The 72,089-nt window shown below is 38.7% G+C and overlaps 2 protein-coding genes and 1 long non-coding RNA gene across 7 annotated transcripts in view; 2 read left to right on the forward strand and 1 right to left on the reverse strand.

The window, feature by feature from the left end:
* Positions 1-17,593: 17,593 nt before the first annotated feature.
* Positions 17,594-23,714, reverse strand: LOC103503369 (chaperone protein dnaJ 16). 4 transcript variants are annotated; one of them, XM_008467547.3, is made up of 12 exons: positions 23,163-23,714; positions 21,787-21,910; positions 20,808-20,890; positions 20,586-20,697; positions 20,405-20,509; positions 20,073-20,123; positions 19,610-19,699; positions 18,762-18,870; positions 18,512-18,660; positions 18,380-18,433; positions 18,091-18,276; positions 17,594-17,977 (listed from the first exon to the last, which is right to left on the reverse strand). In XM_008467547.3, the coding sequence occupies exons 1-12, from the start codon at positions 23,297-23,299 to the stop codon at positions 17,969-17,971; spliced, it is 1,209 nt and encodes a 402-aa protein (XP_008465769.1). In that variant the 5' UTR covers positions 23,300-23,714; the 3' UTR covers positions 17,594-17,968. The 4 variants fall into 4 exon arrangements, with proteins under 4 accessions (XP_008465769.1, XP_050945454.1, XP_008465768.1 ...); XM_051089497.1 differs by having other exon boundaries at positions 18,062-18,276; XM_008467546.3 differs by having other exon boundaries at positions 18,046-18,276.
* A 13,342-nt stretch (positions 23,715-37,056) lies between these two features.
* Positions 37,057-39,592, forward strand: LOC127150821 (uncharacterized). 2 transcript variants are annotated; one of them, XR_007823411.1, is made up of 3 exons: positions 37,057-38,965; positions 39,119-39,384; positions 39,480-39,592. It is a non-coding gene; the product is annotated as an uncharacterized LOC127150821 (long non-coding RNA). The 2 variants fall into 2 exon arrangements; XR_007823412.1 differs by lacking the exon at positions 39,480-39,592 and having other exon boundaries at positions 37,057-38,972; positions 39,119-39,478.
* A 27,428-nt stretch (positions 39,593-67,020) lies between these two features.
* LOC127150822 (uncharacterized) overlaps positions 67,021-72,089 on the forward strand; it is a 6,805-nt gene continuing 1,736 nt past the window's right edge. The window contains exon 1 of the mRNA XM_051089498.1: positions 67,021-68,249. Within this exon, the coding sequence (XP_050945455.1) occupies positions 67,046-68,249 (1,204 nt within the window). The 5' untranslated portion in view covers positions 67,021-67,045. The remainder of the gene's footprint in view (positions 68,250-72,089) is intronic.

Below are 72,089 nucleotides of genomic sequence, written 5' to 3' on the forward strand. Positions count from 1 at the left end.
TTATGGTAAAAAGCTATTAACAATAAAATGAATTCTCTTGAGTCAAATAGAACTTGCCATTTAGTAAACCTACCCCATGGCTGCAACACAATAGGATGCAAATTGGTTCTAAGGAAGAAACTCAAACTCTATGGAACAATAGATAAGTACAAGGCCAGATTGTAGCGAAAGGTTTTAGACAAAGAGAAAACTGTAACGCCCCAAAATTTTGAGGTAAATTTTATCATCTTTATGTTAATTTTTGGGATTTAAAATTCTTTCGGTGTTAATTTTTGGTTGGTTTAGAAGAGGAACGAAAAAGAAATTGAAGGATTTGAATTTTTTTTTTTTACACAATATAGTATAAATTAATATAATAATAATATAAAATAAATTATATTAATATTATTATTAATTATATTATTATTATTATTTTAATTTAAATATATATATATATAATTTTTTTAAAAAAAAAAGGAACCCTAACCCACGCGCCGCCCTCCCTCCCCCCCCCCCCGGTTCTTCTTCTCCTTCGTTCCTTCTCCCACCGCCCGTCTCTTCTTCTCCTTCTTTTCCGTTCAACACTGACCTGCAGCCGCCGTACGTTGAAGCCTCTCATCGTCGTCGCCTCGTTCGTCTGCGGTAGTTGAAGCTTGACCATCGTCCGACTCGCCGTCAGTCTTTTGTCCTTTCGTTCGATGCCGACCCACCGCCACCTCCAATTCTTGTATGTTCCTCTTCCGGCTGTAGATCTGAACCACCATCGACCGCCCCCGACCATCGTCCGGCCGCGTACGCCAAATCGTCCCATCGTCGGATCTTCTTCTCCCCTTCAACCCGTTTCGTGCGGCACCCACACCTGAGCCAACCAAGCTGACCCGACCTAAGCATTTCTCTCTTTAGATCCAAGCCGTACCCGAGCTGCGAATCCGAGCCGAGTTGAGCCACGAGCCGTGAGCTCAGTCGAGCTGAGCCGCGAGCCGAGCTGAGCCAAGCCGCAAGCGCAAGTTGAGCCGCGAGCCGAGCCGAGCAGAGTCAAGCTGAGTCAAGAAGTGAGCTGAGCCGAGCTGAGCCACCGTTAGTCGTAGCTTATGTGCTATCATATGTAATGAGTTGTGTATGGATAGACACTGATGCCCGGATGTTCTGTGTATTGTAGTTATGTTGGTGGGCTACGTTGTGAACTGGAATTGTATGTCGATGGACTATAAAGTCTTAATGTTAGGTATGTGGGAGTCTGTTGTCCGGATATTGGTTATGGAGTTATGTCGTGGAAGGACTAAGAGTCTGAGAACCTCTCGTGTACATTAAGTATACGTCGTTGGACCGTGCTATAAACTGAACATGATTGTCACGTATAATGTAGACGTTACGCATAACATAGATTACCTGGGGATACACTAGGGTTTGAGCTGGGTCGAAGTATCGTCAGGTGACTTTACAAGGTGAGGGTTTGACTAGTTGACTGGATTAAAAGAAATATCACAATGACGTATGAATTGGATATGCATATAGCAACTGAGGATATAGTTGTTTAAACTATATTGTCTGACTGGCTAAGCCTATGACTGAACTGCTAGTATGAACGTTATCGGAATGTGACTGTTGTAGATGGTTTTGTATAGGCTGTAGGGTAACGGTTAGCTTCATCTATGGGGTAATGTACCTTACTAATATGTGTATCCTTCGAGATCACTTGACTGATATGTGCATCCTTCAGGATCACTAGACTGATGTGTGCGTTCTATGGAACCACTAGACTGTTTATATAGGGTACCCCTGAATAGGAAGTTAACTGTTATTCCCTAACGAGCCCAGTAGTGGGTCCCTTACTGGGTATATCTTATACTCACCCTTTTTCCTCTTTAACTTTTCAGGTAACGGTACAGCGAGGGGCAGACCGACGAGGGGCAAGAAGGATGCGTGAAGGCCATATGGACGCGTCTGGTTTTCTTTATGCTTCCACTGATGTATTTGTTATTCGTTATTTTCATTGTCAGATCGAGTCATGGTTAGAATATTTGGTTTGTGGTTTTGCGTTTGATGATTTGAGCACTGTATTTTGGAACTCTCGTGAATGTGATTTAAAATAGAGCCTGAAACTGCTTTTGTGATATTTTAAAACATTTTTAATGAATCGTAACCGGACTTTTATGAGCTTGTGTGTTTTATGGTCGAGTCTTAGTACTACGTAGTGACCTCAGCTTAGTCCGGAGAGTTGGGTCGTTACAGTTGGTATCAGAGCCTAAGTTTTAGGTTCTGTAGACTGACTTATGATGCGAGTCTGTGTTTTTGTGTCCTTATGGCTAAAACGATCCTTGCCACTCGTCAGGTACGCTCTCATGAAATTATATGTATTCTATATGCATCACCTTACCTAAGTTACACTATGAAGTTAATTATCGTATGAGACTAAAGGAATCATTGGTGGTTGTTAGGGAAATGCCGCCAAGGAGAGGTGCACGTAGGGGTGGCCGAGGAGGCCAAGGAAGAGGAGCAGGACGTGTCCACCCTGAAGTACAGCCTGTAGTCCAAGCCACCGACCCTGCTGCACCAGTTACTCATGCGGACCTAGCTGTTATGGAGCAGAGGTTCAGGGATTTGATTATGCAGATGCGGGAGCAGCAGCAGCCTGCCCCGCCAGCTCCTGCTCCAGCTCCAGTTGTACCCTAGGTCGTGCCGGATCAGTTGTCGGCAGAGGCCAAGCACTTGAGGGATTTCAAGAAGTACAATCCCACGACATTCGATGGGTCTTTGGAGGACCCCACCGAGGCTCAGATGTGGTTATCTTCTTTGGAAACCATATTTCGATATATGAAGTACCCTGAGGATCAGAAAGTTCAGTGCGTCGTTTTTATGTTGACATACAGAGGTACTGCCTGGTGGGAGACGGCAGAGAGGATGCTAGGGGGTGACGTGGGTCAGATCACTTGGAAACAGTTCAAGGAGAGTTTCTATGCGAAATTCTTCTCTGCCAGTTTGAGAGATGCTAAGCGGCAGGAGTTTCTAAACTTGGAGCAGGACGATAGGACAGTGGAGTAGTATGATGCAGAGTTTGATATGTTATCCCGCTTCGCTCCCGAGATGATAGCGACCGAGGCGGCCAGAGCTGATAAGTTTGTTAGAGGCCTCAGGCTAGACATATAGGGTTTGGTTCGAGTCTTTCGACCCGCCACTCATGCCGATGCACTGCGCCTGGCCGTGGATCTTAGTTTACAGAAGAGGGTTAACTCGTCCAAGGTTGCAGGTAGAGGTTCGACCTCAGGACAGAAGAGGAAGGCTGAGCAGCAGCCTATTTCAGTGCCATAGCGAAACTTCAGATCAGGTGGTGAGTTTCGCCGCTTCCAGCAGAAACCTTTTGAGGCAAGGGAAGCTGCCAGAGGGAAGTTGTTGTGCACCACTTGCGGGAAGCACCATCTGGGCCGTTGTTTATTTGGGACCAGGACTTGCTTCAAGTGTAGGCAAGAGGGGCATACAGCTGACAGATGCCCGATGAGACTCACCGGGAATGCACAGAATCAGGGAGAAGGTGCTCCGCATCAGGGTAAAGTCTTTGCTACCAATAAGACTGAGGCTGAGAGAGCAGGCACGATGGTGACAGGTACGTTTCCAGTTTTGGGACACTATGCCTTAGTTTTGTTTGATTCGGGTTCGTCACAGTCCTTTATCTCTTCTGCATTTGTGTTGCATGCCCGCTTAGAGGTAGAGCCCCTACACCATGTTTTATCAGTATCTACTCCTTCTGGGAGTGTATGTTGTCGAAAGAAAAGGTGAAAGCATGTCAGATTGAGATAGCAGGTCATGTGATTGAAGTAACATTGTTAGTCCTTGACATGTTCGACTTTCATGTAATTCTGGGTATGGATTGCCTAGCTGCTAACCATGCTAGCATAGATTGTTCCCGTAAGGAGGTAGCGTTTAACCCTCCCTCGTTGACCAGTTTTAAATTTAAGGGAGAAAGATCAAGGTCGTTACCTAAGGTAATCTCAGCTATGAAGGCCCAAAACTGCTTTTGTGATATTTTAAAACGTTTTTAATGAATCGTAATTGGTCTTTTATGAGCTTGTTTGTTTTATGGTCGAGTCTTAGTACTACGTAGTGACCTCAGCTTAGTTCAGAGAGTTGGGTCGTTACAGTTGGTATCAGAGCCAAGTTATGAGGGCCAGCTATGAGGGCCAGCAAACTGCTTAGTCAGGGTACTTGGAGTATCTTAGCGAGTGTGGTGGATACTAGAGAGGTTGATGTGTCCCTGTCATCAGAGCCAGTGGTGAGGGACTATCTGGATGTCTTTCCTGAAGAACTTCCAGGGTTACCCCCACACAGAGAGATTGAGTTTGCCATTGAGCTGGAGTCGGGTACGGTTCCTATATCCAGAGCTTCATACAGAATGGCCCTAGCAGAATTGAAAGAACTGAAAGTGCAGTTACGGGAGTTTCTTGATAAAGGCTTCATTCGACCGAGTGTGTCACCTTGGGGTGCACCAGTTTTATTTGTTAAGAAGAAGGATGGATCGATGCGCCTATGTATTGACTATAGGGAGTTGAATAAGGTAACCGTTAAGAACAGATATCCCTTACCCAGGATCGACGATCTATTTGACCAGTTACAGGGAGCTACAGTATTCTCTAAGATCGACCTTCGGTCGGGATATCATCAGCTGAGGATTAAGGATAGGGATGTACCGAAGACAGCCTTTTGTTCCAGATATGGACACTATGAGTTTATTGTGATGTCTTTCGGTTTGACGAATGCTCCGGCAGTGTTTATGGATTTGATGAACAGAGTGTTTAAGGAGTTCTTGGACACTTTTTTGATCGTGTTTATTGATGATATTTTGATATATTCCAAGACAGAGGCCGAGCATGAGGAGCATTTACGTACGGTGCTACAAACCCTTTGAGACAATAAATTGTATGCAAAGTTCTCGAAATGTGAGTTTTGGTTGAAGCAGGTATCCTTTCTAGGCCATGTGGTTTCTAAGGCTGGAGTTTCTGTGGATCCAGCTAAGATAGAGGCAGTCACCAGTTGGCCCCGACCTTCCACGGTCAGTGAGGTTCTTAGCTTTCTGGGTTTAGCAGGTTATTATCGACGGTTTGTGGAGAACTTTTCCCGTATAGCTACTCCTCTTACTCAGTTGACCAGGAAAGGAGCTCCTTTTGTTTGGAGCAAGACATGTGAGGACAGTTTCCAGAACCTTAAACAGAAGCTAGTTACTGCACCGGTTCTTACTGTACCTGATGGTTTAAGGAGTTTTGTGATTTACAGTGATGATTCTAAGAAGGGTTTGGGTTGTGTATTGATGCAGCAAGGTAAGGTAGTCGCTTATGCTTCTCGTTAGTTGAAGAGTCATGAGCAGAATTACCCTACACATGATTTAGAGTTGGCAGCAGTAGTTTTTGCATTGAAGATATGGAGGCACTACTTGTATGGTGAAAAGATACATATATTCACTACTTGTATGGTGAAAAGATACAGATATTCACTACTTGTATGGTGAAAAGATACAGATATTCACGGATAATAAGAGCTTGAAATATTTCTTTACTCAGAAGGAATTGAATATGAAACAGCGAAGATGGCTTCAGTTAGTGAAGGATTACGATTGTGAGATATTATATCATCCAGGCAAGGCGAATGTGGTAGCTGATGCTCTTAGGAGAAAGGTATCACATTCAGCAGCACTTATTACCCGACAGGCCCCATTGCATCAAGATTTTGAGAGGGCTGAAATTGCAGTGTCAGTAGGGGCAGTCACGATGCAGTTAGCCCAGTTGACGGTACAGTCGACTTTGAGGCAGAAGATCATTGATGCTCAGAGTTACGATCCTGATTTGGCTGAGAAGCGTGGCCTAGCAGAGGCGGGGCAAGCTGTTGAGTTCTCCACATCCTCTGATGGTGGACTTTTGTTTGAGAGGCGCCTCTGTGTGCCATCAGATAGTGCGGTTAAAACAGAATTATTATCTGAGGCTCACAGTTCCCCATTTTCCATGCACCCGGATAGTACGAAGATGTATCAGGATCTGAAACGGGTTTATTGGTGGCGTAATATGAAGAGAGAGGTGGCAGAATTTGTTAGTAAATGCTTGGTGTGTCAGCAGGTTAAGGCACCAAGACAGAAACCAGCGGGTTTATTACAACCCTTGAGCGTACCGAAATGGAAGTGGGAAAACGTGTCCATGGACTTCATTACAGGACTGCCTAGAACTCTGATGGGTTTTACAGTGATTTGGGTTGTGGTTGACAGACTTACCAAATCAGCACACTTCATTCCGGGTAAATCCACCTATACTGCTAGTAAGCGCGCACAGTTGTACATGTCTGAGATAGTGAGACTACATGGAGTGCCAGTGTCGATTGTTTCTGATAGAGATGCCCGTTTCACTTTCAAATTCTGGAAGGGTTTGCAAGCTGCTATGGGCACGAGGTTAGACTTTAGTACGGCTTTCCACCCACAGACTGATGGTCAGACTGAGCGTCTGAACCAAGTTTTAGAGGATATGTTGCGAGCTTGTGCATTAGAATTCCCAGGTAGTTGGGGTTCCCACTTGCATTTGATGGAATTTGCTTATAATAACAGTTTTCAGGCTACCATTGGCATGTCACCATTTGAGGTCTTGTACGGCAAATGTTGTAGATCCCCTGTTTGCTAGGGTGAGGTGGGTGAGCAGAGATTGATGGGTTCTGAGTTAGTCCAGTCTACTAACGAAGTGATACAGAAAATTAGATCACGTATGCATACCGCACAGAGTAGGCAGAAGAGTTATGCTGATGTGAGACAGAAATATCTTGAGTTTGATGTGGGGGACAAAGTGTTCTTGAAAGTAGCATCTATGAAAGGTGTCTTACGATTTGAAAGGAGAGGAAAGCTGAGTCCCCGTTTTGTTGGGCCGTTTGAGATTCTAGAGCGAATTGGTCCTGTGGCGTATCGCTTGGCGTTGCCACCATCACTGTCGGCAGTTCAAGATGTGTTCCATATCTCTATGTTGAGGAAGTACGTGCCAGATCCATCCCATGTAGTGGATTACAAGCCACTAGAGATTGATGAAAACTTGAGCTATACAGAACGACCCGTTGGGGTGTTGGCTAGGGAGGTGAAGATGTTAAGGAATAGAGAGATTCCTTTGGTTAAAGTCTTATGGCGGAATCACAGAGTTGAAGAGGCTACATAGGAGCGACAAGATGACATGAGAGCTCGTTATCCCGAATTGTTCGAGGGATAAAACTTTCGAGGACGAAAGTTCCTTAAGGAGGGGAGAATGTAACGCCCCAAAATTTCGAGGTAAATTTTATCATCTTTATGTTAATTTTCGGGATTTAAAATTCTTTCGGTGTTAATTTTTGGTTGGTTTAGAAGAGGAAAGAAAAAGAAATTGAAGGGTTTGAATTTTTTTTATACAATATAGTATAAATTAATATAATAATGATATAATATAAATTATATTATTATTATTAATTAAATTTAAATATATATATATATAATTTTTTTAAACAAAGAAACCTAACCCCCGCAACGCCCCCCTCTCCCCCCTCCCTCCCCCCCCCCCCCGGTTCTTCTTCTCCTTCGTTCCTTCTCCCACAGCCGACGCCACCGCCCGTCTCTTTTTCTCCTTCTTTTCCGTTCAACACTGACCTGCAGCCGCTGTACGTTGAAGCCTCTCATCGTCATCGCCTCGTTCGTCCGCGGTAGTTGAAGCTTGACCATCGTCCGACTCGCCGCCAGTCCTTTTGTCCTTCCGTTCGACGCGGACCCACCGCCGCCTCTAATTCTTGTATGTTCCTCTTCCGCCCGTAGATCCGAACGCCATCGACCGTCCCCAACCATCGTCCGGCCGCGTACGCCAAGTCGTCGCCGTCGTCGGGTCTTCTTCTCCCCCTTCAACCCGTTTCATGCGGCACCCACACCCGAGCCAACGAAGCTAACCCGACCTGAGCATTTCTCTGTTTCAATCCAAGTCGTACCCGAGCCGCGAATCCGAGCCGAGTTAAGCCACGAGCTGTGAGCTAAACCGCAAGCCGAGAATAGAATCGAGTCGAGCCAAGCCGAGTCAAGCTGAGTCGAGAAGTGAGCTGAGCCGAGCCGAGCCGAGCCGAGCCGAGCCACCTCCCAAGCCAAGCCGAACCCCTTATTTATCGAGCCACCTAAGCTGTTTTTTTTCCACGTCGTGTCTCAGTGAGTCTTGGTAAGGTCAATGTGAGGAATTTCTAATATTTTCAATATTCCGTGAGAGCCTAAATGTCGGATTAAAATGTTGAACTGATTGATTGGGTTATCCGTTGATCCCCTGAAGGTGTTGAGGAGGTGACGTTCGAGTTCAAGAATTTTAAGACAAGCGCAGTAGAAGTCAACTCTCCTCCGCTTGGGTAAGTCGGTAGTTGTTGCTTTGGAGCGTTTTGTACTGTGGATTGTGGTGATGTCATTGTTAAACCAGTATGTTTGTGTTTAAGTGGATTCGTTTGGACGCGGACTTGAACGAGATTTTAGCTACATCTCAGGTAAGGGATTTCTTACTACTGGACCTCGGATCGAGGCTGGAAACGTAGTAACCCACAAGGGGTTATACGTTAGTAACTGTATTGAATGAATTGACGCATGTTTGACTAATACATATCACTTATATGCTCTTGACTGATTAAAGGTAACGTGACTGTTAGTCGTAGCTTATGTGCTATCATATGTAATGAGTTGTGTACGGATAGACACCGATGTCCGGATGTTCTGTGTATTGTAGTTATGTTGGTGGGCTACGTTGTGAACTGGAACTGTATGTCGATGAACTATAAAGTCTTAATGTTAGGTATGTGGGAGTCTGTTGTCCGGATATTGGTTATGGAGTTGTGTCGTGGAAGGACTAAGAGTCCGAGAACCTCTTGTGTACATTAAGTATACGCCGTTGGACCGTGCTATAAACTGAACATGATTGTTAGATCATCTGGGGATACACTAGGGTTTGAGCTGGGTCGAAGTATCGTCAGGTGAGGGTTTGACTAGTTGACTGGATTAAAAGAAATGTCACAATGACGTATGAATTGAATATGCATATAGCAACTGAGGATATAGTTGTTTAAATTATATTGTCTGACTGGCTAAGCCTATGACTGAACTGTTAGTATGAACGTTATCGAAATGTGAATGTTGTAGATGGTTTTGTATAGGCTATGGGGTAACAGTTAGCTTCATCTATGGGGTAGTGTACCTTACTGATATGTGTACCCTTCGAGATCACTTGACTGATATGTGCATCCTACGGGATCACTAGACTGATATGTGTGTCCTTCGGGATCACTAGACTGATATGTGTATCCTTCGGGATCACTAGACTGATACGTGCATCCTTCGAGGTCACGAGACTTATGTGTGCGTTCTACGAAACCACTAGACTGTTTATGTAGGGTACCCCTGAATAGGAAGTTAACTGTTATTCCCTAACGGGCCCAGTAGTGGGTCCCTTACTAGGTATATCTTATACTTACCCTTTTTCCTCTTTAACTTTTCAGGTAAGGGTACAGCGAGGGGCAGACCGACGAGGGGCAAGAAGGATGCGTGAAGGCCATATGGACGCGTCTTGTTTTCTTTATGCTTCCGCTGATGTATTTTGTTACTCGTAATTTTTATTGTCAGATCGAGTCATGGTTAGAATATTTGGTTTGTGGTTTTGCGTTTGATGATTTGAGCACTGTATTTTGGAACTCTCGTGAATGTGATTTAAAATAGGGCTCGAAACTTCTTTTGTGATATTTTAAAACGTTTTTAATGAATCGTAACCGGACTTTTATGAGCTTGTGTGTTTTATGGTCGAGTCTTAGTACTACGTAGTGACCTCAGCTTAGTTCGAAGAGTTAGGTCGTTACAAAAACATAGATTTCTTTGATACCTTCTCCTCAGTGACTAGAATCACCATAATTAGATTGTTGATTTCTACAGTAGCCCTTAATAATCTCTTAGTACACCAAATAGATGTAAAGACCGCTTTCCTAGACAGTGAATTATAATAAGAAATTTAAATGGAACAACTTGAAGGTTTCATAGTTCATGATCAAGAAAATAAAGTATGTAAATTCAATAAATCACTCTATGGTTTGAAACAAGCTCCTACGTAATGGCATCAGAAATTTGATAATCTTATCATTTCCTAAGGATTTAAAGTTAATGAAAGTGGCAAATGCATCTACAATAAGTATGAAAATTGTTTATGCACTATTATATGCTTATACATAAATGATATGTTAATCTTTGGATCAAACTTGCTCATCATAAATGGTGTAAAATCCATGTTGAGTGAAAATTGACATGAAAGACTTCGAAGAAGCTAATGTAATCTTAGGTATAAAAATCACTAGGTCTGAAAATGGAACTTCTTTAGATCAATCTCACTATATAGAAAAGATTCCAAAGAAATATAATTACTTTGATCGTAAACCAACATGTACCCCTTACGATTCTAGTGTAAAGTTGTACTAAACACTGGTGACAATGTTAACCAATCTCAATATGTGAGCATTATTGGCAGTCTTAGATATGTTGTTGACTGCACTAGACCAGATATAGCTTATGTTGTAGGATCACTATGCCAGTTTACAAGTAGACCTGAACAATAGAATCTTATACAAAGAGTTATGAGATAATTTAGGAAAACTCATAACCTAGGATTACATTATCAAAATTTTATGTTGTACTTGAAGGTTACAACAATGCATATCAAAACTCCCTCTCATATGATTCTAAGGTTACAAGTGGCTATATGTTTAATATAGCAGAAGGAGTTGTTGCTTGAAAATCCAAGAAACATACTATTTTAGTCTAGTCAACAATAGAGTCTGAAAAGATAGTACTAGCAACAACTAAGAAGAAGCAAGCTGGCTATGAAGCTTGTTATATAAGATTCCTCCTACATAGAATAAATTGGTACCAGCCATACCAATCCATTCAGTAGTATTGCAGCAATCGAAAAAGTTGAGAACCATTATTACAACGGCAAGAGATGACAAATACGTTATAAGCATAGTACCATTAAATAGTTTCTCACTACTGGTATAGTTATAGTGAATCATGTACAAACTGATCAAAGCTTGGAAAATCCTTTAAGAAAATGACAAGCCAAAGGGAAGGTTTTTAAAACCTCATAAAGAATGGGACTCAAGCCTATAGAAAAATGAATCACTCTTACAGTAAACCCAACTCATAAATGAAGATCCCAAGAAACAAGTTCAAACGGTAATAACTTATCATAAGTGATATAAAAAGAATCATCCTAGAAATTTAGGAGTTCCATTATTGTCTAGAGAAAAACATGATATCTTGAAGCGAATGAAAAGGTTGAACTTGGTTCTTAATGAGTTCTATACTTGGTGTGAAGTGAAGTACCTAGCTATAGGAGTACTCTTGATAGACCCACCTTTGTGCATGTGGAAGTAAGGGTCCCTTCCTATGGAATTTTAGGAAAATTCTATAGAGCATCTACTAAACCGGGATAGACGTGTTAGGCCTTAAAGTACGAGCTTTTTTAAACTACACTTGAATAATAATTTGTGTAAAATGTCTTGAAATTTATTTCCTAAAACTCATATTTTGTAACTTAAAATCATATTCTATTCAATAAACTTGTTATTGAAGAATTATTAGTGAAATTGAATACTATAATCTTAAATCAAACAAACTAAAGTCTTGAGGCAATCTTGAGTGAACTTGAACTTTATGTAGATACATAAATGTAGATCAAGTTTGAGTATATAACTTAAATGAATAATGTTGGATGTCTTATTTTGGAAACACTATGAATGCGACTTGCTTTATAGTTAGTACAAACGATGTGATCCTGAATCGTTCATGTGAAGACATGAAAGTGGGGACATTCTATGTAAAGAATTTACATAAGACTGGACTATGAAATAGTCACTTTTACGTTATAACACTGTTTACTGTATTAAACTGACTATTTCGTTTATTGATGACCTAGGTAACTTAATCTTAATCCTGAGCTAATTATGAACTCTTCACGGGATTATCCTTAGATTTGCATAGGTGAGGGAAACTCATCAGTATTGGCCCAATAAGCCTTCCATTTCAAGGGTAAGCCTTGTGGATATTTAGGGACATAGGGTGCAAGATAGAGTTCACTCCTACCTATTAGAGAATTAGTAGATAGGTTGTTTTCTTAATGACTAAATCCAGGTCTTGAACAATGGGTCTTACCCTCTCATTAGCGCGAGAGGGATTTGGTTTATAAGTTGGACCTTAAACCAATTGTTCAATAGTGGATTAATGGGACTTAAGGAACAAGATGTAATCTCGAGGGTAAAACGATAATTTTCACCTAGCCAAGATTACAAATAACTTGTGAAGGATTAACTTACTGATTATACTTACATCACGTAGACACAAATATATCTAGACTTGGAATGATCCGTTAGCTAATGAATGTTGATTAACTCGGTCTAAAAGAATTTAGTCAGTTGATTTTAGATTATTGGAGCCCATGATATGTAGGTCCATTATGTTCCCCTGCTAGCACATATGGAATTAACTTAGGACATTATCTTAGATTAGTTCGAATAGTTTGAATTAGGTAAGTAGAGAAAAACCAACTAGTATATGTGATGTAGCGATCATTTATCAGTTTAAAGATAGAGCTTTATGTTAAAATATGGTTTAAATACAAAAAAAATATATGAATGTAAATTCATACTCAAAAGCTTGAAATGATGGAAATAGTCAAAGTCGTAAAAAGTCAAAGGGTTGACTTTTGACTTTGAATACAATAAGCCCATTAGATGTCGTAACTCTAGTGGGTAGGTGTTGTTTTATTGTGAAGACAATAAGCCCACTAAATGTTAGTGGGTTATATGTTGTTGGATTTTGGTGAAGGACAAACATGCATATTGGATGGTTTTTTCTTACAAATTGGGTTTTTTAAAATGATTTTGGGTTGGCCTTTTTTTGGTTATCCTCTCAAGTGGGCTGGTTTTATCCGCTCTCTCTTGGTTTTGTAAAAATCAATTTCCTTCACCAAAAATTATCTCCCAACCCTAAGTCGAATTCCTCAATTTTCATCTCTTTCTCTCTCTCGGTTCCTTCATCCATCAGGTCCCACAACCTTGTTGGGAGTCTAGAGGATAGTACGTCAACACTAATGGTGGTCCACGTCGAGTACAGGTGAAGAATTTCAAGAAATCAGAGCTACAAAGGTAAGTTTTCTCAAAAACCTAATTTAATTATTTAGGGTTATTACATATTAATCAAGTGAGTAGAATTTTGGTTGAATTTCCATTGCGCGTGTCTTAAATCTATCAAGATGTTGTTAGAGCTAGAGTTCAAAACCAAGAATTACTCTATTATATTATAAATCATCTTCACTACATAAAGCTTCAAGTCGATAGACACCTTTGCTCATGCATAGTATTATATAGATTGACACTGCTCGATGAAAATGTTTTAAAATTTTTAAGTAGAAGATTGTTAGTAAAAGTTTTCAAGTGGAGGATTGTTGATAAAAAATTGTTTTAAAAACATATGTTAATATTTTATTCCAACTTGGTATACCCACATTGCTAATAAAGCAAAGTGGAATTAACTCCCTTAAATACCCCTACCTCATATGTGGATTTGGGCCCCGAGGGGTACCCATGTTTTAGAAGAGGTGAGAAGATAGACAAATGTGAATTTGTTGATATCTCCACATGAGGCTTTGAGGCGTTGAGGAGTTACACTTTGTTAAAGCATTACATTCTTGACTTGACCGTTGAGGCGTTACAGATCTCAACTGTTAATGCTATTATGACCATTGAGCCATTATAAAACTCAACCCTATATCATAGTTCTCCACTCTTTTCATTTCAATCATCTAAAAACACTTCTTTGTTATATTAAAAAAAAAAAAATAAAAAGAACTCTCCAAACTTCTCTCAATTTTTGTTTTCCGAGCAAAGTCATTTAGGGTGTGAGTTTGTTTTTCGATCAGTTTCAGTGCATCGTCGATTGAGTTTTTCGATTGTCTTATCCTGAGGATGACGTGACAATATTGAATTGTTTGTACTCCGAACAGAACCGTGAAACATCTTAAGAAGAGTGAACTCGCAACCCAACCATCTTGTAAAAAGTTTTTGTCTTGGCAACCATCAACCAGACATTCACTTGTCTAGACATTCAGTCTAGGCGTCCACACTAGGAGATCAAATTCCAAGCATCATCTGATTAGGCATCAAAAATTCCGAATGCCTAATTGTTGCTTCAAGTAGCTGCTTCACCGCATTTTCCAGTACTTTGTCCAACATATAGTGAGCAGTGATTGAATAAAATATACACTTCCTCAATTTTCCTTTTTCTCTCCAATAAGAACAACACTGCCCTAAGTGATGGTCGGAGTTCGCTTCCAAAAGGTATAGTAATCGAAGTTAGTCTAATAATTTTATTCGTATACTTATATTTACGTATATTTTTGCTAACATGGCAGCCAAACCTAAAATTAATTATGGAAGAAAAATGGTTTTTCCATTCATTCTCTCCTTGAAACTGTCGTTGGACAATCTCATAATTAAGCTTCCTCTTCTCATTTACAAACAATAACACCTTACCTCATGAACTGCAAACGTGGTTGTTTCTATGGAAAGGGAAATTTTTCTATAGTAAGATAGCATATAAAAGACTTTCATACTACCTCCACTTATCGTTTGTCACTTTTTTAAGAATAGAGTAAGATCCGAGGTCCATAAATATTATGAAAAAAAAAATTTGTATGAAGAAGAAGAGTGTTGAAGTAGTACTAGAAAAATTAAGACTTTGCGAAATGGTTTTACTTTGGCAGAGATGGCATCCGGCTAAAATTACTGATACATTGTTGCACATTTTAATCTCTCAAATTTGAGTATGCTTATTGACTAGCAAAAGCGATATCTTGATTTTGAAACCTATTGTTTTCTATTTTCTACTCTTCAAAATTCTGAGACCGTTTTTAAGAATCTAAAACTCAAGAAATCAATAATTATTATCAAACACACCCTTTTTGAAAAATCAAAAATATAAAATGAACAAGTTGCCCCAAATTTCTAAGATGTGATATATCCTTGTTTCTAGGGAGGAAAACTGGTTTGGAAACAAAAAGAAATGGAAAAATCATCCTTTTGTCTCCGTATGAGCAATTAATCCATGAGTTGCTCTAAACCCTACTTTGGTCCCTGATGTGAAGTTTATGTTAACTTTTTAACAGAACAGTTTTGTAGTGGTATTTTTATATGACTAGACAAGGGAGTTGCTTGGAACGACAAGTGAGTTATTATATTCCTACAATATTATAATTTAATTAAAATTTTTTGTGTTTGGGTCTAGATTATTTTAGTTTTGGTTATTATATTATGTGTTTGATGTATAAACTATTTTAGTTTGATAGGAAAAGTAAACATTATATTAAAAAATTAAAAAAATGATGAATATCAAATAGTAAAAATTGCAACAAATAATAAATAAGGTGTTTGCAAAAATAACAAAAAAAAATTATGATAATAGAACTCATATTACTAGATTTTCTAAATAGAAAAAGTAATAAATTCAAAACTGAATAACCCTCTAATATATTTAATTACTTATCATATTTGTAATATACGACCAAAAGGTGCTATAGTCTACCTTTTCCTAAAAAAAATTATCATCTGTTGTAATTTTACTAATAAATACTATAGCCAACTAAAAACTAGCTAATTAGAGACTTTTAAATAGTTTTAGCAAGAGGTAATCATCATTATCGTAGATTATCTTTGCTCCAAACAATTCCTAAATAATTTGACTGAAATGCCAAATAAATAAATCAACTTTAACCTAAAAATTCCACGGTTCTAACTTAATTTATTGTCAAACTGGCTTTTAAGTCTTCTCCTTCTTTTGGACACATTTAGTAGAATCTCATAAAACTAGAACTTTTCGTTTTTTATCAAAGTTGATTTCTTTTTTCCGATAATGGGTTAAATGTCTACAATCTTGTTAATTATATGTGACAAAGAACCTACCTTTCTAACGTATTCGCTACATCTTGAATTAAACAGAAAAAGAAAGAAAAAGAAAAGAAAAAAACACGAGGAAAAGATTATGTATTTTTCACCTGGACATTTTGGTATTGGTGGTTTTCTTCCTTTTTCATTCCTTCAAAACTTTCCCTCCACCTCATTTTCACATATTTTGTTTCTTAAAGAACCTTTTTTTTTTTTTTTTACTAAAATACCATACTATTTAAATCCAAACAAATCAGATGAAAATCGAGTAAAATTAAATAGATACAACCCATATAAAACAAATGCTCTAAAAAAATATATTACAACCTCAGCAAATCAAGAACTAAAGATTAAAAAATAGGAGAAGAGATTGGAGCAAGAGGGAAAAAAAGATCAAAAAAAAAAAAAGAGAGAGAACGGGTTGGAATAAGAGAGGAAAAAAAAGTACAAAGTGAGTTCTAAGTTCCATACAAAATTGATTTACCCTTCAATTCAAAGTTAAATCCTAAATTTATTTAGCAACCTAATCGTCTAAAAATACAATCTTTTAACTAGGAGCTAAAGTAGACACTTCCTTAAAGTTCGGGACAAACAGACATCTTTCAAATTTTAGAAGCCAAAATAATGATCCAAATAACATTTAAACCTATAATTTATTGTTTCTTCTTCCCCATCTTTTCTCTCTTTCCTGTCGCTCTCAGGGAAACAACAATGCCAAACCAGAGTTTGAAAAAATTATTGTTTCTCGCACTTCTCACCATCCCTTCTCCCTATACAACTTTCACTACCAAATTAATTTCCAAATCAAAAGGCCTAATCAGCAAAATTTAGTCGTACATATCATACTTCAGCTAGTCAACTAACACAAAAAATAGTTCAAAAAGTTCAAAGACTATTCAGAACTATTTTTCTAAACTCAGGACTAATGTGTCTTAGACACAAAATAAACATCTAAACTCTTCCTAAGACAACTAAAAAAACCCAGGTTATTAAAAGGCATGCAGTAGTCATGGTTGAAATTCAAAAGCACGTGGTTGTTAGGGAGGTGAATTGTGATATAGAATCAACTCTTTCAAGATTCAATGAACTGACATCCATTAAAGTAACAAAAATAATAAATTTCAGTAAAAGAGATTTGGCTTTGAAGAATGAGAGAGGAATGTTTCAGCTTCAGTTCTTGGCACACCCAAAATGCAATTTCCAGAATCAAGAATGCAAATTGATTGCAAGCATGGATAAAGAAAAACATGACCCTCCCCACCCAAGACAATGATCCATTTCTCCAATGTCAATCTGTAGTTTATTCTTGTATCTATTTCTTTAACCAATGACTCAATTCTGAAACCTTTTTGGAATATTTATATTTAAATCCTAATCGAAATAGCATCAATGTATATCCACTATTCTTATGAGAGATATAGTAAATGCATGAATAGTTCAACTAGTAAAACAACTCTTTCATCCCAAAACCTATTATACCAAATCAAAAAGGCAATGAAGCATATTATACCAAATCAAAAAGGCATTTCAGCGAAAATTGGCAAAGATCGGATGGAAACACCCGCCCACCAAGTCATCTACTGGCATCGCTGATGGAATTATGGGAGATGAATTAGCAGAATTGAAAACCTGGCCGCAGTAAAGAAAAGCATTAACATTCATCAGAGCACATTGAACTCCATGAATATTCCTCAGCCTTGGGTTGTGCGGAATTCAGCTAATATTGCTATTCACAGAACTTAATTATATGACACAAACAGCAGTTTTAGCAATGGATTTCAGTAAATAAATTATACAATTTACACGCGTGCTTTTCGCTGGAGAAAGGATCCAACTATAAAGAATCTCTGTAGACAAGTTGTCTTCCACAGCATGCTCATGTGGTAAGGCCATAGTCATATGATATAGCATTCTGGTCAGGCTATTACTCGCTCTCGAGTCTCGTATCTTCTCTGATTCATTATATCAAATCAATCCGAATGCAACCAAAAAAATTTACGTTTGGGGAAAAGATTCACCTTCCCTGCAATATTGAAGATGAGTAGTGTCGATGAAAGCCATAATACACATGACAGTAGTAAAGAAACATACTTTCATGTTTCTCCACCTCTTTTAGCAAGATTTTCTTTTCTCAACCTTTAAATGGATATTGAACCATTTTTTCTTCTTAGGCCTATCCCTTGTAGATTTCCTCTCCCTTATTTGGCCATCTTCTTTTGCATCCTTAAAGGAACCCCTAATTCGACTCCGACTCCGTTTTATTGGAGGACCAGTTGTGTAGGAGGCATGAATTTCATTCCTCTGTTTGAGAAGCTCATCAATCTGTAGAGAAAAGGAGCCAGAGCAGTCAGTTGTAAAAAAAAATAATTTTGAAGTATATTTACTAGGCCGCTAAGACTTCTTATATCTTCAAGATAAAACTTACCACTTGCATTTCCTGAGTGTATCTACTGGTCATCTCCGTAAATTGCGCCAGAACCTATTGAGATTTCCATTAATTATTAGTACACTTCCATATAAAAGATTTAGAATCAGAGCTCAATATTAAATGCTGGACCTCACGATATTCTGTTTCAAATTTTGATATTTCCACCCTTTTTGTCAAAATTTGAGCTTCTACCGTTCTAAGATTCTTCTTCTCTTCAGCAAACGATGCTGCAGAAAAGGCCTCAATTGTATAGCTCACACTTTTGAAAAAATTGTCACCTAAAGAATGCAGGTCATCAAGTCCACAAAAAAAAATTATCAAACAACAAATACTGGATTCTGAACGCAGTAATTGAATATCAAAACCTATTCAAACTGACCATAAACTGCAAAGACATGAGTTCCAGCCTTTAATTCAGTTATTTCACATGGCTGGAATCCATCTAGCTTTTTAAAGAAGGCAGCATCTGGATCCTTAGCGGAAGTCATCTGAAAAGATCAATAAGATCCTAATGAACACAATATCATGACATAGAGTAATCAAATATCATTGAAGATGATCCTTGTTTCATAGTTCTAAAACACTTCTAGGAAGAGGTGCATCTGATACCTGATAGAATTCTTAATTCCACTTCTCTCTTTCTCCTTTAAAGGTTCTTACACATAATTTTTTGGAAGGATTGCATTCGTTTCCAATTATACAAAAAGGTTATTGAAGTTATTGACGTTTGTAGTCTCTCTTTTCCTCCCTGATTACATATTGCTAGTCTTCCTTAATCACTTAAAGATTACATTTTCATTAAATTAACCGTGAGAAACAAATTGTAGAATTTTATGGCCATACAACAGCATGTTCAGCAATAATTTTTCCTCCCACGCTTATGAGAGAAAGAGACAATGCAAATTAAGCAAATAGTAGATGTAGCATGTTCCAGAGTATCATTGCAGTTCAGATGGTACAGAATACTAATTCCAATAATTGCTTATTTTGAAGGTGACTTTTTGAAGCAAATTTCAGTTCTCATTCAAAAAGTTATAAAATTAGACAGATAGTTGTCAGATGTACTTCTGTTAGCTTTGTGATAGTGGTATACTTCTGTTCCCTTTTTGTATGAGAACAAATTCTGTGAAATGGTCAATGAAAATATTTTTTATTTTTGAAATATCCAATAGAGAACAAAATATGATATCAAACTTAATCTCAGCAATTTATCTATAGTTGGCTTACCGAGTTTGCTGTTTGGTCCAACCGATATACAGGGAAACCAAGAAAATACATCCCAGCAGATGTTACTTTTCCTACTTTTGTACTTTCCTCCTACAAATATAACAAAAATTCAAACATGTCAAGTACTGAGATTTAATGCAAAGGTTTTAAGACGTTCACTGATGTTCATACAAAAAAAGATGAACACATAAAAAGGATGCTTCAAAATGTCCTAACAATAATCACCATCAAATAAAAGAAAACAAAAAATAGAATCTCCAAAATTATCCAACTGGAAACTATCAGTGTATGAGACTAATTGTGTGTATGAATTTACCCTTTCTGTCCAGAGAAACAATATAATAATAACCAAAAACCTGAACTTCTATCACGAAACTAAAAGAAGAAATATTCTGCAGTAATAAATAAGTAACTGGTGAACAAATGATAAACGAGATGTCTACTAGAAAAGCTAGCAAAGTACCTGTAAAGCAAGGTTTAATCCACCAGTTTCTTCGCGATCAAAATACAATAACTATAAAAGAAAAATTAATGAAAATGTTAGAAAATAATTAATGCAAGATGAAATAGAATTCTATTTATTTATTTCAAACTTCATTGTATTCTTTGCCAATCTGAAATAGTTATAATTCAGTAATCATTAAAGTGGAAAAGGTGGAAATGTGGTAAAAGCATGAAAGTAGATATAATCAAGGTAAAGAAAACTCAAAATTTTTTCAGAAAATAAATATTCAGCGAGAAACTTCTACAGACAAACACTAATGACATTCCAGAGAGTTATTACAGGAGTTGGACCTTAAATTTGCTTTTATCAGGTGATTGAACTCGGCAAACAAGTCCACCCTGTGTTTCCTCTTCGCTAATCATAACAGAATAAAAATGAGCACATTGTTTCTCAACCTGTAAAAATTACAGAAACCTACATAAGCATACCAATAAACTAAATGGTTCCCAAACATTCAATTCAACAGTGTACCTTTTTAGAAATAGGAGTGCCCAATGGAAGTGGATGAACAGTCACAACCCCATTAAGAGCCTCTTCCAAAACTGTTGCTGATACAGTAGTTTTAATTGGCACACCAAGTTTGCTGCAATGAAAGGATGGATTAAAATTGAAGCAACATGTAATATTTAGAAAACATGAGCTTAAACATTTTTATGAAGTGATAAAAATTAGCAGAGTAAAGGATAAACATACCTAAAAAGGGCAGCAAACATGGTGTTCACTGCTCCCAAACTTGAAAGATCTAGCTCCAATTCTTGGCTTTCTGTTTCAACGGCCTAGGCAAAGGTAAAATTTAACTTTCTTCATTTAGAAGAAACACGTATTGTAATGGAAAGCAAAAATGAACTGCAATATATAGAATCTTCTAACAAGGGTATTTAGTAATTTTAGCAAGTCCAGTCCAGTTTAAATTTTTCAATTTATATAGGAGTTTGGAAGAAGCTTATGATTCTTTTTCATCCCTACTTCAATAGTTATTTCCTTTTGCAACTATGTAATAAATACATTAATCATCTTAATAATTTCTTTATCATTTTCATTCATCTTACACTTAATATATTCATTTGTTTTCTGATAATTGATAAATACAATGAAATTTAACATTTCATTTTCAACCAAGTAAAATAAAATAGGTAAATAAATAATTGTGGTTTTAAAATATTTCTAGCTTAAAAGATAGATAAATAAACAAAACAAATATAATGTTGCAGATTTAATTTATCGATAATTAATTCATTTAGTCACTTCAAAAAGGAAAAAAAATTAAAAAAAAAAGATCATTTAGGTAATACATCTGCTGGTTGATCTGCACCAATTGTTGTTCCTCATGTTAAGGACGAGTTATAGATTATTTTTTAATATTTTCACAGGGATTTTGTAGGTGGTACAGAAGACGTAGTGATATGGAAAAGGGATATGCAGAGAGGATCATGACACTTTTCAATTCTTAGTCTACATGTCATCTTGCTAGGGACTAATATAAATAGGCTTTCGTTTATGTTATTTTATTATTTTTCCTAGAGTAGTTTAATAATGTAATTGTTTTGTAAACAGGGAAGAATGAACTTTAAATTGGTTTAGCTAAATCATCAAAGCCCAAAGAACAATTGTTATATAAACAAGAATCTTGAACATGGTAACTTTCCTAAAATGCACAAAAATGATATTTCACCTCAAAGCCAGCAGCATCATATTGTCGTCTTTTTTCTGGATCTGACAAAATGGTGTATGAAAAAGTGACCTCCTTAAACATGTCAGCAGCTTTGGGGTCGTTTGCATTCTTGTCCGGATGATACCTGGTTTAATATTAGAGTTTCAAGATGTTGTCAACTATCATGTAACCATATTTAGTAAATCACTTGGATATAATAACACATGCAAAGAAGTAATGCAATAAAGAGCCATTATTTACCGTTGTAAGGTGTAGCATGGTAAGGATACTTATTAGTTGACAGAGTTTAATCACATTTTGTCCAGGGAAAAATTAACAAACAGGCATAAAAGTACATCAGAAAAAAGGAAGAGGAAATTTGATGGAAGTAGTAGGAAATATTGGAGTTAACAGGAGATTTCGATCAAGAACCTACTAAGAATCAAAGGATGTGATACTTCATAAACAACATTCATTACAAGCATTATTATAAGTAAAAAACTTGGTTGAGGTGACTTTTAATAACAACGGCAATTAGATAACTTATCATAAATGTTGCTTGAACATCCAGCAAATAAAATTCATTAGTTTGTTACGGAAATTCTAAATACTTCCTTGGCTGGCTATCAAGTCGAGGGAAGATCATATCAGCAATCCAATAAATCCATGCTTTTTGGATTACATTATAAACCCAATAACGCTATTCTTTATGGCAATTTTGTTATACAATTACCATCAACTGGTATATGGTAATTGTAAAACAAAATTGACAAAAGAAAGAGGAAGTGGGCTGAAATGCTCCGTGAACGAGAAAATGTGATGGTTAAAATTACTAATATGAAAATTGTGCAACGACTTAAAATCAAATACAAAAGTAAGCCTTTGATGGACAACTTTCTGAAAGATTTTGCATTGCGAACAATCCCCTAACTTGACAACATCAGGGTTAAAGTGTAATTAAGCATTAACGAGGAAACAAAAAGGTCCATACTTAAGATTGTTAAAACTCATTGAGACAAGCTGGAAGGGGCGGAATAAGCAATTTGCAGTGCTACAATTAGGTGTCGGCTCCCCGTTAACCCGATGCTTAGAAGTGAATCAAAGCTACAGCTGCACTTCTCTGTCCCTCTTGTAAAGTGCTAAAGTGCACTAGTTAGGGGAACAATCTAAATACGACTTTATGTGATACCTTATCCTACCGAAAAAGCAACAATTATACCCCTCCATGTCTCCTTGCGAATAAAGCTTAAAGAAAACGATACTGTACAAATTCGAGAGTTCTAATACGAGAAATAACCACAAATATGTCTAGAGAAAAAGGTCGAAGTTCTACGAATAAAACTGGAAATATATATATGAAGCAAATAGAGGTTCAAAAATCCAAATTTAAATCCTACTTGAGAGCCATTCTTCTATATGCGCTTTTGATTTCCTGATCCGTGGAGTTCCTGGAGACACCGAGAACCTCGTAGGGATCCCGACGGTGCAACAAGGACGCATCTTGCTTGTCGGATTTGGATCCGTGGGGCGGCATTCTGGAAAAAGGGATGGGATATTTCCTTAATAAGAAAACCCTAAAACCCCCGTCTGAAGTTAGGATTTCTTTGTTTCAGAGTAAAACTGGAGCTTGCAACTGCAATTGGGCCATGGAATTAGCTCAAACAACGTCAGCTGGTAATAACAGAGAACAATTCCATGGACTTCCAGCCGAAGCTTTTGCCGTTTGGATCACATAGAACGAAGAGAGAGAGAGAGAGAGAGAGAGAGAGAGGAAGGTAGGGAGATTAGGTGTGTAGTGTAGGATTGTGTTTGTTTCAATCGGTAAAATGGAAATTCAAAGTTTCAAACCATATTTCGCTTTTTGTGCGTATTAGCTTTTGGCTGTTTCAGTTTCATATACCACCGCCCGATACGCTTTTAGCCACATCCTTCAGTTTTAGTGCCTTTCACTGTTTAAACTCGTAAAGAAGGTTTATTCTATGGAACCACACATGCTTAGTTTGAGACCAAGAATTCGTATTCAAATACTTAGCTTATATTTGGCCTATATATTTTTATTTTTTATGCCTAACGTTTTCTTTGTCCAAACCTAAGAAAAATAAATAAATAAAAGACCCAATCTCGGAATCTATTCCATATTCATTATTCATGGTCAAATTTGAGTCTTATAAAATATAATCTTTCTGAATATATTCAACCATAATGAAATTTTTTTTTTTTTTTTTATCTTCATACTTTCTAACCGTGGCGATCATCAATTAATCGGAGTTGGATTTTTGACAAAACTGACTCCGAGCTGACCATATTTTTTACAAAACTGACTCCAAACTAACCATAGTTAGTTTAGTAAATGTTCAAATCGATCTCGACATCGATAGAGGGTCGATCGATTTTTTTTGTTTTTGTCGAATTGATCCAGTCGGGTCGATTTAATACTTAGAAATACTTTTTGGAAATTCTCGATTTAAAACTTTTCGAAACCAGCCCCAACAGACCCCTCTCATTTTCTGACCGACCTACTTCGGTTTGGTATGTCGGCTTGGTTTTTCAGTCCATCATGCTCACCCCTACTTTTCAATCTTTTTCTTCTGTGATCAATTTATATCTCTTTTTTGTTGAATTTTATTGATTATTATACTCCAATATTTTTCTATTGTTTTTTTTGTATTCCACTTTAGTGTTTCTATGGTATTTTATACCATTATAATTAATACAACCCTATGATTTATCGTAGATTAGTGAATTGTATTTAGTATCTTTATATTAAATTTATCTATATCATAGATTTTTTTTCTAATGAAAAAGAATCATATCATCAAACATATTAGTATCTTAGTATTTTAGAAATTGGTGTATCATTGTATCCTATCGTATATGCATCCTATATTTGTATCCTTGTTTGTGCTTCATAGGGTTTATGTCACACCCCATTCTGGAGCACCTCCTCACTAGGCCCGAGTGTGGCGTGAAGCCGACTGACATCGTTCTTCTTCTAATAATGTTTGTCAATCATGCTTAACTTGTAACTCTTATCAATCTCTTATCAATTAAACTTAGACATAAAATGCGGAAAGAAATAGTCTAACTTGAAAACAATAATTTAAATCTTTGCTAAACATTTTCAGGTTTATCCCACCAACTGACAACCTGCTCAACAGTCCTATATAGACAAAATGAAGTTCAGAATTTCAACCAAACAACACTATTAGAAAACTCAAATCAAACTATTATACTAGTCTATTAGTATAGGGTTTAGAGTTTAGGGTTCTCTCTTAGCTTAATTACAATTTATCATGCATGCATGGAATGAGTCGTACAAAAATCTAATCAACTTCTAGCAAAGTAGGTGGATGCTTTAACAGGTACTGGAACCACGATCTCTATCTGTAAGGGAAATTAACATTGAAAGGATGAGTTACAAGTGATAAGTGATGACTCGCCTCAACTGAGCAAAGAACGTTCATAGGATGATGACTTAGCTAAATCTATAGCTTTATTGACAAGAGTGATAGAAATTCACAATCTCTCCAAAGTGACAGAAGCTTCAGATGTCATGAATGTGAAGGTTTGGACATGAAGCTTCTGCCACTATCAAGCAGAATGTCCTACTTTTTTAAAGAGGAAGAAAAAGAGTTTTACTATTACTTTATCTGATGAAGTGTCATCATCTGATAGTGATAGAGAAAATTTTAGCAGGGCCTTAATAAGTTGTGTATCGGAAAAGGGATCTAAAATGGCTTAGACGGTGTCTTCTTTGAAATCATGGTGTGAAGAGGACAAGAAAACTAATTAGTCTGCTCATGTATGATGATTTTTTGTCAAAATAGGAAGAAGATTAAGAGGTTCTAAAGATACAAAAAGAGAGAATACAAGCTCTCATGGAAGACAATCATCGCCTTTTGTCTATGATTTCTGCTCTTAAAATGGAACTTAAAGATGTTTGGAATGAATTTGACTCCTTATCTAAATCTATTAAACTACTTTCTTCTGGAACTTAAAGCTTGGATAATCTTCTTAGTGAGGGAAAGATTAAGAGTGATAAGAAGGGCCTTGGGTTCTCGAGAAAGAATGAATATAATGGAGAATTCTTTAAAGTATTTGTTAGATCTTCTGATTGCAAAAGTGATGATGCTATTAACACTAAGGTGTTGCATACTAAAAGTGATTATCATAAGATGGGTTCAAGATCTATAAGAAAGTGGATATGCCATTTATGTGGAAAAGCTTATCATATTCGATCTTTTTGTTACAAGCTTTATGTATACAATTAGTTTAGTCATAGAAGATTGTATGATAAAAGTAGCAAAAAAAATCTACAGAACAATTCTCTTTGCAAAAACTGAATTGGAGAAATGTAGTACTGGGCATGTGACTTTTGGTGATGGAGTTACAGGTAATGTTGTGGGAAAAGGAAATATCAATAGATCTAATGCTTCTATCCTTAATGATACCAAACTCATTGAAGGGTTATCAGCAAACTTGATTAGTATAAGTCAATTGTGTGATCAGGTATTTGTGTCAGCTTCTCTAAAGAAAAGTGTGAAGTGCTCAATCAAGAAAAATGTATTGTGATGACTGACACTCACTTGTCAGATAATTGTTACCACTAGGACAATGATCTAAAGAATCTTGTGTGTAATCTCTCAAAGTCTGATGAAGCAATGTTGTGGCATAAGCGGCTTAGGCATGTTAGTATCCCTAAAATCTACAAAATTATTGGGGCAAAAGTTGGGCTAGGGATACCTCTGTTGAAAAATAATTCAGAAAAAGTATGTACTGAATGTCCTGTTGGAAAACAAATAAAGGCTTCTCACAAGTCGACAGGTCAATACTATCCAAATCATGTTCTTGAGCTTATGCATTTGGATCTAATGGGTTCTATGCAAGTTGAAAGCTTTGGAGGAAAAAGGTATGCCTTTGTTGTTGCAAATGATTTTTCAAGGTATACTTGGGTAAAATTTGTCAGAGAAATATTAGATACGTATGAAGTGTTTCAATCACTATGTCTTCGGCTTCAGAAAGAACAATACAAAGTTGTTTACAAAATTAAAAGTGATCATGGAAGAGAGTTTGAGAACTCTGCTTTCAATGAATTTTGCCACAATGAAGGCATTTTTTCATGAATTTTTCAGTTCCTCTGACCCCCTCAACAAAATGAGGTTGTTGAAAGAAAGAAATTTACTCTATTAGAGATGTCACGTGTCATGTTGCATGCTAAGTCTCTTCCGCTACATTTCTGGGTTAAGCTTTAAACACTGCCTGTCACATATATAATCGTATTTCACTCCAACCAGGTACTTTGTATACAAACTATCAGTTATGGAAAGGTTGCAAACCAAATGTTAAATATTTATCAGTTGTGTAACATTCGCAATGACAGAGAATTTCATTGAAAGTCGGATTCTAAATCAGATGAAGGTATTTTTCTTGGGTACTCTTCAAATAGTAGAGCTTTTCTAGTGTTTAATAAGCGTACCAAAACTATGGGGAGACATATGTAAAGGCAAATGATGATGACGATCAAGTATTTCCATATGCTAGTCTCTCTGCTATGACTTCTGTGAGATCTGATAGTTCTTCCTCAGGAAAAGATTCCAAAGTTGTATCTATAGGTTCATTATCTATAAATGAATATGTTAAAGATGATTCTACAATGTCTGAAGTTATTAACTCAAACGGCGGAAATAAAGACATTAGTTCAACTAATCTTTCTGATATTCACGTTATTACTCCCTCTACTCATGTTCTAAATGACCATCTTTCCAGCAGTATTATAGGAGAAATAAGCAGTGGTATCACAACACGCAAGAAGGAACATTGTGATTATGCTAAAATAATTGCTAATATAGGTTTCACATCTCAGATTAAACCTGCAAGTGTTACTGAAGCCTTGAAAGATGATCAATGGATTGTTGCCATGCAAGAAAAGCTTCTTCAATTTGAATGAAACCAAGTGCAGAAATTGATTTCAAAACCTTTTACTATCGATGTTATCGATACCAAGTGAATTTAAAAAAAAAAAACAAGACCGATGAGAAAGGTTGTGTTACCAGAAATAAAGCACGCCTAATGGCTCAAGGGTATTCACAAATTAAAGGTGTGGTTTTTGGCAAAACATTTGATCTTGTGGCTCGCCTTGAAGCTATTCTTCTGCTGCTAGGCTTAACTTGTACTCTCAATTTAAATTATATCAAATGGACGTCAAGAGTGTCATCCTGAACAGTTACTTAAATGAAGAAGTCTATGTTTCTCAACCAAAAGGTTTTGTGGATCCTACGCATTTTAACTATGTATATCAACTTCATAAAGTCTTGTATGGTCTTAAACTAGCTCCTTGGGTTTGGTACAAACCGCTAACTGAGTTTCTTTTAACTCAGAGATTCAATTGTGGTGGAACTGATAAAACTATGTTCATTAAAAAGGAGGGGCATGATTTTTTATTTGCACAAGTGTATGTGGATGATATAATCTTTGGAGGACACCCTTCGATTTTGGTAGCAAATTTTGTTGATCAAATGAAATTTGAATTCGAAATGAGTATGTTGGAGGAATTATCCTTCTTCTTGGGTTTTCAGATTCGTCAGTGCAAGTCTAGAATCTTTCTTTCTTAAGAAAAATATGCTCGAAATATGCTCAAGAAGTTTTGTCTGGATAAGGCTAAATCCAAGCGTACACCTACTGCTTCTCATCTCAAAGTCACCAAAGATGATTCTGGGGATAAAATTGATGAGAGCCTTTATTGAAGCATAATATTAACATTCACCATCACTTCATACGAGATCTAGTTGAAACCAATGTGATTTCTCTTGAACGTGTTTGCAATTTTGTGCAATTGGTTGACATTTTAACGAAACTCTTGAAAGTAACTGTGTTTGAAAATTTTTATGTTGGCCTTGGGGTTTGTCAGTTTAGTTGGTAGCAATTATAGTGGCGTGGTTGTGGGCTTCTATTCACCTTTTGTTATCCTTTTGGGCTTGCTTTCTATTTCCCGACCCCCAAGGCATATGTTTGAATTTGATTTTAAATTGGTATTTAATATTGCCCCTTCATATTCTTCGATGTTCTCGTCTGTGTGTAGTGTTATTGTGTTGTCATCTACTTCATCTTCCGAGCTTTTATTTGTATTTAGGTGCTTCCATTGCTACTGTAGTTTCCACTTGGAAAACTCATTATCGTCTATATTTTCTCCTCCTTAAATGACAACTACATCTTCTTCGGGTATTCCTACTCCTCCCCCTAAGCATTTCAAGATGATTTCTGCTTGCAATCCATTGAAACGTCTTTGTAGGATGAATGATATTCACGAGTCTTCTCCGTCCAGTTTTCAGGATGTGTCTCCTGCATCTTCTGAGTCTGTGCATGCTAAGTTTGGTATAAATGATGGTAAGTCTGTCTCTAGTTCTTGAATGCCTTCTGCCTCTGTTGATGTTCATTGTGCTAATGATTCTAGTAGCTTTCCTTGTGTATCCACTCATAATGACTGTAGTTCATTTAAGTCCTCTGTTAATGAATCTTTTCGGGTTTCAGTTACAGAGTTTGTGTCTATGGAGATTGTACCAGATATTGATACAGATTCTTTCAATGATAACGATAATGTTGCTTTTTCTGAATTATTACGACATCCATATCGTTCTGATGCTGATTCTTCTCCAACTGTCCCTATTTCTGATGTGCCTATTCCTCCTAAAGTTCCTTCGTCTGAGGCTCCATCTATGTTTACAACTAATGATGATGATTTGATTAGGTATTTTGTCCGTGGGTCTTCTGGTTCTTATTCTCATGCTCCTTCAATTGTTGTTACTAGTGGTTCTGCATTTGTTTCTAGCTCCATTCCACCGCCTGTTTCTAGATATATGTCTAATCCTTCTACTACATCTACTGTGTTTCCAAGTTCTTTACAACTTGGTACCTCTACTGTGCCTTCTGGTGGTACTCCTTCTACTGTTCCTTTTGAGTCGTTTACTCAGGCATCAGGTCCTTCCTCTGATGCTCCAACTACTATTCCTCTTACATCTACTTCTACTTCTCATCCTGTCGTCCTGCCTCTGGGCCTGTTTCTTCGACTTCAATTTCAAAAGTTCCTTACCGTCCTCTTGCTAAAGGACAAAACGTTGTTACTACCAAAGCTAGCAGATGCAAGCTTTCACCCAATGTACCTATTGTTCCTATTAAAGGAATCTCTTTTCATTCGAAGGACTGTGTTCACAAATGGAAATACGTTGTTCAATGATATATTAGCATCGTTCCTGCACTCCTAATCTTGATCTGGTTACTAAGGTTGGTCTTATTCCTACTATTACTGAGGTTGGTCCCTTCTATCCTTGGTTGATTTAAGAATTTATTGTTAATTTGCCTGCTAATCTTAATGATCATGGGGCTTGGGAGTATCAAAAAGTTCATGTTCGTGGTCTTTATTTCAACATCTCTCCGACTCTTCTCAATTCCTTCTTGAAAGTGACTCTGCCTACTGATTTTTTTGGTGACTTTCCCTACTAATGAACAATTGGCTTTGGAGCTATCTTGGGGTACTGTCCATTCATGGCATGTTAATGGTCAACTGTATGCCATCAAACTGAGTATTAAGTATGCCATTTTGCACAAAATTGGTATTACAAATTGGTACCCTTCTTTACATGTCTCCACTATCTCTACCACTTTGGCAAATTTAATATTTTTAATTTGTACTAGCTTCAAGGTTGATGTTGGTGATTTTGTGTTTCGACATGTTTTGCGCCATATTGATACGTTTGGTATCAACATTCTTATTTGTTTTCCTTGACTACTTTATGGATTTTTGTTGTTACAACACCCATCCATCCTCACTGATGCTAATGTTGCTAGTTTTACTCCTTAAATATTGCCTCTCAGCTATCGCTTTTTTAGGGGTCTCACGTGCCGAATCTGCTTGCTAGTTTTCGGCCTCCTCATTCTAGCCCTCAATCTTTTGCTGCTGATATGAGGATTTCATCAGCTGGGTTGCTTTTATCCTATAACTTGGCAACTCATTTGGTTTAGCTATTGTCTGGCGAATCACAATCTCTGAGTGTTTCCATTTAAGATTTTCAAAGAGTGGTCTCTAGTCTGACTAGTTGTCAAACTGTTGTCGATCCCGTGATGCATGCTTTACATTCGTTGATTGCTGATACTCAAGAGCGACCTTCTGATACTTCTAAACCTGCTTCTTAGTTTATTTGTCAACCTACGAAGGAAAGTTAGGTTTTGTTTTGTGTAGTTCTTCTATATTTTTTTATTATGGCTGGTGTGATTTTTGTACTACTGAACTTTCTTGAAATATGTCATGGTTTGTGGATTGGCTTATGTTGGTTAATTTTCTTTGTCTCTTGGTTGTGTGTTTTGTTTTCTCACTGTGGTTGTTGTTGGTTATTGGTGTGCATGTTTGAATAAATAAAGGAAGTTGATCCCAAGTGGGAGTTTGTTATGTTTTCTGGTCTCGCTTCCTATTTTTTATTCTTTATTCTGTTTGTGGAAACATCTTGAATGAGATAATTTTTTTTTGTTAAGATTGGATTTCTAGTTTTACAAGATTGTTCATATCTTAGGATTGTTATTTATATCTCTGGTTTGGTGTGTTTGCGAGTGCTAAGATTGAAAAGAAAAAAAAACTCTTTTTCAAGAAAGACTGAGTGAGAGGAAGGGTGGTATTTTGTGATTCTTCCGTGTAAGTCAACAATGTCCAGAAAGTTCTTTTGATAGAGAATCAAGATTAAGAATCTAACTCTGTTAAAGATTGAATGCACCTTAATCAACCGTTTAAGGAAATTAACGATTAAGGGGGAAATTTTACTTAAGTTGCATATGATAGTTATTAGTGATTAATTTAATGTGTTACATGTCAGTAAGAGAGAATCACTAAAGTTTGAATATAAGTTTTAAATTCTATATTGATGATCATAAGTTTGTAATTATGATTCATTTCTTAAAGCAATACAAAATCTTTGATCTCGGGTCAAAGATCCCTCAGATATAGATGTTATGTCATCGAACTGGGTTAACAATGTCTAGTGTTACTGTTGTTATATTTTCTTACTATTACTTTAGTCGTTTCTCTAGTTATTAATAGAGGTAACTACTCGAAGCACAAGTATTGAATTTTTATTATTTTTTTCAGATCGCTCATAGAGGAGGCAACTAATTAATCCATCAATTCTGCTAATTAATCATGAAATCAAATCCCTTAAATCAAAGAGATTTGAGTTACCATTCACTAAAAGTTTTCCTCATTTTTGTTTCCATTATGTATCTATTTTAGGAATTAGGAAATTGATGCTTCATCAATTAAGGGTTGATTGCCAGCAAGATAGTGGTGAATGTGTAGTTTAAAAGAACAAATTCCTACCGAGGTGAATGTAGGTTTTTTGTTTTTATCAATTGAAATAGAAATATACAAATATTGTGAATTTGTTCACGACTGACTTAAGATTACTCTTCTTTGGTTTTGAAATTACTCGGTTCACCAGAGGCATACTAGTCACTCAAACCAAGTACATTAGAAATCTACTTATGAAACATGGAACGAATGGAGAAAAGTTCTACAGTACCCTTATTATTTTGTAGTCTAATAGTGATTCCTCTACATTATGCTCTCTTGATGATGCATAGTCTTTTAGCGCTGGTTGTAGCATTACATTCCTTACCTTATATTATATTCAGTAGATCGGACAGAGCATTTGCTGTCAATAAGTTGTCACAAGACACAAACTATGTACTCTCCTTCAACATCAAGTTTGATTGCAGCAAAAAGAGTCCAAGGATATCTGGCAAGAACCTTAAACCAAGGACTCTTCTTGAGAAAATCTTCATAGCTAGCCCTTCTCCCTCATTTCCTATTCAGACTTTGATTAGGCTGGGGACCAACTGGACAGACATTCTACCAGTACTAGGTAGTGTAGACTAAGAATCTTAAAGAATACTTGGAGTCGAAATATTATTCCAAGTAGTAAATGAAGAATGATAACAAGGCTCTCTTTGAATAATTCCAAAGGAAAAAAGGCTTGTTCATACTAACTAACTATTTCTAAACCCCTTTATGATCCAAAGGTGAAGGGCGTGGTTTCAAATTCACACCTAGTCTAAAACTAAAAGCTAAGGGTTAACGAACTCAAAATATTAAAATGAAAGGAAAGAAAATACTATTGGTGTTTTTATAAGATAAATTTAAAACACTTCATATCAACTCAATCCGATCCTCTTAAATTAAACTCAACCTTGAGCTTAAGTTGAAAGTTTGAATTCATCAAGAGCTTGATAAGGAAAAAGTTGGTATGTTTTGCCTTGATCGAAGTGTCTATCTCGACCTCTCCATCATAAAGTTATTGACTAAAAACTTCTCTTAGAGATGTTTCGGAATAAATCCAGCTAACTGCATGAAAATTTACACAGTTGAAATGAGTTTACTGCTCAAGGTACAAAGAAACAAATAAGGAGAAAAAAGACAACCAAAACTGAAAAGACAAAACAAACATCCAGAATTGAGCCCTAAAAACAACTGGAACTAACAAAACGAACAAGAGCAAATATATAAAAATATGAGCTCCAAGACAGATTCTTTGAATTTCCGACTTGCCAAATACACCTTTTTCTTTCTTTCTTTTACAATTTTTTTTTTCTTTTTTTTTTGAATTTTGAATTTTGGCAAAGACAAAACTGAGATAACATATACGACCAAATAATTAAGTTTCCACCCCCTCAAATCTTAAAATCTTTAATATCTTTCAACTTGACAGATTCCAATTCAGCCAATAAGGAGCTGCATTCACTGGCCAATTCTTTCGCCACAAAAAGGAGAAGAGTTATAAAGAAAAGATAAAATGTGAGGGAAGCTCTCTCTTCCCTCTATCATCTATCCTCTCTCATCCTCCCTTCGGCACCTTCTTCGGCTCCCTCCTTCCTTCCGGTAGACACTGTTCTGCGACGACCACCTTCCAGATCTCTTCTATCAGCTTACCAACGAGCGCTGAGCATATCTTACACTCGATTCAAAGGCAAAGATGGAAGTTGAAAGCTACAAAATTAATAACGTGTTTTTCTGCATTTGGCACGAGGATGGTGTTTATCAAGCGGAAGATGTTGATGCAAGCATAATTCTGTTTCCTCTCATTTTCTCAAAAAACAGATGTGTTTGATTACCCTTTTTTGTCTTTTATTTTCAAAATTTGGAATGTTTCTAAAAATGGAGTAAAAATAGATAATTTATAGGAAATAGTTTTTCCAGTTCTGTTTTTATTTTATTTTATTTTTTTCTTTTATATCTTTGCTCATTGGTGGGAGAACATGTTTATATTCATTTTTGGCTTAAAGTTTTTGGGTTCAATTATTAATTTTTCATATTTACGTGAACCATTTTCAAGTATATATTTACGGGGTGTTACAAAATTTTGAGCAAAATTCATCCAACTCTTTATAGTCTTTTTTTAAAATTTTGCTATATTTTGTAAATAGTTTTTTTTTTTCTGTTTGTTTGTTATTCATAACAATTCTCCCATAATTATATTTAAATTAAAAAATAAACAAAAATGTTAGGAAAAGTAACATGAGAAACAATAAAAGATTATCAAATAAATTTTTGTTTTTGGTTTTTTTTTCAAGAAACAGAAAACGGAAATTATACTCAAACAAAAATGTTAGGTAAAAATTTTTGTTTTTAATAATGTAATTTTAAAAGTAATGTGAAAAATAGGATATGCGAAAAACAAATGACAAAAATTGTGTTATGAAATCATGTACCTGGTCCACAACTAAGGTAAATCATGGATCGGGTACATGTCTACAGACCAAAATCGTGGACTGAATCCACTACGCGTGACTGGAGTTGTGCACCCTGTACATGACTCTACTCACATGTTATCTTATGTGGGTGTTGACTGCCACATCTTTTCGGCATGCAAGGTGTCGTGTATTGGGTACACAACTTTATATCGATACATGGCTTTGCCACTTTAAAACCCTAGTCGTCAAGCATTCTGTCTTCCATCCTTCAGGAAAATTCAGCAGCAATCCTTCACGAAAAATTAGCAACCCTTCCATATTCAAGAAAAATCAGAAACGAAAAGCCTATCTCTTATTCGACCTTTCATCCATTCTTCCATCTTTTCACAAAAAATCAACAACAAAAAGCCTCCCTTTGGCTTCATGAAGATATGCTTTATTTGCAAAATGGAAGACCTGTTGATATGGTTTTCAATCCATTAGGAGTCCCCTCACGAATGAATGTAGCACAGATATTTGAGTGCTCACTCGGATTAGCGGGGAGTTTGCTAGATAGACCCCCCCCAGCCCGTCCTGCCTTTCGATTTTGCCATCCCATAAGGTATGTTTACTTTCTTTCGTTTTATTGTACTATACTTTGATTTTGTTGAATTTAACTTAGTTCTTTACCGGGTACACAATTTTGTTGAATATTGCTTAAATTGTAACTTTTGAAATTATTTGATTTTAGATTTGTGATTGTTTTATTTGATTTTAGGTATGTTATTGGATTTTAGGTATGTTATTGGATTTTAGGTATGTTATTTGATTTTAGGTAAATTATTTGATTTTAGGAAGTTTATTTGATTTTATGTATATTATTTGATTTTAGAGAAATTATTTGATTTTAGCTATATTAATTTGAAATTATTCGATTATTTTAGGTATCTTATCAAAACCAAATAAAAACAACTCTTAGAAAATAATTTGATTTTAGGTAATATATGTGGGATGTTGGTTGAATATGGTGGGTTCACGAATAAAGAGAGTGGAGAATTTAGAATCTCATGTTTGAATAACCTATTTTAGGTCTTGAATTCATATATTGATTGCATTTTTGTAAAACTTGGTGCTTCAATTCATGTACTGATTCGACATTGTAGAGCTTAGATGTAATTTAGGCATATGTAGAGTTTGGATTTAGGTAATTAGAGTGATGTATCTCTAATAGTGGTCCTAATATTATATTTTTCAACATTTAACAGCTGATTAAATATGTCGATGTGACATGAAGATTTAGTTATTCTTGAACCCGGTAATGATAGGAATAGTGATATAAATTTGGAGGTTGATGAATTATTTGAAAATGAAGAAAATATAGAACATGAAAATGAAATGAAACCATCTGAGATATTTTACATAAATAGAGATTGGGATATTGTTGATTTTGTTTGTTAACAAGGGTCTACATCGGGAGACAAGAATGTATCTAGAGACAATTCTTGTTTAATTCAAAAGAGAATGTTACTTGATTATAAAGAAGATTTTCAGTTGGTCGTTAAAAAGTATTGTGTGACAGAACACTGTGAAATTATTGTGTTTGAATCAAACCAAAATATTTGGTATGTTAGATGCAAACATTGGAAAGAGAGTTGTAACCGGATGTTACGTGGAAGTAGGCATAAGAGCCACAAAATGTTGAAAATTACTAGACTCGAAGGAGAATCCTCATGTTTGTATTGGGACTTAACACAAGATCACTCACAACTTGATTCTAATTTCATGAGTGCTAAAATTCAAAACATGGTTAGAGCTAATCCTAGTGTTACTGTGTCATTTCTCCAAGAAGTAATAAAACAACAGTATAGTTATAGTGTCAAGTACAAACGAGTATGACAAGCAAAGAGAAAAACACTAATTGTTGTTTATGGTGATAGGAATAAATCATTTAACGAGCTTCCACACTAGTTGAGTGCCGTTGATTTGTATTTTCTTCCATCTGATGTACCAGGTTAAGCTAGGGTGCATACCTTTGATTGAGCTCATTGAAAACGTAAGCAAATGACAAGAGTTTGGTGTGCCTTACACATCTAAGGCCTGTTTGGCCCAAGTATTACCTAGGAGTGGATTAGGGTTATTATAATCCCCAATAACACTATTTCACTTCTCTCCAACTTCTTTCCAACTCCTAGGCATTGTTTGTCTATGACTATATGTCCGAATACCCCCAAATCGCTTTGTCTTTATGTCTTGTAACTAGTTTAGTCCATTGCTTTCATTTTCGTGTCGTTGAGCTAGAATATGAAATTTCGACATTTTCATATGCAAGCCCACCAAGGCTAAAAATGTTAAAATGTACTATAGGGTAGGCATAGTAGTTGAATCCCCGACCAAACCTTATTGAACTCTTTGCAAACTTAGCTTTTCTTTGCAATTGACATTCTTCGATGCTTTCTTTTATGATGTTTTCAATGATTTCCTTTCTCTCTCACGTTTTATAAAACAATTTTTTCAAGAATATGAGGGAAGCTACATTCTATAACAAGTTTGTCCACGACTTTTGGATTTTATACGACCAATTTGTTGACAGAGAAGAACAAGTGCCGCACAATCGTGTTTGAAAGGCTATACATGATTGTGATACCTTACACATCTAGGGCCTGTTTGGAGTGGATTAGGATTATTCTATTCCCCAACAACACTGTTTCACTTCTCCCCAACTTGTTTCCAACTCTGCGCCGTTCTCCTCCTCTCTCATTTCCAACACCATGCCGTACTTCTCCCCTCTCCTTTCCAACTCCACGCGGTACTTCGCCTCTCTCCTTCGTACTCCACCTCGGCGAGCATCAAACGAAGTCCACCTCTATCTCCTTTGTACTCCACTTCTCTCTGTTGTACTCCACTCCTTCGTATTCGGACTCCACATTGTCCTCCACATCGTACTCCACTCCTTCGTACTCCACATCGTACGACACCGATTGGCCCTAGCAACTTCAAAACTCCGATTGGGTTTCTTTTCTACAGTTTTTCTTTTTTTAATAAGACTTTTCCTTCTTGCGTCTCACGCCTCACAACCTCTCATTTTTCCTTCCTTTTCCTTTGCTCGCAGTTTCCTCCTCACGCTAACCTTTTTCCGTTCATCCTCTCGCAAATTCACATAGTTGGGTTTCACCACCATCAGATTTACATAGTTGGGTTTCACCACCGCCAGATTCACGTGGTTGGGTTTCTTTGTTGTTTTGTAATTTTTTGTTGCAACGTGTGGGGTTGTTTTTTTTTTTTCTTTTTTCTAATTTCCTCTAAGTAATGCTTTGTTGTAATGTGTGGAGTGTGGACTGCCTCTCCACAATGTTTTGTTTCTTGTTTTTTCGTTTTCAATAATTTGACAAGTTTTAGAGTTTGGATTTTTTTCAATGGAGAGGAATGAATGAGGGAAAAAGAAAACTGAGAGGTTGGGCGTGAGAGACAAGAAGGAAATTTTTTATTAAAGAAATTAGGAGAAAATGTTTTCTACAGTTTTTTTTTTTTTTTTTTTTTATATAGTTTGGTTGATGATCACATTTTTATAATGTTATGACTTATTTTAAAAAAATTATATTTGAATGTCACTATTAGTAATGCTAAGATCAAGCCTCAAATAGAAAATAAATTAAAAATTGAGTTTGATTTTTAGAACGAGGCGTTTGAATAGAAAAATAAAAAATAAAAGAACGCTAAACTCTATGGTTAGTTAGGAAGTTAATGTTCTGTACTAAAAAAGATTCAAATTAGTTTACTTGCTTAAGTTAAAAGAAATTTTCTTGTTTTGGTATAATATTTTTCTATACCATTTTAAGTGTGGTCAAGATTAAAAAAATGAAATCTAATTAATATAACTAACAAAGGTCAAATGTCATTTTAGAGTATTAATAATTTATACATGAAACAAAGAAAATGTGTGTTTGTGGTCCTGTTACTTACTTCTGCTGAACTGCATTTGAATATGTATTAAAATGTAATTATTTGAGAATAGTACTAAAATAAATAAATTGTGCTTTGATAAATTTTATTTGGCTTGTATCTTCCAGTTTTCTTCAATCTCATGAATGATTGCAATGAAGTCATTCTTCAATTTGATGACCGTAGACTTCCAAAGAATGAATTTAATGCGTTAAAGTACTATTTATTCCAAACGATAGAATTTGCTTCCAAATACATATTTATACAAAGCTTTGGTTCTAACTTCTAATTAGGCCCATATCAGCATAAAGGAGTTTTTATTTTGGTTTCCATACAACATTGTTTTGGCCCTTCTAGACCCTGTAAAAGGTTAAATGACTAATGTTTTTCTTCTTCACTTGTTGGTGTTTGAGTACTAACAAGTTTTTGAGGCCTGCGGAAGAAGAGCGTCACTACACCCCTAGAGTCTGTGGTTCAAGGGGAGGATGTGGTGGCAGCTCGATGAGCAATGTTCCAACCCCATCCATTGAAGACCCTGGGCAGTTCCCGACCTTAGGTGCCAAGTAAATTTCCCAAATAAATTTTCCCTTCCAAAACTATGTTTTCGATTTGGAGCAGGAAATCGATTAGAATAATATAGTCTCTTCTATATAAAATGATTCAATCCCTTTACCCAGCTCTCTATTTAGTTTTCTTCCCAAAATGACAGGTTTATTCGGTGGTACCCTTCATTGACAAGACCATAACTCAATCAGAAATGAGATCAGGCTAAATGTGGTTATTAGTTCGAAATTTGATCTTCAGTCACCGAAACAATAAGTAGAGATTATATATCTCATGCTCCACTCTTATACAAACGCATGCTTTGTATACTTCTATTCACGTGTTTCTATGTGAATGTCTAGAATCAAATCGTTTATAACGATTATGAAGTGGGTCGTATCCATAGACGAATTTATTAAGGGGTCAACGAAGGTACGTGCCCCTCACATTATTGATTTTTGTATTTTAATATTAATTTTGAAGTGTTAGATTACAATATATACTAAATAATACTTTATTTTAATCAGGTTGTAATGTTGGGATTGTATTTCCACTCCTGCATTTATATTTTTTGATATTTAAACTTTTTTAGCTGTGTTTATTATATAGTGCTTCCACTGTATAAAATATCTGGATCCGCTACTAGTCCTATCTATAGCATTATTATGATAAAGTATCTAGCCTTACTCGTGTATTTTAGACCTTTTATGTTGTTACTTGAGCATGACCCAATTGTATGTCTACATACAGTTTAAGTTACGTTAAACAACCTTGGATCATAGTTTATTAGATTGAATCATACGATGTTAATGTCAAATAAAATAACTATTTATTTTATTGAGTAAATAATTTGTTTATCTATTATAAACTACGAGATTTAGCGATTCTCAACATGATTATGTTCAATTAGATGAAGTTTTTAGGGGAAAATGTTGTGACAACCACATATGGGCCTCAACACCCGATAAAATAGTTGGACAAAAAAGAAGAAATTAAACATGTGCATTATCGATTGGTAATGATAAAAACTTTGTCGATTCTTTTTCTGATTCGAATTACTCTATTAATTGAGTTAAGCTAAGAACATTCACCACCACCATCTACTACTACTAATAATATATTCCTTTCTTGGTCCTTTTTATATCTAGTTGTTTATCATTTTGCAAAGTTTTAAGGCAGGTTTTGAATTTGAGATTTCGTTGGATTTTACGTTTTTAATTTAAAATTTTAGTTCATATTTTGTTATCGAGAAAATTAATATGTGAATTGAACAAATGAAAAAAAATGTATATCTATATGAAAAAAAACATACCTATATAATTAGTTTTAAAACCGTTGATTTTCTATTCAAGATAACTTCAAATAATTTGATAATTATATACACTGGAAAAGTTTTATAAATATAACAAACTACTAAAATACGGGTAACAAAATCCATAAAGTTAGCCATTTTTTTAAATATTTCAGGTTTCGTCTTTTGTATTTCTTTTCCTCTTTGCTGCGATTTTTTCAATCGTCTTTTTTTCTTTCCTCTCCTTTTTTTACGCTGCGAATTCTTTCATCGTCTTTTTTTTTTTTTTTTTTTTTTTTTTTTTTTTTTACGTTATTTAGATTTGGGTAATCACATGATTTCTTTCTATCTTCTTTCTTTCGTCGCCTTTCTTCTTTTACTTGTCTTTCTTCTTTTCCTTTTCTTTTTTTTCTTTTTGCTACGATTTCTTTTCGTCGTATTTCTTCTTTTCTTTTTTTTATGTCGGTTAGATTAGGATAACCAAATCTAAAAGATCGTTTATAAAGAATCTGGAGTGGTCAAATCTAAATGATCACGTAAAAACCAAATTTTGAAAAAAAAAATCATTTAGATTTGGCCCTTATAGCCAAATTTAAACGATCAAATCTAAACGATCGTATAACCAAATTAAAAGATAAAATTTGAAAAAATAAATCATTTAGATTTGGTTATTCAAATCTAAACGATTGTGTACCAAATATATTACACCTATTAGATATTTTGCTTATATTTTTTAGAAGATCCCTTATACTAGCCGATAATAGCATTATTAAAGGATTGAGAGTATTAATGCAACTTTTTAAAAATTTCATAGGTATTTTTGCAGCTAATTAAGTATTGCAGTTTATTATTCTACTGTTTACAGGTGGTAAATATATTTTTAATTTTTTTAAAAAATTGTAAAAGGCACCCTTCAACTTTTTCAAGTTTATAGATATTTTTTAGATTATTCTTCAAAAACTAATGATAAAAATATATTTTAACTTCGATTTTAAGTATTTTTAATATTTTCGAAACTTATTTTTAACTGTTCAAAAGTTTAGCCTTTCTTTTTTTTAGAGAAGAAATATTTTTTTCTAGAAAAGAAATATAATTTTTTGTTCTTATCCCTCTTATCATAAGTTAATTTACATAAATGTAACAAAATTTAAAAAATATTTACGATACGTCTAATTAAAAAAAAACCGTGAAGCCGGTAATATATTTTCATAATTTTTATATTTTCTTTTGAATATTACGGGCAATTCGTCTATTCTCTTTCTTCTTTATCTTTGCAATTTATTCATCATCTCTTCTAGATTTCATCTTCTCTTCCATATTTTCTTTCTTCTATTTTTAAATGATTTATTCTTTTGTTAAATCTTCTATTTCATATTTATCATTTTCGACAAGATTATTTGAAGCTACTTCATCTTCTTCAGATTTGAAAATATCAAAATTGTTTAAATATAAATTTAACATTATCTCTAAATGATAGTTTACAATCGTTTAAATTTGAAACATTTTTTCCTATCGTTTAGAAAGAATCACACAATCGTGTTGATATGATATAAACGATCGTTTACCATGGTCAACACGATCGTTAGATTTAAAATTTTTAACGATCATTTACAATGGACTGCACGATCACTTACCATAATCAACACAAACGTTTTCCATGATCGACGATTGTTTGTCATGGTCAACATGATCGTTTCGCATGTTTAACATAATCGTTAAATTTGAAACATTTTTTCCCATCGTTAAAAAAGAACTACACAATCGTGTCTTATGATTTTAGTATACGATTGATTAGAAGAAGAATACTCGCGCGTGTGTGGCCAATTAATCGGGTGTTGACTAAACATTTTTGAAATTACCTATTGTAAGGCTGTGGGCTTTTTCCGTTTTCATAATTGTTTTATACGATATAAATATTTAATCGGTTCGTTATATTTTCTAAAACTAACTCCTTTATCATATCTAATTTACTCTCCATATATTTAAAGAGTATCTCTTAAATTAACAGAGTGGGACAGAAATTGCTTCTTTAAACCTCAAGGGGAACCTATATGAGCATTAAAGCATTGTTGCTTTTATTTATGAGTATATATAGCTTATAGAAGAAAGGTATTCTGCCTTAAATATTACCATTAATGCATTATTGCTTTTGCATTTATGAGTCAGAGATTTTACGAAACCACAGCTAAAACAATACCTCAACAACCAACTATAAAAAACATACAATTTTTTTTTTTCTTTTTTAAAAAAACCTTTGACCCAACATACTCATGAACCAATATAAAATGTATCATAAATTTCAAAGGCTTTTTTTTAAAAAAATTTTTTGGAAAGTTATATTGGTATCTTTACTTTTTTTTTCACATCAGTTTTTATACATCTTTGAATAAACATTTAAGATTTTAGTAAAATTTCAAAATAACGTATTTATATATAGAATTGGGTATTTTCAAATATAATATTTACAAAATATAGCAAAATTTCAAATTTATCACTCACAGATAATGTCTATCATAAATATGAAATTTTGTTATATTTTGTAAATATTTTTAATTGTGTTTTCATTTATAATAATTCTCCTATAAAAATACTCTTGTTTTGGTTTTAAGACATAGTTTAAAATTCAAAATACAAAGGTAAATAACCTAACTATTATAGGTTTAATTTTTTAAAATAAAATGTTAAAGGTACGTTTGAGTTTTGAAGCTAGGTTAACTTTCTACACTATGAAAAGATCGATCATTTGTATACAATGATTTTGGGAAACTGCAAAAAATAGGCCAAATTTGGAAGGGTTTATGACTTTTAGGATTGATTTTGAAAAAAAAAGTGGAGTTTTAGGACAAATTCATAGTAAAAAAAATCAATTTTGCCCTTAATAAAATTTCTCTTTCTCCTTAACACAACGTAAAAAAAAAAAAAAAAAAAACAAATCGTTTGTTAAACTTTAAACCCATATAACCTCTCAATCTCTCTAACCTCTTCCAAACTCCCTTTCTCTCAATCTCTCTTGTCATTCTACAGAATATTTAGCTAATCTTGATCAAGTTTTCGTGTTATCCGTTAAATTTTAGGTTTTTTTTTTGTTATTTTTATCCTCCCGAACTATGTTATATAATGTCCTCCTCTCTTGATGGAACATTTAGTTCTTAAATGTATAAACCTAATTTAACTTTTAATTGTTCCAAGTTGATCTAGAGTTGTTTCAAACTTATTAGCAAGTTTTTTCTTATTTTTTTCATCTCGCAAATTCTTAAGTTTAAATACTTAATATGAAATGAATTACATACTTGTGCTTATATGTTTTAGGGTGCTTTTCTACATGTTTAGGGAGTTTTTAGCTATTGCTTTTTTCATCTCGCATACATCTCGAACTTCCAAACTTTAAATACCCAATGTCGAATTAGTCAATATACTTATTTAGGGTGCGACTAAGCATGTTTGATTTAGTTTTTAATTACGTTTTTTTAATCTCGCAAATAAGTCACACACTTGTTTTATGTGATATGTCAACTTCTAACTTCAAATCAATTTCTGCAGGAACTAAAAAGTTTAAGGTGGTTTAAGGATGTCACATATTTGAATTTTAGTGCGTTACGATGGTGTATGGGATGAGAGACAAAGAAAATATGAAGGAAACATATTAAAAGACATCGTTGTGAGTAAAAAAAATAATACATAAAGATTTATTGGTTGAATTATATGACATTGCAAAAGTTAACCCTACAGAGTTCGACATTAAGATTAGATGAATATATGAGATAAAAGTGGAAAATGAAGTTCCTCCATTTGAGTTAAGAAACTATTCTGATTTGAAGTTTTATATTCTTAGTGAAAATCCATTGGAGGTCCCCTGCTTGGTTGGTTTCAAACTTAAGTGAGGTAAATTATACTTCATCCTTCATACTATGTCATTGATTCAAGATCATTGCATACAAGATGCTTCTTGTGAATCTCTTCATTATGCGTTTAGACATGATCATTGCAAGCAAATTGCTCCCAATGTCTCTATTTATTATGTTAAAGCTAAGTTCTTGTCGTATACAAGTTTTCCTATTGCTTGTCCAAGTATAAGTGAAACAATAGATTTATTTGGATGATCCAGAGTCGAACATAGGGAATTGATATCAACAATTAGTTCTAGGATTTACTCATCGATTAGGCGGTATAAAAGAATAACAAACAAATGAATATAAACAGAACTACTTATGTACTCTAGAGATTATGTAAAGGGCAGTTAGATGGATGCAAAATGGAGATGCGAACTAACTTGTATGAAGAATGGATGAAGGAATGTCTATGCATGACTAGGCGATTAGACCCTGCAAGTCTTGATGCGATATGGCTTTCATAACTAGTTGATGATTAGGGTGAGCTCCTTTCAGAGTCTTTAAACGTTACACTTGTCCTCCTTTCGGAGTACAAACAACTCAACCTAGGTAAGTGAGATATATCTAGAAGGATTCACTTATTAAAACGTATAGAGCTTTGCGATTAAGGAAAGCAACCTCTCGGTGCCTATTGCCCACACTTGTCCTCCTTTTGGAGTACAAGTGATGAAAGTTATCTCGTCAAGGTGGAGTTTGTCTCCAAACACATATCGTTGCTACTTGCCCTCTCGGGTAGTTGGCAATAAGCACTGACCAGTTGATGAAAATAGCTCAACCAATGTGATAAGAGCTATAAGCAAAGAAACTTATTAAGAACTTATCACAAGACTAAATTACAAATAACACATTGACGGATGAACAGTAAAAAGATGAATGGATTGAAAAAAACATGTAATATATATTAAAGAATGTAGGCCTTCAGCCATTGTACAATACGAACAACATATATTACAAAGAATATAAAGATGGGAAGAAATTAGACTGGAAAAATGTTTACAAGTTAGAGGAAGTGGGAAATTGGCTTTCTTTTCTTCAAACTCTAAGCTCTCACTCAAAGCTTGGTTGGAGAAGAAGAAAGAATCTCTTTACATACGGCGGAAATGCTACTCCTTTCCGTTACTCTCTAATTATTTGCCGGAGATCAGCATATGACTTTTCACACAACTGGCCACCTTGGCCTTCTTTTCTTGATGGTGAAAGGTCCTTTATATAGGCAACTTTCAGTAGGAAACTTCTATTCTTTTGATCATGTTAGCATCGAAAGCTGACATTGTCAAGTCACATCATCCCCAACTACCATTCTTGTCTTCTAGTGAACCGTCCTCGTGTAATAATGAAGTTTCTCGCCTAGCATTTGTCTTTGCCAGACGAGCTCTTCTCGCATAGCTCTTGTCTGATATCCTCTACGATTCACTAATCTCTTTTTTTGCTTTTATTCTTGCGTTAAGATATTGAAACGAGGAAAAACAGGCATGGATGCTTATGTAAAATGTATTTCTAAATACTTATGCCTTTTCAATATAATCATGGCATTTTGATACACTTCTTCTACATTTTGGCCTCGCTATTCTATAATAGAGGCTACAATAACTTGTATTTCTACAAGTTATCATTCGCTTATACATCTCATTTGAGCCTAGAAGCAATCAAAGTAAGAAAGGGTTAAACATGTGTTACAATTCAGTATCTGAGAGCAACAAAGTTCATAATTTAAATCCTCACATTTTCCAATTGTAATGGATATGTTAGATGAGAATGAAGTTCATGTTGGTGATGTTTCGATTGGCTTGTGTGATAACATGATAGGGTCCACTCCAGCTATATGGGAATGATATGATTCATATGATTCAAAAGATGATACTTTACATGGAAGTCAGTTGAGATGAACAATGAATCATTTGACATCCCACCAGGAGATGCTTCTACAAAAGATTGCAAAGGAAAAGCTAAAGTTCACCACTACTCCACTAGTCAAAAGTTGAAAGCAAAAAAAAAAAAAAAAAAAAAGTTTGGTTCGAAGAAAGCTTTACAAGTGAGTAGTTGGATGTAGGACAAATATTTTTTTGCAAGAGAGATTTGTCAATGTGATTAAGTGTCTTGGCAATGAATTTTTTTTTCAGTTTGTAGTAAAAAAGTCTACAAAAGAGGTTCTTTTTGTTAGATGCATTGATAACAACAGTGGTTGGAGATTGCGAGTGGCGAGATTGAAGGATTCAAATATGTTCAAGATTAAAAGTATGTCAAAAAGTTCATTCGTGTTCTCTTGAGTTTTTGAATTGTGACCATAGACAAACAAAATCTTGGGTTGTTGGAGAATTAATAAAGTCCAAATTCAAGGGAGTCACTTTCCTATACACATCACATGATTTCATAGAAAACATGAAGCAAGATTATGGCATAAATATGAGTTACAAAAAAGCATGACATGCTATAGAAAATGCAGATGAACGAGTGTGAGAGTCTCTTGAAGAGTCATATAATCTATTGCTTAGATTTGGTGAAGTATTCAAACTTACAATTCTAGGTACAATGTTTTACATGGGACTTGAAGATGATCAATTCTTCAAATATCTTTTTATGGTTGTTGGTCAATGTGTTTGAGGATTCTTAAATTGTATTAGACTGACCATAATCATGGACGAAACATTTCTTAAGAACAAATATTGGGGTCAGTTGATAGTTGTCATTTGCTTAGATGGTAACAATCAAATTTATCCCCTTGCCTTTGCAGTAGTTGATAGAGAAACAAATACCCCAATACAGTGGTTTTTAGAAAAATTGAAAGGCGCAATAGGAGAGGTGCCTAATCTAAGCTTCGTGAAAGATTGAAAAACATGCTTCTCCAAGGATATTTCGTCACTTTTCCCCTCTACATTTCATAGCCTTTGTGTCCAACATTTAACTTAAAATTTGAATGATAAGTATAAGAATGACACGGTAGCTACTTTGTTTTACAATGCATCGAGAACATATCATGAATCAACGTTTCTAGAAACGTAGAGAAGTGTTCTTGCATTTCCTAATGGTTTAGAAAAATATTTAAACGACGTTAGAATAGCACGGTGGTCTCGTGTTCACTGTCCAGGAAGACGCTATAACATGATGACAACAAATATAAAAAAACCCATGAATTCTATATTGAAAGAACATAAGGATTTTCCTATTGCTTCATTTCTTGAACATGTGAGAGGTTTTCTACAACGTTGGTTTTGGGAGCGTCAACATTAAAGTGACATCTACATTGACCAAATGGGCAAATTAGTTCTACAAAAGAAACAAGAACAAGCTTTGACGATGAAGGTCAATCCAATTGACTGTTACCAAATTCCATGTTAAAGAATTAGATAGGGAGGAGGTCATGAATCTTCATACTCAATAGTGCATTTGCAAAGAGTTTCAAGCTGAGCAACTACCACATGCCATTGCTGTAGCACGAGATCGAAATATAAATGTTTATAATTTATGTGCTAATTATAACACCAATGAAGGTTTGTTGGCAACATATTGGAGGCTGTCAACCTAGTTGGGAATCGGTTAGATTGAAAGACAAGTGAAGATTATATGCATATGACTGTCTTACCTCCGAAAGTAGTGAAAAGGTCGGTCGAAGAAAAAAGGATTCTAAGTGTCGATGAAGCTCCCAAATTGCATAAGCGTGGTCGATGTAAAGAAATATGTCACACCCAATTAATGTGTATCAGCCAAATTGCTTACACCGAGAAGTCGAGTATACAAGTTAGTCACTAAATTAGACCCTGCAACTAGGAGAGAGTTCTTTAGTAATCAAATTTGTGAGTCCCTTTGGCTTGTCATTTTTTTTAATCTTTGTTCCTTTTTCTTTTTCTAGTCTGTAGTCATAAAAAACAAGTGTGGTTGAATAATCAAATAAAAATTGTAAATTATATTTTATGTGTTTATAGTATAATATTTAAGGTGACCTATTTGAAATGGACCATTGGTTTATAAATTCTGCTATGAAAAAATTTTGCAAAAAAAAAAAAAATTATGTTGTAAAAAAAAGGTGTAGTTTTCAAATTGATTATAACCCAAATTAATATAGAATTTGGCTTGGATGAGAGTTTGTGGTAAGACTTAGTTACTGATCTACTATAAAAAAGAATCAAATTTAAAAAATTACAACCCCAAATTAAGGCAAAATTATCTGTTCATAAATTGGAACTAGTATTTCGTAGAAACATAAATTGGAATTGTATTCCATAGAAACTTGGAAGCTAGACATGAACTTATTCACAAATCTAAAACTCGTAATCGAAATACATAAACTCATAATTTATATATAATAGTAAATATGTTTTCCACATTCATATGCCCAAAAATTACAATGATATTCATTCCATGATATTCATTACAGATTCAACCGATTTATGTACAGATTTCACAGCATACATGATGTACAACTCTTACAGATTTCACAACAAATTCAATCTATAGAAGTGTTGGTTCATGATTGGAACACTAATTTTTTCTAAAGTAGGACATGTTTTCTTGATGTCGCCACGTGTTCGAGACGACGTGGAGCGACTGACGTTCTTAAAATGGTATAGTTTTAAAACAAAATAGGAGTCACCACCAATCCTTTTTAACGGTGTGATTGAACACCAAAATATAATAAACATTTTTTTAAAAAAAATTAATAAAAAAATGGTCATCGAAAACTAGAGTTGAGTTCAGAAGTCATTTGTGTGTGAGGAAGGTGTTAGCATCTCACAACATCCGTTTAGAAAACGATGGCCAAATTTTAAATCTTGAATTGAAAATATTCTTTAATTTCTTTTAAAACTAATGTTTTATTTTACCCCTCGTTACTCCAATATTTGAAGCAATGATCTCATAAAATAAGTGAAGAGCATTTTATTAATTAGACTATATTGAAGAAGATCTTCTCACCTCAAGAAAATGAAAAATTAGTACAATTTCTCAAAATCCATCATAGGAATAGTCTTCTATTAAAGTGATTTTTTTAAAAGATAAATTAAAATCATTTTTTCTTGGTATCAAATCTTAGACTCCCAAATATGTGATCCCTCACCTTAAGAATTCTGGAATCAGACATCCAAGTTTTCTAAATTCCGTTGTAGAATTTTGTTTAAGAAAAATGGTATAAGCTATTAGAAAAGGTTGATTAAGAAACTTTATGAAATCATATATTAAATTTTGAACGTTTGAAAAACATAAAAAATTATAACTTTAAAAGATTTTTTTTTTAAATGATTTGAAAAAAAAAATGTCTTGGGAAAGATTTTAAAATTTGGAGAATTTTTTAAGTATAAAGAGTTGAAAATTTTAAATAGGAAACAAAATAAGGCTTAATAGAAAATTTTAGATAAGTAGAAACAAGAGTAAAAGAAGTATCATAACAAATTATGTAAACATAAAATAACACATTGAGATTTTAATAAAAACATATTGGAGAACGATCTCAGACTTCCAAAGAATCGATTTCCTCACCTCAAGAATTCTAGGAAATCGGACCCCCAAATTTCTTAGATTTCGTCCTCGGATGTTTTGAAAGAAAAATAATTTAAAATGTTAATAAATTTAAACAAATATTAGTAATAACATATTAAATTAACCATAAAAGAAGGGGGAGAGCATTAAATAACATATAAAAGACAAGAATATATTAAAGAAGCAATAAGCAAGATGAAAAAAATATTAAAGAAGCAATAATCAAGATGAGAAATACTAATGAAGCAATAATTAATGCTATAAAAATAAAAAAGAATTAAATAAATAAAAGGGTAACTTTCATAAACGTAATAAAACACCAAACTATTTACGGCCTGTGAAACAAATCCCATGAAGTTAACCATTTTTTAAATATTCCAGATTTGCCCTTCTGTCTTTCTTCTTCTCTTCGCTGCAATTTCTTTCTTCGTCTTCCTTTTTTTTTTTTTTTCCACTGAGATTTCTTTCTATTCTATATCTTTCTTCTTTTCCTCTTCTTTTTTTTTTACGTCGTTTAAATTTAGGTAACCAAATCTAAACGACCATGTACAAGAAATAGCAAAACCTAAGGGTGCGTTTGGGGGAAGGGTTAATGTTATGATTAAGCTAGTGTTATGATAAACTTAGTTTTATCATACCCTTGTTTGAGGGAAGAGTTTAGAAATGTAGTTTTATGATAAGAGGTGTTTAGGATAAGGGTTATATGGGAATGGTTATGATAGTGTTATAAATAAGATGTGTTTGGGGAAAGGGTTATGTGGGTAGGTTTATGAGGATTTTATGATAAGATGTGTTTGGAGGAAGGGTTATGTGGGTAGGGTTATGAATATTTATATATATTTTTACTTATTATTTTTTTAAATTCACATTATATTGTACATATACCAAATAAATTATTATTGCATATTTTTTATTACGAAAACGTTGAACCCCTCTTATTGCATATTGTTTTTTTTCTATGTTTAATGTGATTAAATTAGTAAACACAGTTGACCAATTTCGAAATAATTTGTTAATAAATTGTACTAATTTTATTTTAAGTCATTTTTTACAAATACAAACTAGTTATTGCGTATTTATAATTAGCGATAGAGTCGTACATTTTTTTTAACATATTTAATTACGTGGTTAATGCATGCGTCCATATTTATCTTCATTAATTAAATTACTTATTACGTAACACTTGAACGACATATTGCTCGAATTGTTACTATTTGCCTTCATTTGAAAGAAACATTTTAAACCGAATTGAAGGGATGTAGAAGGGAAAAAAAAACATATGCATAAACAAGTTAGAAATCATACAAGGGATCCAAGTACTGTACATACAATTTTTTTTTTTTTTGCTAAAATAAGAAAACAAAGAACAATCAATAACATAGTCCAAGTGAAGGACATAAACTATCAGGAGATGTCTCATAAGAGGACTCTACAAAAGTTCTGTCGCTCATCATCAGTCATATGTACGAAACCCCACATGTCGTCCATACGAGATAATAGGTGCCTTTGTGTAACGCCCCAACAATTTGGAATCTAATTTTGTCATCTTAAGCTTAGTTATTGAAACCTTGGACGTTGTTTTAATGAATTTTTTGGTGGAGTAATTATTTAAGTTCGAGGATAAAATAATTTCTCTAATTGGATAGTTAAATTTGGTAAGGTTGTTTGTTGAAGATAAAATAATTGAGTTAAGTTAATGTGATATTTTATTTGGAAAAGAATATATATTTATGAAAGGGAGTGTTGTGATTTGATGATTTTGAAAATTTAAGATATTGGGAGTCTTATTTGGGAAAAGAAAGAAAGAATTAATTAAAAGAGAGAAAATGGAGATTTTTGGTGAGATTTGGGGGAGGAGAGAGAAGGTGGGGTTAATTGGTGTTTAAATAAGGCCTAGGGACCCGTGCACCATAAAAACCCATCATCTTCTTCAAAAAAAAAAAAAAAAAAAAAAACAAACAAACAAAAGAGAAGAAAAAGGGAGGCTAACCCTAATTTTCTTTTTATTGTTGGAAACCCTAGCCGCGCCGCCATCACCGCCGACCACAGCCTGCGCGCCGCCTCCATCCGTCGCCCTCCAGCCAACCGTCCCGAGCTAACCGGTCGTCGGACCCGCACCGCCACTCAGCCCAGCCGTCGCCCTCAATCGAGCGTCTCTTTAGCCGACAATCGTCGCGGATCGGAAGTCGACCTGTGTCTCGCCAGTCGATTCTTCCGCCAGCTGCCGTCGCGAAACCAGCCGTCGCCAGCCGCCCGATCAGCCACACCGCCGCGCGTCGGTCGTCGAAGCCCGCGAAGCTCCATCGCCCTGCGCCTCCGTAACCCGAGCCGCACAGCCGTACCCGACTGCGTCTCCGCTCCGCGTAAACTCGGGCGACTCGCATCCATCCGCTAGCCGAGCCGCATCCATCCGCTAGCCGAGACGCATCCATTCGCGCCCGAGCCGAGCCGTGCCTACGCCCGAGCCAAGCCGCGCTTGCGCCCGAGCCGAGCCGAGCTGCGCCTGTGCCCAAGCCGAGCTGCACCGCATCTCCTTCCTTCCAGCCGAGCCGTCAAGCCTTTTGAAGCCACCTAGCTTCTTCCGGTCCTTTGCACCTATTTTGGTAAGTCAAATGGGTTTTTAGCATACCCAGCCAAGACTTGAATTTTTAACCTAAATAATTTAATTTAGATTAAATTAAATTATTTCTCTTAAGGAACATCTTGGACCAATCGACTTTGGAGCGTTGGATTTCTTCAGTAAGAGCTCAAGCATTGCAACCTCGACCTAGGGTAAGTCATCTCAACTACATTTTTGGGTTTTGAGTCGTTTGGTGAATTGATCATGAAAAGTGGCGTTATTAAACATTTATGACCTCGCTGCTTGGAAAGCGCATTTTCTTGCTGTTAGGACTCGTCGAGCAAATCTCCAGGTAAGAGATTTCTACTACTAGCTCTACGACTAGAATCATGAGACCGCATGCATTCCTAGTTATGCACTTGAGGACTAGACTGCATAATGATATGTTAATTAATGAGGGCATGACGTGACTGATGATGTGATTTGATATGATAGCATGGTTTAATGTGTTGACGGCTAGTTATGGCTTTATGTTTGGACTTTTGTGATGAGATGTGATATGATGATTAGACTGATATGATTTCATGATGATGTTATATATATGTATGTTACGGTTAGGGTACCTGTTAGCTTAGCCTATTAGAGTCGTACCTGCATGGGTGTCCTTCGGGATCACCACCTATTTAGAACTGCGTAGTCCGACAGGACCGTCAGTCTAGCATGGATATAGATATAATTCGAGTGATTCGACGGGATCCTCGCAGCCCGATTGTCTTAGTGTTTCCTCCGGGTTCGCTACAGACCAGTATGTCCTAGGTGCTCCCCCGAGACACCGAAGACCAGATTCCGTTCCTACGGGAGCGCATGTTGCACGTGTTCGGGAACGTGCCAATTTTTGGGTACCATTTTCAGGACTCTAATAGGAAGTTAACAGGCACCTAGTGGGACTAGTAATGGGTCCCTTACTGAGTATTTTATACTAGTAATGGGTCCCTTACTGAGTATTTCAAATGACTTATGAGGAGTAAAAATTTGATTTCAAAATGCATAATGAAAGTTTGGAATTTGCAAGATTTGTGCGAGATGTATGCGAGATGATACATAAGTACCTAAAAGGCTTCCTAAACATGCATAAAAACACCCCAACGGACTTAAAAGAGCAAAAATTTAATCTCGAAACCTTTAGTGAAAGTTTGAAATGTGCGGGATGTGAGCGAGAAGTGTGAGAGATAAAACATAACTACTTAAAAGGCTTACTAAATGGTTGTAGATGTTATGCATGTGTTGCAACATTTGTTCATGGTAATGTCATGTAAGTTCTAAGTGGTTGACTTAGTAGGCAATTAGGATAGGATTATGCGATAAAAGATGCTTCCTACCAATGCGTTGCTGATTCACAAATGATAAATATGTAGTACAAGTTTTCCTCTCGCTTGCTCAAGGGTAAGAGAAATGATAAATTTCCTGGATAAGCCAGGGTCATATTCAAGGATTTTCTGTCACATCTAGCCCCAAAGGTTGCTTACCGCAACCCAGTGGAGGCGTGCCGCCTAGACCCTTAACACTTACCACACTGCATAGTAACGTTGAACGCATAGTAAGTGAAACAAATTTTCTTTTACAACCAAAACTCCAAGCTTTCTTAACACAACAACAGAAACCATCAATTTAAATGCCATTAGCATAGCCTTATCGTCAGGTCTTTAAATACTTAGCTTAACAATACCTTTTAACTACTTACACGACAAACACGAGATAATGCAGCGGGATAAGTACAAAACTTTTCTTTATTAACTTACTTTTACAAGGTTCAAATAGAACTTAGAATTTTCCTTACAAGAAGACTTAAATATAATTTTTAGGCCTCTCTTCGCCTAGCACAACTTTTCAACTTGATATCTGATTTGGTCACCTCATCGGGTAGCAATGCATCTTGTTATCTCTTTGCCTCCAAGGTGTAGCTCCTCGCGTCGAGGTCTTTGGGAATCCAAGATCCCTTTCTTCAACCCTTTCCCCTTGATTCATCAACATCCCAACTCGAGGGCGATCCTTAATAACCCTATTCTCTCTACGACACTAAACATTGCTCATAGCAGTATGTACCTAGAGGTGTAAAAGCACAATTTAGTCCTCCTCGATCGCCTAACCACCTCTCTTAGCGGACTGCATTTAGGGCTATTCCTTCCCTTACTTAGCTCGTTGGTACTCTGGCTTCCCTGACTTGGCCTTACCCGTCTAGGTATTGATCTTACCTTCCTACTGAGTTGAGTCATTTATGCTAAGAAGCCATGCGCTTACCAACCAACTCTTTAGATGCGAGATAAGATGACACGGTTGTCATGCCGCACTTAACTAGGCTAGAACACTTAAGATTCATCCTCTACCTGGCATCAACACCTGGCAACCTGGGGAGAGGAAACTTAAAACATAAATAAAACGGACTTAGTGAGTGATGGGTTTGAGAAAACCTTTTGGGAAACAGTCACAAGAAATCCATGACAAAGTAAACAGTAAGTCATAACACATGAAGTTTGACGTAGCGAACTGTTAATATAAATTGTGTAACCATCACAATTTAAATAACTACTCAACGACTCATAAATTGTATGATAATCATCGACGTAAGGTTATTGAGAGACCTGGGAATCTTCCATTGCTAACCCGGTATTCACTCTTGCTAGTATCACACGAGTTACTTGAGATATCCAACAGTGTCTCCCCACATTCACATTCTTATACCTGGGAGTTACACTCCATCAGCATCTCATCTACATCATTCCAATAGCGAGCACTACAATGTAATACGCTAGAGCAATTCGCGACAAACCCGTTCTGAAACTTAGGAATCTCCCTTTGTTGACCTGGGGTTTGCATTTAACCAGCGTCATGCAAGTTACCTAGGATTTACACGAGCCTCTTGTGGTAGATCTAATCTTCTCTCAATAAACAACCATTACAAACAATATATAGAAAGGTTAGTTCCCCAACTTACTTGATATCACAGCAGTAACAATATCATACAAATAGCATTGATGAAGGAATACATTTAGATGATTGTCAACATAATACCTTTTCCACGTATCATATTTACAAACACAATATTAACTATTTATGGAAGTCATTCATAATGCTTTTCCTTTGTTGGATGGAAGATTCACAGATATTCTACTTATAAGAGATACAAAAGAACAACATTGTTACAAAGATACTTATAAACAAATGCGGAAAAGAATCAGCGACAAATGACAGTTTAGCAATCATGTTGATTCTTGTTTGTCACTCACGAATATACTTAGCATTGACCTCTTCCTTCTCTGATTTTGGATGTCTCTTCTCACTTAGCGATTCCCTCGACCAGCTGTTTAGTATTCAGGATCTCCTTTCTTCAATTTTATCTGAAAATCTAGCTTTTTCGAATAACTCCTTTTTCCTACTTAGCTATTCGTCCCTTTTTATAGTGACCTTCAAATTCCAAGGGTCATTTCAACACTTTACACATGTCTCTTTACCGACTCGTTGTGCCTTGTAGCCAACCCAAGCTCGACATATGGGCTATCCTTCAGCGGTGATTAGACTTTCTCTTGGAACGTACACTTTATCTCTTTGGGAAGCCAAACTCTTTTGATCGTCTGACCCTCCTATCTTCTCAGAAAGAAGAAGACATTTACTTCCTCTTAGCGAGTGGTCAAGTCATCTTGACAAAACACTTCCTCGCCTCTTTCCTTAGGCGTGGGCACTTCCTCTCGCGTTACTATGCTAGATGCCTAACTATTGGCATCCAACGCATGCTTCTTCCTCTCCAGCTTACTCGATCTTATCGCGTCACTTGCCTAATCGCGATGGAAATTAGACTTAAGCATTTATTCCCGCATCCTCTTCTTTTCCTTTGCACGTTCCCTCGCAAAATGTCCTATACACTTATCCGAATTGATATCTCTGCAAGGATCCTCTCATTTTGCATACTCCTTTCGCGATACATATTCTTTGATCAGGAATCTCTTCGTTCAGTGTCCTTGACACAGGGTCTTTATCGCGTTGGTAATACGCGATCAAGGCCTCACAATTTATGTCAAATCTTAGTTATAAAGCTTACTCTTCATCTAGGTGGCATACAGTAGAAAGTAAAAGTATCTCTATGTACTAAGTCTAATATCGATATTCTATGAAAGGTGGCATGGAATGGTGAGAATATGGAAAATGCATTAACTTGCGTTAAGAAGGTGGAAGGAAGGTCTTTGCGTTGTAAGCGGTTAAACTATGCGTTAGTCCTTGATGCAATAGCAATCAGTTAACTATCTTTTAATTAAAGTGAACACCTCTCAGTGCCTTAAACGCCAGACTTGCTCGCACCTTAGAATGAAAATGATGATGTTTAATTAAGTGATTGCTATCTAGAAGTTGTTACTTATAAGACTCATATTACCTCTCTTTTAAAGGTGACAACCTCTCGGTGCGAAGTTACCACACTTGTTCTCCTTTTGGGACACAAATGATGGAGGTTTAATCGCTAGGATGGAGTTCGTCTCCAAACTCCATTCTGTTCGCGTAAGCTATATCCTGACTACTTATTCTCTTGAGTAGTTGCAACAAACGCTGGCCAAGCGATGGGAGTAAAGCTCAACTAACACGAAAAACCTTATAAGTTAGACTTCTTATCAAGAACTTATCACGAACCTAAACTATTTATAACACTTTGACAAATGAACAGTAAAGACATGAAAGATAGAAAAGGGATAAATATCCAATGTATTGATGAATATAGGCATTCGGCCACTTACAATATAAAGACGAATACATTATAATGAAAGTACAAAATGGAAAGTAAGATAGGTGAGGCCCACAGAATGTCTGGCTCTTTTACAAGTTAGGAGGAAGAAGATGATGGTTCTCTATCTAGTTTTCTATAATCTCTCACTTATAGTTAACCGGAGAAGAGGATAGAAATCATTCACAGAAGGAAGAAAGGTTAGTCTTTTCTACTGGCTCTCATGAAACTCTTTAGATTTTGGTCCATTCAGACCAGACACTTTACATGGTAGGGTTAAAGTCCTTTTATAGGCTACTTTGGGCAAGAAGCTTCTATTCTCAGCACCAAAAGTAACTTTGTCAAGTCACAACAACTCCAACTACCATTCTTGTCACTTTAGTGAATTTTCGTCGCGTGATGATGTGCTTTGTAACGCCCAACATTTTTCGGTTTCCCTTGTTATTTTGGACCACTAATAATATTAATATTAAGTGTGGTTATGGGAATTTTAAACTTATTGGAAGAACCTTGTCATTTTATTTCTCGAGTAATTAAGGTTGAGAATCTTTATTTGGTTTATGATAATAAGTATTTTTGGAAATAATTGGGGAAGTTTTATAAAACTAAGGTTGGTTGGTTAAGGGAGGAATGTGGGGACTAGTTGGGGGTTAATTAGGTAAATTCCAAAAGATTTGGAGATATAGGAGGTGGTTATTTTCTAATTAATTAAAGGAATTGGAAAAAAAAAAAAAAAGATAAATTCTCTCTTTAAAGCAGCCTCGGGACGCGCATAAGAAAATCAAAAAAAAAAAAAAAGAAAAGAAGAAAGAAAGCATTTAAGCCGCCGCCGCCGTCGCCGAAACCCTAGCCGTCTACCCACGCCACACGCCCAGCCGCGCCGGAGACAGCAAACCAAGTCAAGCCACCGCACGCCGAGGATCAGCTACGCACGCCAGCCGTGTTTGCCGCCGGAACCAGCCGCGCCGCGTCGATCTGAGGAAGGGCAGCCAGCCGCGTCGCGACGCCCCGATCCAACGCTGAGGAGCCGCAGCCGATTCCTCAGCCAAGCCGTGTCCGCAACGCCGTCGTTCACACGCCCAGCCACGCCGCGCCGCTTAGATCCGACGCAGCGCAGCCGGAACGTTCGCCGGCCAGCCGTCGCGCCGACTGAAATCCAGCAGCTAAGCCTCGCGCGCCTCCAGCCGCCGAACCCGAACCCGGAACCGCCCCGCGCCCGCTCGCCCGAACCCGAAACCGAACCCGCGCCCGTGCCCACACGTGCCTAGCTCTCCCCGCGTGCAAGCCGCGCCGCGCCGCCTGCACTGCAAGCCGAGCCGCGCCTCCTTGCTGACGCGAGCCGAGCCGCATCTCCTCCCTGTTGCAAGCCGAGCCGCCCGCGTAGCTTCCTGTACCGAGCCGAGCCGCGTCTGCCCAAGCCGAGCCGGTCCTGTCTTCTTCCAGCCGAGCCGCCAGGACTAATTTGGCTCCATCCACCTAAATTTTGGTAATCTAATTAATTATTGTGGTTTTTCCGGTAAGACTCCATGCTCGGACGTTAGTTAAATTAATTTGGGTCTAAATTAAATTATTTTCCTCAAGGGACGTCTTGGACCAAGAAATTGCTGCAGCGCGGGATTTCTTCAGTAGGGGCTCGAGCACTGCAACCTCCTTCTAGGGTAAGTTATTTCAATTGAGTCTTGAACCGTTGGTCGTTGGCGACCTATTTACGAATTTTGACTTATTAAACAGTTAGGACTTCGTCGCTTGGAAAGCGTACTGCCTCGCGGTTAGGACTCGACAAGTAGATCTCCAGGTAAGAGATTCTACTACTAGCTTCATGTTTAGAAGTATGAGACTGTGTATGCCCCAATGTTGCATGTTGAGAATTAGATAGTACGAGGCCTGAAATAAATGTTAGTATGATGCAAATGACGATATAGTTATGCTATAGCCTGTTATGTGTGGCAAGAGCTGTTATGGCTACGACGAATGTCGGGACGGAGAGAGTGTAGAGATAATTTATGTGACATGTTATATGCTGATGCCATGTGTATGTATACTGCAATTAGGGTACCTGTTAGCTTGATTCTGTTAGAGTCGTACCTGCATGGGTGTCCTTCGGGATCACCACCTATTGAGGACTGTGTGGTCCGACGGGACGCCAGTCTAGCATGGACATAGACATGACTCGAGTGACTCGACGGGGTCCTCGCATCCCGACTGTCCTAGGTGTCCCCCGGGCACCGAAGACCAGAGTTACGTTCCTACGGGAGCGCATGATTGCACGTGTTCGGGAACGTGCCAGAGATTGGGTACCAGTTATCAGGACTCTAACAGGAAGTTAACAGGCACCTAGTGGGACTAGTAGTGGGTCCCTTACTGAGTATTTTTATACTCATTCTCTCCATTTTATGTTTTCAGGTAGAGGACGAGGCAAGGGCAAGGGCAAGCTGGCGAGCGACCCGAAGTGAGACCGAGGAGGGCCATAGGGACTACCGCTTCCGCTTATTCTTATTTCAGATTTTCGCATTTGAGTTTGAGTACTTTTCATTTCTTACTATGTTTTATGTAGATAGGGCCCGAGTAGGACTTCAGAACGCTTTTACACTTTTTCTGCATGACTACCTTGTTTATGATTTTGTAAATGAAATTTCCTAAACCGTATGCATTTTAAATAAAAATTTTCGACTTCAACCACTTGTTCTATATTAGTAATGACTTCGATTCAGTATAAGGAGTTGGGTCGTTACAGTTGGTATCAGAGCACAGTGTTTCTGTAGACTGACCTACGATGTAAGTCATTTTTGTTTTGGTTTTTACTTCACCCTATGGCTATACGGTCCTTCGGCACTCGCCAGGTATGTCTAAAGCCTTGCTAATGTTAAGATGACAATTTTGCCTGAATAGTCTAAGACCTAGATATAGGGTGTTAAGTTCTTGTGGTGAAAAGTTTGTTGGTGAATTTTAGGGAGAATGCCGCCACGTAGAGGTACACGCCGAGGGGGTGGTAGGGGAGGCAGAGGAGCCGGTCGTGGCCAGCCGGAGGCGCCACCTGTTGCACCGGCAGTCGACCCAAACGCACCGGTCACCCAGGCGGATCTCGCCGCGATGGAGCAGCGTTATCAGGACATGCTGCAAGCTGCTTTGGCGCCTTTCCTTGCCGCCCAGCAGAACCAGGCCGCCCCTGCTCAGGCCCAGGCCGCCCCTGTTCAGGCTCAGGCCGTCGCTCCTCCAGCCCCTGAGGAAGCTCAACCAGTACCAGTTCAACTGTCGGCCGAGGCGAAACACTTACGGGATTTCAGGAAGTATAATCCCAAGACCTTTGACGGATCCATGGACAACCCCACAAAGGCCCAAATGTGGTTGACGTCCATAGAGACTATTTTCCGGTACATGAAGTGCCCAGAAGACCAGAAGGTGCAGTGTGCAGTCTTCTTCTTGGAGGACAGGGGCACCGCCTGGTGGGAGACCGCGGAGAGAATGCTGGGGGGCGATGTAAGTAAAATAACTTCGGAGCAGTTCAAGGAGAACTTCTATGCTAAGTTCTTCTCCGCCAATGTGAAGCACGCCAAGCTGCAAGAGTTCCTAAACTTGGAACAAGGCGACATGACGGTGGAGCAGTACGACGCCGAGTTCGATATGCTGTCCCGCTTTGCTCCCGATATGGTAAGGGATGAGGCTGCCAGGACGGAGAAATTCGTTAGAGGACTCAGGCTAGACCTTCAGGGCATTGTCAGAGCCCTCCGCCCAGCCACGCATGCTGATGCACTACGTATAGCACTGGATTTGAGCCTGCCTGAGAGAGCCGATGCGTCTAAGGCTGCCGGCAGAGGGTCAGCCTTGGGACAGAAGAGAAAGGTTGAGACGCAGCCTGACGTAGCACCGCAGCGAACACTGAGGTCAGGAGGTGTCTTCCAGAGACACCGACGGGAGCTTGCAGCAGCCGGGAGGACTCTGAGAGAGCTACCCGCTTGTACTACTTGCGGGAGAGTCCACGGAGGTCGTTGCTTGGCTGGAAGTGGAGTCTGCTTCAGGTGCAGACAGCCGGGGCACACTGCTGATATGTGTCCTCGGAAACCCTTTGAGACGACACCGCCCCAGCCTTCTGCGGCCCAGCAGGGGAGAGTTTTCGCCACTACCCGGCAGGAGGCCGAGCGAGCTGGCACTGTGGTGACAGGTACGCTCCCAATTTTGGGGCATTATGCTTTTGTGCTATTTGACTCTGGGTCATCCCACTCGTTTATATCCTCCGTTTTCGTTCAGCATGTGGGTTTGGAGGTAGAGCCTTTGGGTAGTGTTTTGTCGGTTTCTACTCCATCTGGGGAGGTCCTGTTGTCCAAAGAACAAATAAAGGCATGTCGGGTAGAGATAGCGAATCGTATGTTAGACGTGACCTTACTAGTGTTAGACATGCAGGACTTTGACGTGATACTAGGCATGGATTGGCTGTCAGCCAACCATGCAAATATAGACTGTTTTGGCAAGGAAGTTGTCTTTAACCCTCCCTCCGAGGCTAGCTTCAAATTCAGGGGGGCAGGCATGGTATGTATACCCAAGGTCATCTCAGCCATGAAGGCTAGTAAACTACTTAGCCAGGGAACTTGGGGCATCTTGGCAAGCGTGGTGGATGTGAGAGAGCCAGAAGTTTCCCTATCTTCCGAACCAGTGGTAAGAGAGTACCCCGACGTTTTCCCAGACGAACTTCCAGGACTTCCGCCTCCCAGAGAAGTAGACTTCGCTATCGAGTTAGAGCCGGGCACTGCCCCAATCTCGAGGGCCCCTTACAGAATGGCTCCAGCCGAGCTAAAGGAGTTGAAGGTCCAGTTACAGGAGTTGCTGGACAAAGGCTTCATCCGGCCCAGTGTGTCGCCTTGGGGAGCCCCAGTATTGTTCGTGAAGAAGAAGGATGGGTCGATGCGCCTTTGTATTGACTACCGAGAGCTGAACAAGGTGACAGTCAAAAACCGCTACCCCTTGCCCAGGATTGATGACCTGTTCGATCAGTTGCAGGGAGCCACCGTCTTTTCCAAGATCGACCTGCGATCAGGCTATCACCAGTTAAGGATTAGGGACGGTGACATTCCCAAGACGGCTTTTCGATCGAGGTACGGACATTACGAATTCGTTGTGATGTCTTTCGGCTTGACTAACACCCCTGCAGTATTCATGGATCTGATGAACAGGGTGTTTAAGGAGTTTCTAGACTCGTTCGTCATAGTCTTCATTGACGACATTCTCATTTACTCAAAAACTGAGGCGGAGCACGAGGAGCACCTACACCAGGTTTTGGAGACCCTCCGAGCCAACAAGTTGTATGCCAAGTTCTCCAAGTGTGAATTCTGGTTAAGGAAGGTGACGTTTCTTGGCCACGTGGTTTCCAGTGAGGGAGTTTCAGTAGATCCCGCAAAGATTGAAGCAGTGACCAACTGGACCCGACCGTCCACGGTTAGTGAAATTCGAAGTTTTCTGGGCTTGGCAGGTTACTACAGGAGGTTCGTGGAAGACTTCTCACGTATAGCCAGCCCGTTGACCCAGTTGACCAGGAAGGGAACCCCTTTTGTCTGGAGCCCAGCATGCGAGAGGAGCTTTCAGGAGCTCAAACAGAAGCTAGTGACTGCACCGGTCCTGACAGTGCCGGATGGTTCGGGAAACTTTGTAATCTATAGTGACGCCTCCAAGAAGGGACTGGGCTGTGTTCTGATGCAGCAGGGTAAGGTAGTTGCTTATGCCTCCCGCCAGTTGAAGATCCATGAGCAGAACTACCCTACCCATGACTTGGAGTTGGCAGCTGTAGTCTTTGCACTGAAGATATGGAGGCACTATCTGTACGGTGAGAAGATTCAGATTTACACCGACCATAAGAGCCTGAAGTACTTCTTCACCCAGAAGGAGTTGAACATGAGGCAGAGGAGGTGGCTTGAGTTGGTGAAAGACTACGACTGCGAGATCCTATACCACCCAGGTAAAGCAAATGTAGTGGCTGATGCGCTGAGTAGGAAAGTTGCACATTCAGCAGCGCTAATCACCAAGCAGACCCCCTTACTCAGGGACTTTGAGAAGGCGGAGATTGCAGTCTCAGTAGGTGAGGTTACCGCACAGTTGGCTCAGTTGACAGTTCAGCCAACCTTGAGGCAAAAGATCATTGCTGCTCAGCTGAATGATCCTTACTTGGCAGAGAAGCGTCGTGTGGTAGAGACAGAGCAAGGTGGAGACTTCTCCATATCCTCTGACGGTGGCCTTATGTTTGAGGGACGCCTGTGTGTGCCGGAAGACAGCGCAGTTAAGACAGAGCTTTTGACTGAGGCTCACAGTTCCCCGTTTACCATGCATCCTGGGAGTACGAAGATGTACCAGGACTTAAGGAGTGTCTATTGGTGGAGGGGCATGAAGAGGGATGTGGCAGACTTTGTCAGTAGATGCTTGTGTGCCAGCAGGTGAAGGCACCTAGGCAGCATCCAGCAGGGTTGTTGCAACCCTTGAGTGTGCCAGGGTGGAAGTGGGAGAGTGTGTCGATGGACTTTATTACGGGACTGCCCAAGACCCTAAGGGGCTACACGGTGATCTGGGTTGTGGTCGACAGACTCACGAAGTCGGCCCATTTCGTGCCAGGGAAATCCACTTACACTGCCAGTAAGTGGGGGCAACTATATATGACAGAGATTGTGAGACTACATGGAGTACCCGTATCCATCATCTCAGACAGAGACGCCCGTTTCACATCGAAGTTCTGGAAAGGACTTCAACTTGCGTTAGGTACAAGGTTGGACTTCAGCACGGCATTCCACCCTCAGACTGATGGTCAGACAGAGAGATTGAACCAGATTTTGGAAGACATGCTGCGAGCCTGCGTACTGGAGTTTTCAGGAAGTTGGGACTCCCATCTGCATCTGATGGAGTTTGCCTATAACAACAGCTACCAGGCTACTATCGGTATGGCACCGTTCGAGGCTCTGTATGGCAAGTGCTGTAGATCCCCTGTCTGCTGGGGCGAGGTTGGAGAGCAGAGGATGCTAGGCCCCGAGTTAGTGCAGACGACCAACGCAGCCATACAGAAGATCCGAGCTCGTATGCTGACAGCCCAGAGCAGACAGAAGAGTTACGCTGATGTACGACGTAAGGACCTCGAGTTTGAAGTGGGAGATATGGTCTTTCTGAAGGTAGCGCCTATGAAGGGTGTTCTGAGGTTCGCGAAGAAGGGGAAGCTGAGTCCACGCTTCGTAGGGCCGTTCGAGATATTGGAGCGAATTGGCCCCGTGGCTTACCGCTTGGCGCTACCCCCATCTTTTGCTGCAGTGCACGACGTATTCCATATCCCCATGCTGAGGAAATATGTTGCAGACCCAACACACGTGGTGGACTTCGAGCCACTGCAGATTAGCGAGAATCTGAGCTACGAGGAGCAGCCTGTCGAGGTCCTGGCAAGGGAGGTCAAGAAGCTTCGCAGTCGAGAAATTCCACTGGTCAAAATCCTTTGGCAAAACCATGGAGTGGAAGAGGCAACGTGGGAGAAAGAAGAGGACATGAGAGCCCAGCACCCCGAGCTGTTCGAGGATTAGAACTTTCGAGGACGAAAGTTTTTTAGGAGGGAAGATTGTAACGCCCAACATTTTTCGGTTTCCCTTGTTATTTTGGACCACTAATAATATTAATATTAAGTGTGGTTATGGGAATTTTAAACTTATTGGAAGAACCTTGTCATTTTATTTCTCGAGTAATTAAGGTTGAGAATCTTTATTTGGTTTATGATAATAAGTATTTTTGGAAATAATTGGGGAAGTTTTATAAAACTAAGGTTGGTTGGTTAAGGGAGGAATGTGGGGACTAGTTGGGGGTTAATTAGGTAAATTCCAAAAGATTTGGAGATATAGGAGGTGGTTATTTTCTAATTAATTAAAGGAATTGGAAAAAAAAAAAAAAGATAAATTCTCTCTTTAAAGCAGCCTCGGGACGCGCATAAGAAAATCAAAAAAAAAAAAAAAGAAAAGAAGAAAGAAAGCATTTAAGCCGCCGCCGCCGTCGCCGAAACCCTAGCCGTCTACCCACGCCACACGCCCAGCCGCGCCGGAGACAGCAAACCAAGTCAAGCCACCGCACGCCGAGGATCAGCTACGCACGCCAGCCGTGTTTGCCGCCGGAACCAGCCGCGCCGCGTCGATCTGAGGAAGGGCAGCCAGCCGCGTCGCGACGCCCCGATCCAACGCTGAGGAGCCGCAGCCGATTCCTCAGCCAAGCCGTGTCCGCAACGCCGTCGTTCACACGCCCAGCCACGCCGCGCCGCTTAGATCCGACGCAGCGCAGCCGGAACGTTCGCCGGCCAGCCGTCGCGCCGACTGAAATCCAGCAGCTAAGCCTCGCGCGCCTCCAGCCGCCGAACCCGAACCCGGAACCGCCCCGCGCCCGCTCGCCCGAACCCGAAACCGAACCCGCGCCCGTGCCCACACGTGCCTAGCTCTCCCCGCGTGCAAGCCGCGCCGCGCCGCCTGCACTGCAAGCCGAGCCGCGCCTCCTTGCTGACGCGAGCCGAGCCGCATCTCCTCCCTGTTGCAAGCCGAGCCGCCCGCGTAGCTTCCTGTACCGAGCCGAGCCGCGTCTGCCCAAGCCGAGCCGGTCCTGTCTTCTTCCAGCCGAGCCGCCAGGACTAATTTGGCTCCATCCACCTAAATTTTGGTAATCTAATTAATTATTGTGGTTTTTCCGGTAAGACTCCATGCTCGGACGTTAGTTAAATTAATTTGGGTCTAAATTAAATTATTTTCCTCAAGGGACGTCTTGGACCAAGAAATTGCTGCAGCGCGGGATTTCTTCAGTAGGGGCTCGAGCACTGCAACCTCCTTCTAGGGTAAGTTATTTCAATTGAGTCTTGAACCGTTGGTCGTTGGCGACCTATTTACGAATTTTGACTTATTAAACAGTTAGGACTTCGTCGCTTGGAAAGCGTACTGCCTCGCGGTTAGGACTCGACAAGTAGATCTCCAGGTAAGAGATTCTACTACTAGCTTCATGTTTAGAAGTATGAGACTGTGTATGCCCCAATGTTGCATGTTGAGAATTAGATAGTACGAGGCCTGAAATAAATGTTAGTATGATGCAAATGACGATATAGTTATGCTATAGCCTGTTATGTGTGGCAAGAGCTGTTATGGCTACGACGAATGTCGGGACGGAGAGAGTGTAGAGATAATTTATGTGACATGTTATATGCTGATGCCATGTGTATGTATACTGCAATTAGGGTACCTGTTAGCTTGATTCTGTTAGAGTCGTACCTGCATGGGTGTCCTTCGGGATCACCACCTATTGAGGACTGTGTGGTCCGACGGGACGCCAGTCTAGCATGGACATAGACATGACTCGAGTGACTCGACGGGGTCCTCGCATCCCGACTGTCCTAGGTGTCCCCCGGGCACCGAAGACCAGAGTTACGTTCCTACGGGAGCGCATGATTGCACGTGTTCGGGAACGTGCCAGAGATTGGGTACCAGTTATCAGGACTCTAACAGGAAGTTAACAGGCACCTAGTGGGACTAGTAGTGGGTCCCTTACTGAGTATTTTTATACTCATTCTCTCCATTTTATGTTTTCAGGTAGAGGACGAGGCAAGGGCAAGGGCAAGCTGGCGAGCGACCCGAAGTGAGACCGAGGAGGGCCATAGGGACTACCGCTTCCGCTTATTCTTATTTCAGATTTTCGCATTTGAGTTTGAGTACTTTTCATTTCTTACTATGTTTTATGTAGATAGGGCCCGAGTAGGACTTCAGAACGCTTTTACACTTTTTCTGCATGACTACCTTGTTTATGATTTTGTAAATGAAATTTCCTAAACCGTATGCATTTTAAATAAAAATTTTCGACTTCAACCACTTGTTCTATATTAGTAATGACTTCGATTCAGTATAAGGAGTTGGGTCGTTACAGTTGGTATCAGAGCACAGTGTTTCTGTAGACTGACCTACGATGTAAGTCATTTTTGTTTTGGTTTTTACTTCACCCTATGGCTATACGGTCCTTCGGCACTCGCCAGGTATGTCTAAAGCCTTGCTAATGTTAAGATGACAATTTTGCCTGAATAGTCTAAGACCTAGATATAGGGTGTTAAGTTCTTGTGGTGAAAAGTTTGTTGGTGAATTTTAGGGAGAATGCCGCCACGTAGAGGTACACGCCGAGGGGGTGGTAGGGGAGGCAGAGGAGCCGGTCGTGGCCAGCCGGAGGCGCCACCTGTTGCACCGGCAGTCGACCCAAACGCACCGGTCACCCAGGCGGATCTCGCCGCGATGGAGCAGCGTTATCAGGACATGCTGCAAGCTGCTTTGGCGCCTTTCCTTGCCGCCCAGCAGAACCAGGCCGCCCCTGCTCAGGCCCAGGCCGCCCCTGTTCAGGCTCAGGCCGTCGCTCCTCCAGCCCCTGAGGAAGCTCAACCAGTACCAGTTCAACTGTCGGCCGAGGCGAAACACTTACGGGATTTCAGGAAGTATAATCCCAAGACCTTTGACGGATCCATGGACAACCCCACAAAGGCCCAAATGTGGTTGACGTCCATAGAGACTATTTTCCGGTACATGAAGTGCCCAGAAGACCAGAAGGTGCAGTGTGCAGTCTTCTTCTTGGAGGACAGGGGCACCGCCTGGTGGGAGACCGCGGAGAGAATGCTGGGGGGCGATGTAAGTAAAATAACTTCGGAGCAGTTCAAGGAGAACTTCTATGCTAAGTTCTTCTCCGCCAATGTGAAGCACGCCAAGCTGCAAGAGTTCCTAAACTTGGAACAAGGCGACATGACGGTGGAGCAGTACGACGCCGAGTTCGATATGCTGTCCCGCTTTGCTCCCGATATGGTAAGGGATGAGGCTGCCAGGACGGAGAAATTCGTTAGAGGACTCAGGCTAGACCTTCAGGGCATTGTCAGAGCCCTCCGCCCAGCCACGCATGCTGATGCACTACGTATAGCACTGGATTTGAGCCTGCCTGAGAGAGCCGATGCGTCTAAGGCTGCCGGCAGAGGGTCAGCCTTGGGACAGAAGAGAAAGGTTGAGACGCAGCCTGACGTAGCACCGCAGCGAACACTGAGGTCAGGAGGTGTCTTCCAGAGACACCGACGGGAGCTTGCAGCAGCCGGGAGGACTCTGAGAGAGCTACCCGCTTGTACTACTTGCGGGAGAGTCCACGGAGGTCGTTGCTTGGCTGGAAGTGGAGTCTGCTTCAGGTGCAGACAGCCGGGGCACACTGCTGATATGTGTCCTCGGAAACCCTTTGAGACGACACCGCCCCAGCCTTCTGCGGCCCAGCAGGGGAGAGTTTTCGCCACTACCCGGCAGGAGGCCGAGCGAGCTGGCACTGTGGTGACAGGTACGCTCCCAATTTTGGGGCATTATGCTTTTGTGCTATTTGACTCTGGGTCATCCCACTCGTTTATATCCTCCGTTTTCGTTCAGCATGTGGGTTTGGAGGTAGAGCCTTTGGGTAGTGTTTTGTCGGTTTCTACTCCATCTGGGGAGGTCCTGTTGTCCAAAGAACAAATAAAGGCATGTCGGGTAGAGATAGCGAATCGTATGTTAGACGTGACCTTACTAGTGTTAGACATGCAGGACTTTGACGTGATACTAGGCATGGATTGGCTGTCAGCCAACCATGCAAATATAGACTGTTTTGGCAAGGAAGTTGTCTTTAACCTTCCCTCCGAGGCTAGCTTCAAATTCAGGGGGGCAGGCATGGTATGTATACCCAAGGTCATCTCAGCCATGAAGGCTAGTAAACTACTTAGCCAGGGAACTTGGGGCATCTTGGCAAGCGTGGTGGATGTGAGAGAGCCAGAAGTTTCCCTATCTTCCGAACCAGTGGTAAGAGAGTACCCCGACGTTTTCCCAGACGAACTTCCAGGACTTCCGCCTCCCAGAGAAGTAGACTTCGCTATCGAGTTAGAGCCGGGCACTGCCCCAATCTCGAGGGCCCCTTACAGAATGGCTCCAGCCGAGCTAAAGGAGTTGAAGGTCCAGTTACAGGAGTTGCTGGACAAAGGCTTCATCCGGCCCAGTGTGTCGCCTTGGGGAGCCCCAGTATTGTTCGTGAAGAAGAAGGATGGGTCGATGCGCCTTTGTATTGACTACCGAGAGCTGAACAAGGTGACAGTCAAAAACCGCTACCCCTTGCCCAGGATTGATGACCTGTTCGATCAGTTGCAGGGAGCCACCGTCTTTTCCAAGATCGACCTGCGATCAGGCTATCACCAGTTAAGGATTAGGGACGGTGACATTCCCAAGACGGCTTTTCGATCGAGGTACGGACATTACGAATTCGTTGTGATGTCTTTCGGCTTGACTAACACCCCTGCAGTATTCATGGATCTGATGAACAGGGTGTTTAAGGAGTTTCTAGACTCGTTCGTCATAGTCTTCATTGACGACATTCTCATTTACTCAAAAACTGAGGCGGAGCACGAGGAGCACCTACACCAGGTTTTGGAGACCCTCCGAGCCAACAAGTTGTATGCCAAGTTCTCCAAGTGTGAATTCTGGTTAAGGAAGGTGACGTTTCTTGGCCACGTGGTTTCCAGTGAGGGAGTTTCAGTAGATCCCGCAAAGATTGAAGCAGTGACCAACTGGACCCGACCGTCCACGGTTAGTGAAATTCGAAGTTTTCTGGGCTTGGCAGGTTACTACAGGAGGTTCGTGGAAGACTTCTCACGTATAGCCAGCCCGTTGACCCAGTTGACCAGGAAGGGAACCCCTTTTGTCTGGAGCCCAGCATGCGAGAGGAGCTTTCAGGAGCTCAAACAGAAGCTAGTGACTGCACCGGTCCTGACAGTGCCGGATGGTTCGGGAAACTTTGTAATCTATAGTGACGCCTCCAAGAAGGGACTGGGCTGTGTTCTGATGCAGCAGGGTAAGGTAGTTGCTTATGCCTCCCGCCAGTTGAAGATCCATGAGCAGAACTACCCTACCCATGACTTGGAGTTGGCAGCTGTAGTCTTTGCACTGAAGATATGGAGGCACTATCTGTACGGTGAGAAGATTCAGATTTACACCGACCATAAGAGCCTGAAGTACTTCTTCACCCAGAAGGAGTTGAACATGAGGCAGAGGAGGTGGCTTGAGTTGGTGAAAGACTACGACTGCGAGATCCTATACCACCCAGGTAAAGCAAATGTAGTGGCTGATGCGCTGAGTAGGAAAGTTGCACATTCAGCAGCGCTAATCACCAAGCAGACCCCCTTACTCAGGGACTTTGAGAAGGCGGAGATTGCAGTCTCAGTAGGTGAGGTTACCGCACAGTTGGCTCAGTTGACAGTTCAGCCAACCTTGAGGCAAAAGATCATTGCTGCTCAGCTGAATGATCCTTACTTGGCAGAGAAGCGTCGTGTGGTAGAGACAGAGCAAGGTGGAGACTTCTCCATATCCTCTGACGGTGGCCTTATGTTTGAGGGACGCCTGTGTGTGCCGGAAGACAGCGCAGTTAAGACAGAGCTTTTGACTGAGGCTCACAGTTCCCCGTTTACCATGCATCCTGGGAGTACGAAGATGTACCAGGACTTAAGGAGTGTCTATTGGTGGAGGGGCATGAAGAGGGATGTGGCAGACTTTGTCAGTAGATGCTTGTGTGCCAGCAGGTGAAGGCACCTAGGCAGCATCCAGCAGGGTTGTTGCAACCCTTGAGTGTGCCAGGGTGGAAGTGGGAGAGTGTGTCGATGGACTTTATTACGGGACTGCCCAAGACCCTAAGGGGCTACACGGTGATCTGGGTTGTGGTCGACAGACTCACGAAGTCGGCCCATTTCGTGCCAGGGAAATCCACTTACACTGCCAGTAAGTGGGGGCAACTATATATGACAGAGATTGTGAGACTACATGGAGTACCCGTATCCATCATCTCAGACAGAGACGCCCGTTTCACATCGAAGTTCTGGAAAGGACTTCAACTTGCGTTAGGTACAAGGTTGGACTTCAGCACGGCATTCCACCCTCAGACTGATGGTCAGACAGAGAGATTGAACCAGATTTTGGAAGACATGCTGCGAGCCTGCGTACTGGAGTTTTCAGGAAGTTGGGACTCCCATCTGCATCTGATGGAGTTTGCCTATAACAACAGCTACCAGGCTACTATCGGTATGGCACCGTTCGAGGCTCTGTATGGCAAGTGCTGTAGATCCCCTGTCTGCTGGGGCGAGGTTGGAGAGCAGAGGATGCTAGGCCCCGAGTTAGTGCAGACGACCAACGCAGCCATACAGAAGATCCGAGCTCGTATGCTGACAGCCCAGAGCAGACAGAAGAGTTACGCTGATGTACGACGTAAGGACCTCGAGTTTGAAGTGGGAGATATGGTCTTTCTGAAGGTAGCGCCTATGAAGGGTGTTCTGAGGTTCGCGAAGAAGGGGAAGCTGAGTCCACGCTTCGTAGGGCCGTTCGAGATATTGGAGCGAATTGGCCCCGTGGCTTACCGCTTGGCGCTACCCCCATCTTTTGCTGCAGTGCACGACGTATTCCATATCCCCATGCTGAGGAAATATGTTGCAGACCCAACACACGTGGTGGACTTCGAGCCACTGCAGATTAGCGAGAATCTGAGCTACGAGGAGCAGCCTGTCGAGGTCCTGGCAAGGGAGGTCAAGAAGCTTCGCAGTCGAGAAATTCCACTGGTCAAAATCCTTTGGCAAAACCATGGAGTGGAAGAGGCAACGTGGGAGAAAGAAGAGGACATGAGAGCCCAGCACCCCGAGCTGTTCGAGGATTAGAACTTTCGAGGACGAAAGTTTTTTAGGAGGGAAGATTGTAACGCCCAACATTTTTCGGTTTCCCTTGTTATTTTGGACCACTAATAATATTAATATTAAGTGTGGTTATGGGAATTTTAAACTTATTGGAAGAACCTTGTCATTTTATTTCTCGAGTAATTAAGGTTGAGAATCTTTATTTGGTTTATGATAATAAGTATTTTTGGAAATAATTGGGGAAGTTTTATAAAACTAAGGTTGGTTGGTTAAGGGAGGAATGTGGGGACTAGTTGGGGGTTAATTAGGTAAATTCCAAAAGATTTGGAGATATAGGAGGTGGTTATTTTCTAATTAATTAAAGGAATTGGAAAAAAAAAAAAAGATAAATTCTCTCTTTAAAGCAGCCTCGGGACGCGCATAAGAAAATCAAAAAAAAAAAAGAAAAGAAGAAAGAAAGCATTTAAGCCGCCGCCGCCGTCGCC

Source organism: Cucumis melo, chromosome 9 (genome assembly GCF_025177605.1).
Source record: "Cucumis melo cultivar AY chromosome 9, USDA_Cmelo_AY_1.0, whole genome shotgun sequence".
Taxonomy (NCBI): Eukaryota; Viridiplantae; Streptophyta; class Magnoliopsida; order Cucurbitales; family Cucurbitaceae; genus Cucumis; species Cucumis melo.

Excerpts from the sequence above, each read along its gene's own strand:
- LOC103503369 (XM_051089497.1), bottom strand. The coding sequence starts at position 23,299 with ATGCCGCCCCACGGATCCAAATCCGACAAGCAAGATGCGTCCTTGTTG. Across the intron at positions 20,698-20,807 it reads ATGTTTGCTGCCCTTTTTAG|CAAACTTGGTGTGCCAATTA; the intron begins GTATGTTTATCC and ends CTTTCATTGCAG. Across the intron at positions 18,277-18,379 it reads ACACTCAGGAAATGCAAGTG|ATTGATGAGCTTCTCAAACA; the intron begins GTAAGTTTTATC and ends TTTTCTCTACAG.